We start from the raw sequence: 71,572 nt of genomic DNA, 5'->3' as shown, positions 1-71,572 counted from the left end.
GATGCCTGTGAAAAATGAAATGAAATTCAAATAATGAATGATACATAATTGAAGTGGGTTTGAAAGAGGATAGAACCTTGTGTGTTTTCATTTTGTAGCCTTTAGCAGATACGATAGTGAGAGAGCGAGGAGAAGTGGTAACAATGGAATGATTTTGGTTAAGAATTGGAGCGGAAATGCTACAAGACCAATTGAGTTTGAGGGAATTGACATTGTTTGAGAAAGGTGATTTAACTGAACTGAAAGAGACACGAGTAGAAGTAGATGGTGGTGAAAGTCTCAAGGCGGCAAAGGAAGAGACTGTGGCTGTTGCAGAAGCCAAAGCCATGTTAAGAGTGTGTTTGTGGTTCTTCTTGTAAATCGATATCTCGTTATTTGTTAAGATAGATTGAATAAGAAGATTATTACTCACTCGGTTGTGGATAAAGAAGATACCATTACGTTTCAATCAAGTGGTCGTCATCAACTCATCATGTTTTGTTTTCTGGATACTGGTAAACCGTCTGAACCGGTTTGCTTTTGGGCTTTCCCTTTTCGTTTGGGCCTTCAAATAGTTGTGGTATTCTACCCCACAAACCTGCTATTTTTCTTTTGTCTCTTTTAAATATTTTTATTTATTTGATTTTTAATTTTTAATTCTTCATCTTAAATTTTACAGAACAAAAAATAGTTTCAGAAAACTCAAATCCAGACCTTCAATAACACTCAAATGTGAACTTTCCATAATGAATTATTTACAATGTCGTTATGTTTAATCGGCAAAGGGGAAGTAGAGAGAGAGTGTGTTTGGTGAGGATGAATTATGTTGACTAGTTGTAGAGAGGGAATACACATGGATAAGTAGAAACCTGGTAATTCCATGAAGGCATTTCTACCGTTAGATGTTCCTTAGTGAGCATTGCTATTTGTCGTGAACGTAATTCCATGAAGGCATTTCTACCGTTAGATGTTCCTTTCACGGAATACATGAGTGGCTGGATTTAAATTAGCGTCTCTGCTACAAAACACAGATGTCGTGTCATGGTATCATCATGAGAAAGAATTCGCTCCATACAACATTTCCCTTTTGAAATATTCAAATTTAAGTTTCCAGGAGTGTTTCTTCAAAAACAAAGTTTCCCAGAATGTCTTCTTTTCATTTAGAAAATCACAATACTCTATGAGCATTCTGGAAAACTAGAAAAATGAAAATAAATATTTTGAGAATGATAAATGAAAATGGTTATAAATAGAGAAGGGTAAACAGGGTTTTGTAAAAATGTAGGTGGTGGGAAAACCGCATGAGGGTAGAGAAAAGCACAATCAACTTGAAATCACAGCCTTGTGATTTTCAATTGTTTTTTACTTGCAGTTGAATCATGCCATTCCAGCTTACAACAAGTTATGTGTTTGTTTCCACGACAGGATATACACTAAAGTACGTTTTTGTTAGAAGCTACACTTTGTATTGTGGGCAATATTAAATACAATATCAAAATTATCAGGGCAAACCCCATTCAACCATTTTGAAAACACTTCTATTCTAAAACTTATCCAAAAGCTAACTTTTAAAGTATTGAGACTCCATCCATTCTCACGCAGTCAGAAATTCTCCCCTCTTCCCGTTACAACAAACACAAAAGTTAAGACGGTAGTAATATAGTACTAACATAGTAAGCAACTTAGCATGTGCCTTTCAAACTAAAACAGGAAAATTAAGTTAACAAGAGCCACTAATAATTAAACGGAGAAGACAATAAATAATAAAGGAACTGGCTCCTCAGACTTGGAACACTCTTAAAGAAACTGATCATCATCCATACATATATGAGGTCTTCGAGCTCATCTAAACTGTGCCTCCACAATTATGATTCTGATAGGCATGCATACTGCAAGATATCCTCCTCCTTCAGTAGAAATAGACTAGACATAATGTGCTATTAAAGATAGCAAGCTTTCCATCTATGAATATGATACATATTGTATTTACTAAGGGAAAAACAAACAGGATCTATAGAAATTAAAAGGGAAAGTACAAAAGGATCGTTGGAGACAACATACAACAAAAGCATAAAAATTACAGGAATAAATTAACTGGAATTAAGCTACAGCATTTTGTAGGGAGAGTAATTGGGACTCTAGAGTGTAATAGATGATGACTCTAACTCCTCAGGTGTCACAGGAGTATGCAGCTGCAAAAAAAAAAAAAAAAAAGCAAATATCTAGTTAGGTAACCTCGATGATGCAAACACAATTACACAAGTCTCATTGTCCTCATCAACACTTGTTCCATTTTATTTTAAAACTTTGAATGGACTAATCGGAAACAGAGGAAAATGCATCAGGAACAGGAAGATTTCTTGCTTCTGAGTTCTGACAACACATCCCCTACTCAACAAGAATATCCATGACCATGCCTAAACCCTAACCAAAGAGAACAAGCAAGCAATACACAGGCTACCTTGTTCCCCTGATTCCTAATAAGCAAGCAATTGAAATGTCTAATCAAAGAAAGACAATATAATTGAAAATTAGTATGGTAATCATCAGCCAAGCATATTCTCCAATGGACACCACTTGTGTACCATTGGGATACCAATGTTATATAACATTGGTCAATGAAAGTGTGCCACATAGAGAATAGAGAAATTGCTTCTTACTTACAGTATGACATTCTCCAAGATGCATACCTCGTCAACATTAACATAATGCGAACAAACATTACACTCGACAAGATTTGGGTAAATACCAATGCCCTATTTAGATAAACCACACAATTAAGCGCCTATATCATTACCATACACGCTTATCAGATAAGTATTTGTGTATAAACTACTTCTATAACAAAAGATAAAATAAAGTCAACTATTTACATACAATTTAATAAGTTATTTTCATAAGTTATCCCAGAGAGCTAAGCTGAAAATAACTTATGAACATGTGATAAGCTGTTTCTGTAAGCTCTCGCTAACAGTCTCATAAGTGTTTATGTCACTAGATAAGTTCAAATAAGTCAATCTAAACAGACCCTAAACATAATTCTAGTAGACAACCTAATTCATACGAAATGAATAAGGGAACACTAAGAAATTAATCTGTTTATTTGTGTAATAAGCACTATAAAACTCGATTATAATCAACATGTGTAGTAAATAACACAAAATCATAATATAGTAAATCGCATTAACAAACAAGTCACTAATAATGATAAAGCTAGAGACAACTTACAGCTTCTGCAACAGGGATCCAATGAAAAGCACGGGAAAAATCATCATTGTTTGAAGGAACGCTGTCGTGGTTCCAATACGTGATATCATTAAAGGTCACACTAGTCTCCCACGAATTAGAGCTTTCAACCGAATTTTTCTTTCCCAAAACAAAACCTACAGAGCATAGCAATCATGAGTCATCATCACAATGAGAAAGAAAGAGATAAGAAGAAGAGAAAACAAGTTTGGTTACCAGAGTAGTTATGAGGAAGAGGGAGAGTAGTTCCTTCGAGCAACCTTCCTCGAAAATGCGATTGCTGTAATGGTAAACCGTCTTCTCCGACGACGCCGGTAGGTTTAGGTTTGAAATACTGAGAGACTTCGGTGGGACCATCGTGCTTGATGCAGCAGGGAAGTAGATGAACACGCCCACTCAGATCCTCGATACCGTCTCGCTTTAGGTCTATCTTCGCCTCCCCGCCCTTTTCCATCTCTCTCGCCGCCCCCGCTTCTTCTTTCTTCACTCCAAATTTCCCTCCCAAATTATTTCTTATCTCACTTTCAATTTTAGCCTCCCTCCCCCTTAAATCGCGTTCAAGTTTACTTTCCTTTTTCTTTTCTTTTTTTTTTACAATGCAGACAAAATCCGCATAAATCACTAAAAATTAGTTTAGTTTTTTTTTTTTTCTTTTTTGAGGTTCGAACTCAGACTTTAAATCTATCGTGCATTGTCCTTGCCAGCTGAGTTAAGCCTACAGAAACATTAAATTAGTCTCTAATTTTATAGAATATTCACGATTTTATGAATATTTCAAAAATGACTCTTAATCATATTAATTCTTCAAAGTTTATGTTAGGGACTTAATATTTCAAAAATTTGCACTTAAGTTGTTAAAATAAGATGACTAAATTGAAATTTAAGTGATTAAATATAGAGGCTAATTTAAGAGTTTAATAGAGTAAGAAACTTTTTTCAAATATTTATAAAGTTAATGACCTATTTAAGACTTAAGAGTATTCTACAAAGTCAGATACTAATTATTGATTTACTCGATAAAACCTATATGACAAAATATTGTACTCATTTTAGATTTTAAGGTTCAATCTAACAATATCAACATCGTCAGTTGAACTATATCTTCCATAATCATCTTAAAAAAAGTTTTTTTAACTTAGTTTTTTAAAGATATTAATTAAATTCAAATTTGTATACCTTTTTCTCTTTAACAATATGGCTCTCTAAGGACTGGGGAGTAAATTAATCATATTTTCCGCAAGAGTGATCATAAATTTGCTAATTTTGCTCATTCTCAACATTAATTTGGGGCATTATTATGTTATACAGACACAGCTCTCTCTTTTGTGGAAATAAAACCTCTCCACTTCTTATTCTCTATATTTTATCCCCTATCATGGTTTTGGCTGTATAAATTGATAATGTGACATAAACATTGTTCAAATATCTTCTATACACCACAAAACTTTAAGTAATATCAATAATTTATGAGAACTAGTAGCCTTGCAATGAATATGAACTCTTCGTGGGTTTCTCACGTTGGAACTAGAAGAATGCGTGAGTTGTTTTGTGGGTTTCTCACCCTAGAACTAGTAAATAAAAATCACTTATGCTTAGGATCAATTTCAATTTTTTTAACTTCTACAGAATAGATACTCTAGAAGACTTGAAGGCACAACAATATCAACTATGTTTTCTTGTGAAAAATATAAACTGTGTCACTATACTATATATGATCACGTTAAATCAATATGGAAATCAAACAGTTGAGATGAAGATATAATGACAATCAGGATATAGATCACACCCAAATTTGCAAATAAATGCAATTGTAGTTTAAACGCCTCCTTTCATACATGCTGCATATTTTGCAATCCGCCAATCCCAAAATCCATTTTCATACTAATGGCTTTACAAAAGAACATTACATTTGGTCATAGAGAAGTACAAATAATGAGTTAAAAGCTCCAGTTCTTCCATCAGCTACAAAATGTACCCTTTTCAGAATTCTCAATTTCAAGCAAATACAGTACAAACAAGACAAGACTGTTAATGTTATTGTCTTGTCAATATGGCAACTGATTCCCACTCTAAACTACATATCACATCCTGCATGGAACGATAACATCATCAGAAAAAAAATTTCCACTTTCATCTTGTTACCACTTCTTTCTCTCTATCATTTTCATTTTGTTAATTTTTAATAAATTAGTAACAATGTAAAAACACCGGTACAGAAAAATCGTCCCAAGGTAACATGTTTTCCATAAAATCGTTCTTTTGCTAGTATTTAATAGATTTAATAGATAAACCATTTGGTGATTATAATGTATATTTTCAAAAATGAACTATAAGTGAAAACCACCAAATCAGTCCCATACAATATAAACAATATTAGCTGCACCCACTTACCAAAGGATTATGTCGATCAATATCAAAGCTATTGATGGCGCAAGGTTCTGCCAGCAGCTCAATAGGTTCCTCACCTAGACAATGTAAGATCACACCATCAGACTCACCAAATATATTCCTGATGAACTGACATTTTTAACATGTAAATTGCAATGAACATATATACCTTGCTCAATCACGCCAAGAATTCCATCCTCCGAACATATCATAGCAGGTAAAATCCGGGTAGATGAAGTGTTTGATTTTATGCAACGATCATACTGAACCTCCCAAACCTCACTTTCAGATATTGACTGAACGGCAGTGTTGCCAGCCCCATCACCTGCTCCTGTTCCTGAAAGTATAATCGGCTGTTGTTGCATCCTAAGATCCCAAGCCAAAACAGTACCTAAGGAGCCAGCAGCCTGAGAGGGAACATCAATAATTAAGAAACGGCAGAAGCATACAAGTAAACATAAACTGTAAAAGGACCATGCAGCTAGGGGTGTTCGCGGTGCGGTTTGGTTGAGGTTAAAACTCATCCGAACCGCAAGATAGAAAATCATGCGGTTTGGTTTGGTTCGGGCTTTTAAAATGAAAACCGAACCAAACCAAACCAATGTGGTTTGGATTGGTTCGGTTGTTGCATTGTTTTTAGATAGAATACAATTTTTTGTTTTCAATGTTAAAATTAAGTTAAAAGTTAAAAGCAATTTATTTTCAACAATGTTTCAAATTTAATCCAACATTACAATTTTACTTTCATCCTCGCATCAGCATAGACCAAATTAAAAATATGGACCAAAAAGCAATTTTCTTCGGTAAGAAATGCAAAAGCCTAAGATTTTATCATTCTCTAAAAGTTCTCATTGAATTTCTATTTAAGATATATCTAACACAAACATATATGCAGAAGTGCAAGTATAATTGAATTAAAGCTCATAAATACAATTTTAACATCAAAAGCATAGAAAAAACTTAAGTAGGAAAAATATGTCTTGGTCAAACAAAAACAAAAAAGAGAAAAAATATGTCATTCTATAAAATTTATCATTGAATTTCTCTGAGTACTAGGCTGGTGAACTAAGTTTAGTTAGTGTTTCTCTTATGTTGCGGTTTGGTTCGGTTGCTAAAATAAAAACCGCAAACCAAACCGAATCATGCGGTTGAGTAAAAAAAATGATCCGAATACATCCGAACCAAATGCGGTTTGTGCGGTTTTCGGTTTGGGTTGATTCGGTTTGCGGTTTTTCTATTGGGTTGGTTCGGTTTTGAACACCCTATGCAGCCACTCAGCTCTCTAAACCATTAATCTGATAAATTTTTATCAAAGAAATCAAGAATCATTCAAATTCAAGCTGTACCTACGATAAAACAGTTATTTTTGCAGAGATGAGAAACAGTTATTTTGCAGAGGTGAAAAACAGTTCCCTTCTGGCCTTAATTTTTGTTGGTGAGAAACATTAGCAATATATGACAAAGACACAAATGAGCTTCTTTACTTGTCTTGGCTAATGTCCCTTGTATTCTTAATTCTAGCGAGCTGTTACACCCTTACGGGATTTGCCGATTCATATGTATTTAAAGAGTTCCTACAGTGGGACGGTTCTTGTGCCAAAAAATGGTGAATTGTGGGACCCAATAATGTTAGTTAAGAACAAAAATATGATTCTGGGATTACAGTAAAAATGGGCATGTGCTCTTTAAATCTTATATGGCATCTTTAGGTCCGTCAATATAATATCAATAACCAATTTTGGTTCTAGCATTGCAGACGCTTTAACAAAGTAACAAGTTTTCTAATGAACGTAACGAAGCAACAACGAGCACCAGTCACACATGCAGACACAGTAGCAAAGTTTCAGTATAGACCAATAAGGGGTTGAAACTATCCAAAACAACTAGTTGGATAGATTTCTTAAAAACTTATGAGCTGCATAACTTGAAATCAGCTTCTCTATCTCAACTGCTATAATATAACTCATCATTTAACTTCTCTACCAACATTTTTAAGCTTAAAAAACTTTTATTGTAACCACAGACTTATTTTAGTTCAGAAATTCAGACTACATTGGCCAAAATCCACAATCACTGGAAAAGGTATAAGTAAATTATATAACAGAAATTGAGGAGTAGGGCGTAGCAATGTTACCAGACAAGTATGCTTTCTTGATGGATGAATGTCTATAGAATGCACTATCCCAGAATTCAAATTTTTATCCCTGCAAAAAAAACAACCACACAGTAAGTATAACTCTAATATTTGAACAATCCTAGGCTCCTGTTCAGTTAAACAACTTAATTAACCGTGTATAGCATAAATGGTTGTCGTATAAATACTTATAACGTAATTGTGTATTGTATAGTATAAGTGCTTGTGCATAAGCTATTCCCATGACAAGATAAAATAAAGTCAGATTTTTTTCAAATAATACATAAGTTATTTTCATAAGCTATCCTAGAGAGTGTACCAAAGTAAGCTGAAAACAGCTTATGGAATATCACAACTTGTTTCCAATTTCCATAAGCTTTTCATGAGTGTTTGCACCAGAAATAAGTTCAAATAAGTCAAGGCTCGACAATTAAGTAACTAAAGGCTCAACATTTTTCTTACCAGTTACCCTTGAACTGAGAAACCGGTCCACCAGGTTTTCTCTGATCCCACCAATGAAGACCAAATCCATATCCACCAGTAGCAAACTCCACCGGAGAAGCCCATTTGACCGACGTATAAGAAACTAACCCACCACTATCAAACAATCTACGATAATTCAAATTAGAGTCTCCAACAGTAACCAAATTAATCCTCCCATCATCCCCAACAGTAACACACTCAACCCCGCCATCCATCAAATCAATGCAGCACTTACCCTCCAAGTGAAGCTCATTCTCCGGAACAGATACCTCAGATACAAGCCTCGCATCGGTGGAATCGGCGAACAAGAAGTGAAGTGAACCGGAGGAAGTTGAAGAGGCGATGATTGATTTCTGAAGAAACTGAGAGGATTTGATAGATGAGATTGGTGAAGGGGATGTCCATGAAGATTGGAATTCGAAGGAAAGTGGATTTGGTTTGAAAGAGTGGATTTCGATGGAAGAGAGGTTGGAATCGAAATCGGAAGTAGCGAGAACGGCGAAGCGGTTGAATGCGGATAGAACTGGAAGCCAACGAACGGCGTCGATGTATTTGTATTGTGGGAATCTGTGGATTTCTGAATTTGCCGTCACTGCCATTGCAAGGGTTTTTGCTACAATTCGCGCATAGACTAGTGAGTAATGGGGGGAACTTGTTTGACAAAATACCTTTCACATTCCACATATTTTCTATCTTTTTATATTTTAAGAAATGTTTTCTATATTTTTATTTACATTGAATCAACAAATATATAACTTCAAACAAACCCAGTATATGTGGTAATACTAATTGATGTTAATTGAGTTGATTTTAATTTAAAGTAATCTAAGCGTGATTTAATTTTATGTTTGGATATAATGACGTAAAAATGATTCTCAATATAAGAGACTATCCACAATGCACCATCTTATTTAGGTGTTTAAACGAGTTCCGGCAATACACGTCACTCGTTTCATAATTAATACTTCCTCCGTCCCAAATTGTATGATGTATTGGCCATTTCACACGTATTAAGAAATGTAATTAATATTCTGTGGGGAAGATAAATTATGAGTTGTTTTACAAAATTATCCTTAATATAAGGTATGGAAAAGATAAATGAAATAATTGAAAGAAGAGAAAGTAATTAATAGTTAAGGATATAATAGAAAAAATAACATTAATATTTCATTGGTATTGTAAAGCGAAATATAATTTAGGACAATTTTTTTTTCCAAAGCGACATACAATTTGGGACGGAGGGAGTATATAATAAGCACTTAGTCTCTCTAACCCCCAGCGCTTGAAATAAATTATTAAATGGGCCAGTAATAACTATATCTCATTAAATTTTAACAAAAAACACGGGTAATATAGAGATATATGTATTCACCTTGAACCCATATTCAAACTCTTCTAGAATGTAGAAAATCAATTTATTACCTCTTTTATATTCAATAAAAAATCAATGAATTTATGTTCTAAAGTCATATGTTAAGATTTCTATAAAGAACAATTATTAATTGAAAAACATTAAATTTCAATATTACGATAAATAAATTGGCACAATTCAATGCATAATTTTTATTTTTGAAACCTTAAAATAATTTATAGATTAAAATGGTAGACTTAAAAAAAAAACTTAATACATGATTTATAGTTGTATAATTTTCGTTGAATAAAATAGTTCAAAGTTTGGCACCAGGCACCGTGAAGATATCAAATTTCATGTTCATGTTGGTATTGTAAAGTCAATTACTTGATCATATGTGTGACAATTATAAGGTAGGTGTTATAACTTGTAAGAATTGAAGAAAGTGAGAATACAATAACGGTGATCAAGACATAAAAATGTTATGAATCACCTTAAATATTCACTCCTTAAAATGCATCAATTTGAATCACTATTTTTTTCTTAGCGTGAAAAGCATATAAAATTGTAAGCAAAACAATCAATCTAGTAATTCAACAATTAGAAATTCAGAATACAAGCTACCAAAAGCAACTATAACGAGCAAATAAGAAAAAGATACTGACCTATCAATCGGAACTATGGTGAAACGAGAACGCAGAGACATCGATTGTAAATCTAGGATGAGAAAGACAGTAGAATGGGATTGTCTTCAACTTTACGAGGAGGAAAATCATGGTGACGAAGAAAGCGAGGAAGAATGAGCTTGATAGTATTGGGGACGGTGAGCAGCATAGCGGAATGCAAATGCTGGTTGGGAAAGGAGGAGGAGGAATATAGAAAGGGAAAGGAAGAACATCAGGGACATAAACTAGTCTTGTAATAATAAAGGAAAGAGAAAAAGAGATGATCGAAAGTTATATATAAAGGTTATTTTAGTAATACTAAAATTATTTAACAATGGTTAACGGCTGTTTAACGGAAATATAAAAAAATGGATCAAAATGTATCAAAAATCATATGTTGGGGGAGGATAATGTGTGTTTCAAAATAGGAGAGGAGGGGAGTGTAAAAGTAGCATCTCTCAGGGATGGGATGTAATTTACTCAAAGAAAAACTGAAATCATTTTCTACACACCATTGAGAGAGGCATTGGCGTACTAAACAAAATTAAATTATACTTTTATTCTTTTGTTATGAATTTAGAGAGAAATTTCTCATTTTTCTCTCTCAATTTTTTTCCACAATTTTCTTTTACTAATTTATGTTTTCTGCGTGGTTTGTCTTCTGATATACTACTAGAAATTAAATTCTCCAACAATTCGTTAATTTTCATCTTGGTAATATCATATATATTGCTAACTTTTTTTCTTTTGAGGGAATCATATATATTGCTATTGTAAAGGTTAATATTCATGATACAGTCAAATTCAATACAATTGGTTCAACTTTGATTTTTGTCAAAATAATAACTTATTTCCTCTAAAAGTTTAAATCCTAATTAGCTAAATTATAAAGAGTATCGGTCTTTATATAAATAACGTGATGAAAAAATTAAAAAAATAATAAATAAAACATACATTTCCATATTCTCTTTTGAATTGAGCTATAAAACCTCAGCACCCTCAAAGTCATAATGAAACGTAGGCATAATGGAGTTGAGGTCTTCCAACATTGTATCATTGAAATTTTCATATTCAAAGTACGTTTGAATGTCATCAGGAAATGCACATTGTGACAATTGATCAGACTCCAACGTCGTTGACACATTGGAAGTCATTGATGCCATTTCCACCATTTCCTTAAACTTAGATGATTGAAGCAAAAGCTCTAGGGCTGACGTGGCACTAGTTGGTCGAGGTTGAACCAATGTGGCTTCGTCAATAGAATTATTGAGTGATATTTCATTGTCCACGAGGCTAAATTCCAATTCTTCATTAGAGTTTGAGTCGTTGGCACTACTGTTAGAGTTAATGTCACAAAGATTAATATTAGACTTGTTATTGTCGTCATTGTTGTTATTGTTGGGCTTAAGCCACTTAATATAACGGCTTAGGTCGAAATTGGTAACAGCATTAAGTCCACGGTATTCAATAGCTGCCATGTCATAAGCTGTAGCTGCTTCTTCTTGGGTAGCTGCAAGATTGATTAATTGAACTTTGTATAAGTACAAAACCAATTTCAATATAATGTCATGTGATTCATGTCCCATTGAATGTGAGTACATGTGATTGATATTATTTTGCCATACATAACCCATGCAAAGCCACACTATGGAGTAATAACTGAATTGGTCAAGGAATAGAAGCAATGAATTGAATGACACTTTTCTAAGGTCTTCGTTTACAATAATTATAAAATCATTTTCATTTGAACGTTGAAACGAAAAAAGGCTTATTATGTATACACCTACATAAATTTAGATTGTTGTACCTGGCTAGCTACTTAACTACTAGTCATAATTATAGTAGTAAAGAACATTTTACGCACCATACGAGCATTTATACGTACATCACTAGTGTTCATATGTACGTACGTATTTTATTTTGTGAAAGAAAAGGTGTGTACAGTATTTCATTGTTTGCTAAGATAATTAGAGACAAAGATTTTGAACTTACCATATGTTCCGAGATAAAGATACTTATTGCCAAAAACTTTGCCAATCCGTGCCTCCCACCTTCCGTTATGATGATGTCTAGAACATTAATGGAAAAGCAAATTCATTAAACCTTAAATTGATTCTTAATTGAGTAAAAAAAATTATTCTTCATTACACTCTTGTTCGGTCTTAAATATAAGCAAAAATTGATCAAAGAAATTTGATGTATAAGAAGAACTAGCTAATATATACCTTGCTACACCTCTGTATTTAGATACACCCCGTGAAAAACCACTGCTTTTCCTGTAATTTTTAGTAAAAATAAGCTATGATTAATATTTGCAAATTTTTTCATGCTGATATATATAATGAAAGAAATTATGTTTGATTAATACCTTCTTAAGGATCCAATATACTCCTCCCTTGATTGACTCTCCATTTCAATTAGTTCTTTCTGATAGTTTGATAGCTGTGATTTGAAGACAATTTTTTATTTTTATTTTCTGAACTAATTAATTAATAAATCCTGGATGCATATTAATAAAAAGTGGTTTAGAAAGTACCGGAAAATTAATAATGGTATCTTGACCCCAATATTTCAATGCTGCTAGATCATAAGCATGTGCTGCCGTCTCCTCATTATCATAAGCACCTGAAATTTCAACAACAAGCTAAATACTAAGTACTTAAATGATTCTTTTGGTTTCATTTCATTGTAATAATGATAAATAATATATATAATAAACTACGTACCAAGGTAGACTGCAACAATCAATTACAAAGATCACCACCATATATATAGAATTGAAATGCCACATGAAAATAAGTTAAAACATTAGGCTAACTCCATATATTGATCAATTAATGTTGGAAGAAGAAAACTAATGAAAAAGAGTATGAAATTACCTTGTCTCCCTTTCTTGTTCTGAGACTCATTCCAACAATTCTTGTCCCACAAATGAGCTTCATATCGGCCTGTCCAACGGTGCCTGACCGATGGTAACATTTTTTTTTTTATTTTTTTTAATAACAAATGTTAGTGTGTTAAATGCTAATCCGACACGAGAGATAGATAAACATATACAAGAGGAAATAAACAATCAAGGCGATATGATCGAGCAAATCACCTAGTGACTCCTCTGTATATTGAGCTGCGTTGAGGTGGAGAAGTTCTAGGGACACTTTTCCTCGTCCGTTTTGCTTTGGTGGTGACAGTGTTACTTGGATTCAGATTATCATTATCATTGCTTGCATTGTCGTCTTTCTCTATTTGCTTCTGCGATTTTTTCGCCATTGGAAAAAAAAAGAAGTGTATACTGAAGAAACAAGCTAGCAAAGATGTATATTTATATATAGTATTAATGGTGCATTAATTTGAAAGGTAAAAATAAAAATAAAAAAAATGTTTATGAATTATAGTATAGTGTTTGGGTGAAGAAGAATTTAAAGGGATGGGCTAAGGAATGGGGTTAGAAAAATTTGTGCTGGCAGAATTGTGATAGCCGGCTGAAAGATGGTTGTTTGTGGCCGTCTGTAAAATCGGCTCTATGTTAAATTCTTTCTCTCTTGTCTTCTCTTCAAAATTCTGTGATGTAGCTGTCAATAAGTTTCTGAATCTGTTTTATATGCCTTTTTATTTGTAAGCTTAATCAGTTTTATTCTCTGTTTTCTACCTCAATATAAACAAGTGTCTTTTACTTTTAACCATTTTATAATTCCATAATAAATACATGGATCCTACCTTTCTATCACCTCTCTAATCATTTTAAAATTTTGTACGTAACTATAAAGTTGTTCAACAAATTTGTAATAATTCAATAGCCACTAAAATTGGTGTCTATATAATATTCATGCTTTCTTTTTTACAAGTATATAATATATATTGCTACTAATAGTAAGTATATTACATAAATGAGTAAAACAATCATTTTTGTTTTTAAAATGTGAGGTATATATGTGTTTATTGTTAATTTTACATATAACTTGCGTCAGTGTAGTGTGTTCTGCTCTACATGCTTTGGATTAATCTTAACATATCTTGTGTTTTGATTAATATTTTATTTAATTTTGTTTTTTAAAAAACTATTAAAACATTTTTGCATGCTTAAAAATAAAGAAAAAAGAAGAGTACCTAGAAAGTGCATTATATTTATACTTGATATGAATGAAACGTATTTTCCTTTTAGTTTTTTCCATTGATTATTTGGAGAATTTTGAAATAAAATATAGTATGTTGTAACCAAAAAAAAAAAAAAAAAAGACAATTTGAAGTGTCAACGCTCAAACAGTAGCGCCCCGTATGTAGGTGTAACTACCTCATGTCGACGATTAAAGAGGATATGTTCTTTAGTTTTAGGGTCCATAGGTGCTCTTCTGCCATTTCTATATTTGTGAGCAATCTAAAATCTTAAATGTTGGTAGGGCCTCGGATTTATATCATGGTCTCAGTAATCACATTTACTACCTCTTACGGTGGATGTATAGAATTCAAGATGTATGTGGTCGTACATATGCACGTAATTTTAAGGGTAAAGTTCTTAAATGTGTGAGGCAATGTATTGAAATTGCAAATGTATCTCTAATGTCTTTTTGTTAGTAATTTTATTAATTGACTATACAAAAACATATTTGATAATCAAAATGACTAATAAAAGATATACATGTGGATGTGTTTGTAATTTCAATACATTCAATGGTCAATGTGACAACGAATTATATTTTTGGGAGACCATAGTTGTGGTTTGTTTATAATTTCGAAATAATTGCTTACACAAAGAGGGTATATTCAAGGGAATTATATATTTGAGGGGCCAAAATGGTAGTTTGTTCGTAATTTTAATGAGTAAGGAAAGAATTCAGTATCTCTGAATTTATAACTCTCACACACCACTCAATAACTACTTGCCTAAACCGATAACCTTACATAGAAACAATATACACATTTTTTTTTTTACACATGCATTTTTTATTTTACTTTTGATCAAGTAGCCCAGTGGCTAGAATTCATCTTTTTCAAGGTGAATAAGTGAGGTGTTCGAGGTTTGAACCCTGACCCCTACATATAACAATGCATGTTTCTGCCAGCTGAGCTATGCTCACGGGACTATACACTTATGCATTTAATTATCACCCAAAAATAACATCCATTAATTAGTCATTCTTCACTATTTTGGCAAGCAAACGATGGCTCCTTTGTAAACAGAATCCTAATGGTTGCAGTTGGTTACCTTTCTTTGACTCATTGTAGTGGGTTACCTAGATTACCTAATAGCGAAAAAACCATTTAACAAATAACAATTGCAGGATATTTTTGATGACGCAAAATAAAATGCTAGTTACTCTAAGAAAAGAAAAAACTAGGTCCTACTTTTTATCTCTTGAGCAAGATCCCCTTTCATTGATTAGTTTTTTTAAATCTATCAAAACATATGTAATATGCACTAATGCTCAAATAAATTGTGTGATTTTAAATAAAATGATCATTTATGTAAAGTAAGTGCAACCAATGGGATTGAATCAAGCAGAGTTTTTACCTCATTTTTACCTGATAAGAATTAGTAATAATGTTTTCCTCAGTTCTGTGATGTCAACTTAAAGTTTCATTGATAACTAAAAAGCAGAGTTAAATATAACTAAAAGGTTTTCATCATTTTTACCTGATAAGAATTAACCAATTATTACACACACTATGCCAAGCACAAGTGTGCAAAGAATAGGACAGAAAATGTAAAAAAACTGTGATCTGAGTAATAACATACATAAGGATACACCTCAGCAAAGGACAAAAAGCCCACCCCCTCACAAACTACTACTCAACCCTCCACAAAATGAAAACCATAAGCAATCAGACCGATATCCCTTTAGCCACCACTTCCACTCTGCATGCAAGCAACCCAACTCCGCAGGAAACAACGGATCACACCTTTGCAAGCCAAACTCCCACATATTGCTAGAAAACTCAGCCTACCACATCTGTAGATGAGAATTCCAACACAAAACAACCAAAGTTGTCCGAGCAAGTGTGATGCGCCAACAAAACACGGGAATTCTGCATAACAGAACCCCGTAGCAGATTGAAAAGAACCATAATGCAGTCATACTCCTACCAGATGCCTCCTCTCAACATCCAATAGACACTTGAAACCCCTCCCCATCCTGAGATAACCACATAATATTGAGGACTCCCCGACACAACCCAATCAAACACCCCCTGTACCATAGCTATTTCCGGCTAAGCTAACACAGAACCAATCCAAACAACAGCCCCACCTGCACAAAATTAAATTCTGTAATAGACAAATGCATCAATTTTTCTAATCACCTGCAAAGCAAACAACCAAACAAGTGAAAGGATTCAACCACCATTGATATTGCATATTTGAATCCTGTATGTTTAATCCTTAACCAGTTCCACAAAAGCAAATTCACCTTTTCTGCAATCGCGTCCAACGACACATTTTTATCCTGAATTTTTTTTTTTTGTGCGTTTCTAGACTTCCAAATACTCCTCCACTAGCAGGCAAACCAAATTTGTTCTTAAACCCAACTCCGTTCCTTTTCCTCCAATACTTACTCCAGAGAAATAATTGAGATGAGAATTGCAATTATTATGATACACCACACTCACTCTAGCCATTTAGCCATATCCATCCACACTTTAGAAATAAACATAGCATTCAAAAAATAAATGGGATGTTGACTCTATCACCACAGCCACCTACACAATTTAGCTAATCTCCGCTTAGGATTACTCTTCTAGATAAATTATCTTTGATTGGAATACGGTTTTGAAATACTTGGCACACAAACACCACAACTTTCAACAGAATGAATTTATGCTACGCCTTATTGTTGAGTGGTTGATCCAGGATTGCTATCTTCCATTAAGACATTGTAAGCCGACTTAACAGAATAGAAATTTGACGAGTCCTCCACCCAAACTATACAATCTTTTTCTACCCTCCATGATGATAACCTTTTCTAATTCCTCAATCATGCGATGAAGCAATTCCGCTTACCGCTAGAATAACTCTCTTCTCCACCTAAAATCCCACACCCGGTTCCCACCAATTTCCCTCTTCAACACCATCACCTTAGCCTCTTTGTTCAAAGATAAGGAAAATAGTTGATCAGTTCTCATTTTTAATGACCTCCCCTCCCCACCCAATGGTCACTCCAAAATAAAGTATCCTCTCCGTTCCGCATTATTTTTCTAACGCAACCCTAAAACCAATTATGATTGTTACCTATCCCCCTTCTTTCCACAATTTTTTACACCCCACTCACTCACCCCCATTTCTTTTTCCTTACAAACTTATTTGTCAGCATCTACACACGATCAAAAGTATTTAGATTCTAAATGGTCCCTCACCTAAAAGTTGACAGGATGCTATTCATTTATTGAGAGATACAATTTATAGTTCTTCGCTTTTGTATATCAGGTTATCAGTCATCCTAAGTTTCACATCTAAATGAAGCAGCAACATTGTAGTTGTAACATGCAAGCATAGTACATTTGGTTTGCCTTGCAGTTGATACTCTATTGTAGCTCATAATTACCAATACATCGTCTTATTAGTTGTAGTAGAAAACTAGGTGCGTGCATACCAACAATTCTTCAATGCTTCGATGAATGAAATTCTTCAATGCTTCATGTTCATATCAATCTACAACTGACAGCATGTTCTTTTCTGAAACTGATGATCCATGTGAGCCGAGACAAATGAAGCATCAAAGTGAATTCAATTTGGGTTAGTAACTAAAAAGCTTAAAAATGGTAAAAAAAAAGGTATTTTTTTAGATAAAAAAACATTATTGAATGCATACACTATTATCATGGTGAGTAATCTGAGAGAATAGTGTGATCTGGAAAGAGGTAAAAGTTGAAGCTCTTATGTCATTTGGAACATCTGGAAGAAGGGATGGATGTTGAACCTCGTACATGATATCATCTTGTTGAATAATGTGATGTCAGTTATACATAGCAAAACAATAGGATACTAAAACAAATTGATTGGCTCACTCGGTAAATGACTAAACATTCCTCTCAAAAGTAATTATCTTTCGAGCATAACCTTTCCCATATCATCTTGCTAGAATAAAGTCCAATCATACGTCCTTAAGAGCAAGACAAAGCAATTATACGACATTAATTTTAGGGTATAATTTAACAGGAGCATATTAACAAGCCTGTTTGCAGATTTATGGTCTTAATAAAATGGTCACTTGCCAATAATTGCAATATTGCTACCAATTGAAATATCCTCACCATGTTCAGAAAGTAAAAGCAAATATTAAAAATTAAATTACTAAATTAAAAGGGGTGCCAAAAGACAGTGTACCCCGTGATACTCTGCAGTCTGCATGAACTCAGTTAAAGTAATTCCACCAGGTTTGACTTATATCTAAACCTTCTCTTTTTGAAAAAAAAAAAATGTAGATATCCTTCTCAAAGTTGCTTATGTCATCGATGGAAAGATCAAGAAAGGGTTAATGGAAGATTTTGGCATGCAAATGAGTACAAAAGTTATAATTTTTCTTCTTTTGAAGTAAAAATAACAGAATCAGATATTTGTTTGATAGCTGAGAAATGATACTACTGTAACATTAGTCATTTATACATTTAAGAACATAAACTGGATTCCTAATGCAAATGATAAGCCCCTTCACTGATTGAATCACAGAGCGAAACAAGTAATTAAGAGTTTGATCCTTCAAACTTTTGCTAATTTCCTTTACTCTTATAAATTAGTAAACAATTGAACTTTGAATACTGAGAACACAAGATATACGCCCTATATGGATAAACAGCTTAATTTGCAATTATAACTTATGCGCTTATGTATTAGCTATTTTCATAACAAAAAGATAAAATTAAATTGTTTACGTATAACCTATTTTCATAAGCTATCTTTGAAAGCTTATGAAAATAAGTTAAAAAACAGCTTATGGACAAGTCATAAATTATTTTCAAAAGTTCTCTAAAACAAACAGTCCAACAAGTAAATAAGTTTAAATAAGTCAATCCAAGTAGACCCATCATATAACTATTGACATCCAAACTCAATTTCTTTTACATATTGCATTTGAAAAGCTGACTAATTTGATTCGTTGGGCAGGAAAAAAATGAAAAAAACACAAATGGGAACCACAAGAAAAGCTGCAAGCTTTAGTAATTCCTCATTCTGTTGTGTTATCACTCCAATCCTTGACCAGTCTCCGCTATACCTGAATTAAACCATTGGCATCATTATGAAGCACCGATACCTGACACGATACTGATACGATACGGTACGATACCGATACGGCGATACCGGAAAATTTAAAATTAATAGTATAAGTGCACAATGTATAAACATAACTAAAAATGATGATAAACAAACATTCACATTAATGAAAATGATCAAAACAAGTGACAATTACATGTTTTTTCTGCACAAATTAGATAGAATATAGCTAAACATCATTAGTACCATCCAAAGAGAACACTATAAAAAAAGAACATCTTTGTCTAATGTTGACTACTTAATAGTTAACACTAATTTATATCGAAAACAAACAGCAGAAGAAACATAACATTAGAGAGAAGAGAAACAGAGTAGAATTCAATCAGTGGTAATGGTTAGAAGAGAGAATAGCTATTGCTATGTGGTGACGAGAAAACCTATTTTTTTAGGTTAGAAGAGACAATATGATTTTGATAGCGCTGCCAGACTTGATAGGTGTCGGAGTATAAGTAAGTTGTGTCGGAGTACAAGTTAGTCGTATCCGACACGTATCGGTCATTTTTTTCCTTCAAAAAATAAATATTAATTGTCCGATACGCGTATCGGGACGTATCCGACACGTATCGGTCATTGTTTTTCAAAAAAAATAAATATTAATTGCCCGATACTTTTCCCATACCCGTACCGGGGCGTATCGGTATCAGATACGATACTTCACCATTTTTGGAGTATCGGGGCTTCAGAGCATGAAGAATCAAAATTGTTATTATAAACTGAAATAAAACAAAATTAACAAGAAGCGTTACTAACCCTGCATCAATGAATCCCAAGCCAAAAACTCCAATGGCAGCACGAGCAAGATTTGATTTTGAAACCTTCAATGGTAAAAAAGATTGTTGCTGAGACTCGTTGTTGTCTTGGACATCATCTTTCTTTTTAGCCAATGCTGTACAAAACCTCCTTCTTGCTGAAAGAGAAGGAGTGAGACATAAAACGCTAAAGCTCCTTCCTATGACTTCCATTGGCTACCTCTTGATCCCTGTCCACACACTACTTACTAGTTACTAGTTCAAAGTTTTCCACAACCTAGAAGACGAAGAAGAAGAAAGGGGGGCAACCTAGTCATTTTATTCAGTATCGTATGGTTCAGCTTTGAAAGTTTTTTTTTTTTTGGTAGTGTTACAAGAAAAGAAAAAAAAAAGGAGAAGAGACGAAAATAAGTTTCAAACTTATCTCTAGGATGAGAGATTTTATGTTAGGCGGAGGACAGTTTCACTCAGCAGAGCACCGTGCATGTGATCCTTTTTAGCCATGAAATTTGCACACATATTTTGTTCCCTAAGAACATGCTCCAATGTTGTATTTCCATTTCCATGTAAATCATCTCTATTACGAAGGATATCAGTAACATAAGTGTGTAGGTTATCATCACAACCAGCAATAAACAGGTCAACTGCTTCCAAACAATCACTCTCACAAATAATGTTGACATAGCCTTATTTACTGTAAAAATCAAGACCTATCTGGATAGCACGTAACTCAGCTAACAACCCATCACCTCCAGCTCATAGTGAGAAAAACCAGCTATCCATTCTCCAATGTGGTTGCGAACAATACCACCATCACCTAAACAACCAGAGTCTTCTGGAAAGCTACCATCAATATTGAGCTTGAGTGTACCTTCCGGAGGGGGGCTCCAATGAGTTAAGAGGCGCGATGAGAGTGGGTCCGAACCAAGATTGGGATAGTACGAAATGCATTCATCATGTAACAAAAAGATCTTTCGCACCACATCTTGAATACACCAATGTTGATCCTCAAAAATAGTATTGTTTCTCCAACACCAGGCATACCATACTCCTGTAACAAACAAAGCTGGGGAAGTACCCTTTGTCAAAAATAGTATTGGTTGTTTTCATGTAAACTGTGAACTATCTTCATTGGGTTTGGACCCTCCAACACATTGTTAATCATGTTTTCATGTATTTACTGCAACTATAAATCATATTATGTATCATACGTAAGAAATGTTGTACAAATAAATCATTTATGTAATTTCAAATGTATGTAAACAAAATTAAATCTGATTACATTTATTTCTCTTACATTTGTGCAGGAAATAAAAGTGGAGGAGGAAGTCTCGTATTCAATTGAGAGAAGTCTTAAGGAGGAAACTTATCACTGTTTCTATTTTGTTCATCACTATTTTGTAGTTGACTATAACAACTTATTTAGAACTTTATTCATTTTACTTAACCTAATAATCTGATTCTTTAAATACTAATCTATTTTTTAACATATGTGTGTGAGTAAATACAAGGACATATAATATCATGAATGAAATGTCTGATGCATCGATCTTTATCATGCTCCAAAAACAAGATTTATAGATTCATAAAATTTGATCCTAAAAATTAATAGATTCAGTCGATAATCGATTAATAAAAAGAGAAAGGACAAAGAGGAAAAGACAGAGTCAAAGAAGGAAGAAAATGGGCATAAAAAAAATAACACATGTGCAGAAGTTTCAACCTTTATGCACCAGCCGCCAGATTACAGAGTAAGAAAATAAGGATTAGGGCTTGCCATAGGTAGAAGAAGGTAATGAAAGGTAATGAAATGAAGCTTAAAATATTAGACTTATAGAAAGGATATTATTGTAATTTAAACTTATTAAATGATATTTAAAAAAAAAAAAAAAAAACTTCTTTAACGGTGTCAAGTTAAATGGACTAAGTTGTATATTTAATCTTAAGAGAGGAGGGGAGTGTAATATCATAATCTCTCAGGGGACGGGGGTGTAATTTACTCTTTTTCTTTTTAGTACTGCAATGTCTCGACCCAAATCAATTGGCAAGTAACCAAACTATATTGTTTTTTAGTGCAAATTGGTCATTGGAGTTTCGTTGTTTTTTAGTGCAAATTGGTCATTAGAGTTTTGTTGGTAGATTAGAGATATGATCCTTTCCTTCTCTCTCCTTCTACAAGTTGTTTTTATCTCTCTCAAAATTTAGAGAGAAGACCGAGAGAGAATAAAAAGATCAAGAGAGTGATTAGAAAGGAGAGGATCCAATTTAGATAGATTAGTCCCTCGAGTTTTGTTGGTTTAAGTTTTACAATAAAATAAAACTTTCATTTTCTTCACTAGAGCACAATTAAAATATCTCTTTACTTTGGACATTTACCATTTCACAACTACTTTAATCTAGGTTTTAGTCAAATTTAAAACACAAACAAATCGATGACATAACATCTACTCAACATAGTATATATTGAATTCGGATTAGGAGTTGTCACTATTGCACGCAATCAACATCTTGGATGATCAAATTCGGATAAGATTCAAATTTTATGGAAGGCATTTTTTAATATGGATTCTCGAGGTTGAAAATACCACCGTTCGATCTTGATCGGATGGCTTTAACCATGTTGCACAAATTGAATTCATATATTTTAGTGTGAAATTCTAGTTTCAATCTTTTGCATTTTTAAATATAAGAGTACTGTACTCAAGTTACTTAAACAATTTTTTTAGTTAAATTTTACTTACCTTAATGCCAAATTTTGTAATTAGTAGTGTTCATCCCCGAAAAATCAAAGAGTTAAAAATATTGGTCTTGTAACTAGAGGTTCAGGTTCGAGCATCGTTAATGACATTTGAGATAGATAAAATATGTAAAAGAAATTGTAAATATTCTTTAAACTTTAAAGTCTTCATTGTTTTGAAATAGATCTTACTCTCACCTAAAATGTTATCTCAAAAAAGGTTAAAACCACAAAATATAAGAGTATTATGGCCTTGTGGGTCATTGAGGTGCTTTAATTTCGCAGGCCACCTTTACACCTTACACTCTAGTTTTCTTCTCACATTACTTTCACATTTATTTATGTGGTTATTTATGAGATAAAAGCTTCTCAACTAGAATCGTGTGATATGAGAGATTCCTGAAATGTATTCAAGCCTATCTTGGCTTAAGAGTTGTCCTACTTTTCTCTTTAGGGACTCCCTTTCAATTTCTTCACCCTTAGAAATAGCCACTCCTTATTCTACTTTTCTCATATCTGACTTTTCCTCATAAATTTTGTCTCTTGCTGTTCACTATCATCATATCTTGATCTTATTTTACTATGAAGTTTCAATCCATAATTTTGATGTAAGTGCATTCGTTACTTTGTGAAATTCCATCCTGCTCATTCACTATCATATTCAACGTCACGTTTGAAATATTTGATAAAAATTTAAGTATTTAGCCGTGGATCATTAGATACAAATTATAGCATATCAAGACAACAAAAAAGGAATAAGAGATTGTGTACCTTTATGATTTAGGATTCATGCAGGATAGTTGTCAGAAGGATGAGAGGGATAGACTACCCTCATTCACCAGAATGTTCAGGATAGTTTTTAACCGTCTGATGGGATGACGTTTAAATAGCTAAACTGCTGAGGGCATGGACCTCTCATTGGGCGGACCTCTCATTGAGCTTAGCTAAATGGTTCAACCGATCACGGTCCATTTAGAAAGAATAGTTCAATCACATATTCATCAATTAATTAGTGCTTAACACAATAGATCATAATTTATATTATGACATTAACATATAATAATTGATTATTGTCAATCCATAATTGATTAATTAAATAATTAATCTAACAATATTTACAAAGGTTAAATAATTTTTTCTAAAAATATAGCAAATTTTGAATTTTATCCCTTAAATATAAAAATAAAATGAAATGATTTCATCGTCACAAATTTATAAAGGTCAATCTATAATGTACAAATAAGATAAATTTTGCATTATGCACAAAATAGTTTTTACCATCATAATAATGTGAAATATGATAAATCTTATTGATCCAATAAGAGAAAACACACTCATACACAATGCAAAACTATTTTACTTATACACATTCGACAATCATTTATTTGTGTTAAACATCTTTAGAATAATGATGAATTTGACAAAATCATGATCGAATAATTCGTGCGATTTTGTTGAACTCTAAAGTTTAGTTTTTGCAAACTAATTCACACTATAATTTTAGTAAACTCGTGGGAAATTCAAACATGCACCCCCATCCTAAAATATTATTAATTATATTATTTTAAAAAAAAAAAAAAAAAAAAAAACGCAGCGTAAGAAAATGTCACTCTCCACAGCTCGTGGCTCTATTTATTCAATCTGAGAAACAACAAACAAGTATTGTTTATGGAAGAAAAAAAAATATCAATAGATGCATTCACCTTAGAACCGAGCAACTCCATAGTACCTTTAAAACCTTTTGAGATTCCTTTGTCAAATAACAAATGCTGCAAATTGATACCACTATACTATCCAGTCACAACTTTTGAGATTTTCATAAGTGGATATACCTTGCGATGAAAGAGGATCAAATAGAGCATTCATAAGATTTGGTGGAATGAGATGGAATGAAAGTCACAAATGTTATGCTTAGATTGGTGGAATAAGATGGAATGAAATAAAGTGGTAAGTAGAATTCATTGTTGGGATTTAAAAGAATTAAAAGGGGTTGAAATGGAATAGAACATAATTTAACTCATTTAGCTAATTTCATACCATCCAATCCTTGAAAGGAGTGGAAGTTATTGGAACTCGATTGGAAGGTCAAAAATTGTCACTCCTATCACGAAGCTAATCATTGAGTCGAGAGCTACGTTAAACCAAATTTTTTAATAAATAAACTACTTGAATTTTTTAAACAATGCATAAAAATATGGTTAATTGAGTTAGTCTAAAATAACCTATTGTTTTCATGACTGTAATTATGTGATTGTTTAATAAGTCCCTCAAGTTATTCACAATTTCATAAAAATATTCACAAAAAATTACGATCCTAACGAAGTTTACTAAAAAAAAAAATTCATAGAAAATTAGAACTCAATTGATTCAACAGTTTAAGGGTTATAAGTTATAACTCAATTGATTGAACAGTTTAAGGGTTTATTGATCAATCATCTGTTAACTAAGGAGTGCAATTTGAAAATTGTTCTTCCCTCAAATAGTTTTGCTCATTTTCACCTGGGATTTTCATAAATAACTTCAACGTGAGTGAGTTAAGTCACGTTCGGTAGAATCAACTGACTTAATTCACGTTGAGTTCTGGTATGCTAACTGAACATGCTTCAAATTAAGCAATTAATGACTCGTAATCTATTCAAACTCATAATCGAAACCAAATTACACCAATTCAACAACATAATTCACTCATAATATTCATCATAACGTAATCACTCCTAATTGATCCAAATTACACAAATTCGTCATTACATACACAATTCACAAAAGATTGAATTTCATTAAAAGTGCAATGTTACAGATTTTTTCGAACATATTACATGTCATTACATATTACAATTCAATGGAGTGGATACAAAGATGTATGATATTATTTTAAACCATCAACCAAAACATGTAATCTACATCGTCATCATCATGGATAACTTTTGAAAAATAAATAGTCTTCCAACTGTCTTCATCTTTATCCGCCGCCAGATTCACCCATGACACATGTACAAATACATGAGATGTTATTTGATCTTCACTAAGATGGATAAAATATTTGTTAAGTTGTGTCTTCAACTCATGCAACTCGTCGGTGGGGGTTAAAAAAACCTTAATCATCCTCTAGAAGGCGGAGTATCGGACAATAGCTTCAATTCCAACTTGTGCATCTTCAGACAAGTTTTACTTCACAAAAGTTTATGGAATAACAAGTATAAGAATAAAACCAAATGAAAGATAAAATAAATAGTTGAATAATTATAGACACATATTTATATAAAATGCGAGCAATAATAATAACAAATAAAATTATCGATGTTTTGTCCATCATGCCAAAATTGGCGCCAAAATTCAAATTTTGACCCCACGCAAGTTAAGGCATGTTGGCCTTCGGCGGGAGTTAACTCACGTTGGGGGCTTAGTGTGAGTTAACCAACGTTACGTCTATGACTCCAACATGACGAACACATGACAAAAACTAACAAAAATGTAAATAGTCAAGATGATGCATTGCCTGATTTTTGACGTTTGATGAATGTAGAAACTTGTTTCATGATGTTTTTCAATGATTTGAGCTCATACTTTCTCACCAAATTTTCGCACTTTTGGGTGTTTTGGAGGTGAAGAGGAAAAGAAGTGTGTGTTTGAAGTGTGGAGTTGTTAGTGTAGGCCTAAAAACAGAAAAAGATCGCAAAGTGAATTAACTCACACAGGCTTTCAACGTGAGCTGACTCACGCTCGATAGAATCAACGTGAATTAACTCATGTTGGAGTTATTTTAGGTAGTTTGTGTGAAAATGAGCAAAACTGTATGAGAAAAAAAAACAATTTTCGTACAATTTTGGCTAACTCAAAACACGAAGCTATTGGATCGGCCCATTGGACAGGGCCGAAATTGATAGGTCTACAAACTAAAGGTAAGAGAGTTAGAAAAAACAAAAGAAATAAAAGAATAAAAAGGTACTCCATAAAGACAGGATTGGAATTATGGTGATTGAGGAAGGCTAAGTGTGGAATGAAGAAAAGGACGACAGAGGTTGCTTGCGCAAATCTAGCTAATCTGGTCTTCTGGGGCTACCAAACCAATTAATAAGAGAAGAAAGAAAAAGAGATTAAAAGCAGCATTGAAGTGTAGAAGATTAACCCTAAGCCAAATTCAAAGCAAAACAAAGGTAGTAGAAGGAATTAAATAAACTTCCCAATGCCATACATACCCTAAACCGTACAGTACACACACAAAAAAGCATTCACCAACCATTCATTTTTTCTCAATTTATTTTCTTCTTTACATTAAATTATTATTACTAGCTAGCAACCAAGACCACATTACATTACATTATAAACATTATGTTTGGACAGGCAATCAAAGTGGGACAGCCATTGTGCAGAGAGTTGCAGTAAGCTTCTTGAAAAAACAAACACCCTTTTCAATACATCCACATTTCTTGCCTTCTTCTCTTACGACAATTCTTCTTAGTTTCATTCATCCATTCAACTCCAATACAAACAAACATGCACCCCCCTTCTTTTCTCATCTTTTCATTTTCACACCCTCCTTCACTTTAATACCATCAACTTGTGATGATGGTAGTGTACCGTTGGAAGAAGTTGAAGCTTAAGCACAAGTACAAGATGGAGATGTCTTTGCCTGTGGTTGCAACAGCTTATGAGATCCAACAATGTTTCATATTTTACTGCAGATTTCTTCTATGGCAAATGGGTCTTCTTAGATTCTTCTTATGTCAAAGATGGGGTACTCAACTACCGAATGTGTACTTGGTCTTCTTCTTCTTCTTCTTATGTTGTTGTTTTGCTTTTTGATTATCATTATGATGTTATTCTTGTACGTTGTTGGTGATATTGGCTACACGGCTCAATCTGTTAGCTTAGTGATACTGGAATTAATTAATCGCTGTTATTGTTAATTATTGATTATTTTTTGTTCAATTTATTTTCTTTGTTTGTTTGTTACCGTTGTTAATATGCAATGAGTGATTATTATTATTATAATTTTTTTATTTATTTTTGTCAAATAGCATAAATAGATGAATAAATGAAGAATTTGAAGTTTGAACTTAGGCTCTATGTAAACGAAATAGTGATCATTATTGTGTTTGCTTGATGATTTTTGGATTTGGTGAAATTATTGGTATTTTAGATAATTATTCCATAATTCAGTTTGTTAAAAAAATTGTCAAGAAAAATTGATTAATTTTAGTAAATACTTTTCACCTTTGTGCCTGGGTCTTGTCTTGGATTGAAGGCCAGATTTCTAGGGGGAAAAGAAAAAGGAAAGAAGGAGACATTTCATTTTCTTCGTTGGAGAGAAGAGGAGCTTTGGGTTTCTACAATATTTTGCAGTAAATAGGGATGCACCTAATGGTGTAGGATTTGAGTCAGTAATGCTTTAAATTTGGAGGGTCCCTTTGAGGTACAGACTACACAGACACTTCAACATCCAAACACTGTTTTATTACCGTTTCATTTTTATTGTCAGCCTTTACATCTGTCTCTTTTACTCTATTTTATTGGGCAACGTGGGCATTCGTCATCATATATTCATTCACATTTAATATCTAAAGGGCTTTAATGGAAACTCCCTTAATTATACTTCACCGGGCTCACTTACTCTTCACTTTCAAATTTCAACTAAATCCATGATTATAGTTTCATTCATTTAGGTCTATTTGGAAGAGGGTTTTAGAAGGATTTTGGTGGAGAGTGTTTAAATCTATATTTTGAAATGAGAAATGATATTTGTACAACTATTTTTTAATAATTTTTCGACAACTTTCTCCCTCATACTCATATTATACTCTTATTTTCTCTCTTCCTTTTTCTCTCTCCATTGTTTTTGAGAAGAAAAAAAAAAGTTGTCACATAAGTTGACTCATTTAGTTGTTCAAATAACACTACTCTTTTGAAATATAGTTAATATTTAAAAACAAAGCTTATTAATCTTGTCTTAGTAGTAGGTGCGGAAAATCGAATTGATTGAGAGTTTAGAAGATGAAAGCTTTGAAAAACAATGGAAGAAGAGGGTAAAGAATAGAGTGTTTTGAGATTTATTTGGTTTTTTCTTTATAATACAAAATCATCTCAATTTAGACACATAAAACGTATCGAAGGTGCATTTTAGAGGTCATAGATAAATTCTTCAAATCTTTTACATTTATAATACCCACAAAATAAAAAATATATTAATCATAAACATTATCTTATCATTCTTTATATTACTCTTTCAAATAAGGTGGGATTTTTATTTTTATTTTTTTATCTTTTTCCCTCCCCATAAAGCTCTCCCTTCCTTCCCTTCAAACTCTCAAATCACTTATTTATTTTAAGCAATTGAAGATGATACCGACTCTATTTAATAAAGATTAAACCTCTAAACCACATCATTAATATTTTATATTATTATAAGCTCATTTTTAAATATAATTTATTAAGTGGAGCATGCGTTAATGTGAAGAGAGATAAAATGTTTTCATAATCACAGTTCTTTATAAGAACCTAAATTTTTCATTTAACGGTGGAGGTGTCTATTTAATTTGGTGTTAAATAGTTTTTTTTTTTTTTTGAGAGTTAAATTGTTGAAGTGTCAACCATTGGGAATGTTCTAACGGGTATAAATATATCTTCTCTTTCATTGAATTTCAATGTATATATATTTTATTTTTTATTGGTAATATTCATTTTAATTTTGATTGTTTAACTTTAATAATATCTATTTTATATGAATTTATTTTAATTTTAGTTTAATTATCTATGTTGTATATTTGTAAGTTTAATTTGGAAAATTGTTATCTTAATATAAAATTTGTACAAAAAATATTAAATTAAAGTTTGTAGTTATTTTTAAGCTACCTTTTATATTTTGTATATATTCTTGTCAAAAAAAATAAATTATGTATATATTATTACAAGGGTCGAACAAAAAAGTGTCACTGTGTGTTGAGCATGTGAAGCCGACTCATTTAGCCCACAATTTTAAGTGAATGAGTTTGCTCAAAAAAAAAAAATTGTAAGTGAATGAGTTGAAAATGGAACTCAACTATTCAAGTTTACCCGCTGAAACAATGGTGTGGACGATTGACGACGTCATTTTAAATTTTTTTCCTTCAACCTTTGAGTCTATTTTAATGGTGAGTGTACTTTGTTCGTTGGAGAAACTTAAACTATCTTGTGTTTTCTGCGTCAATTTTTTTGAAAATTCACGATGATTGATTACTAATGTCATTATTTGCATGCGATGTGGACTACAATGTTTATTTTGACGGGTCTATTCGCTAACTCGCCGAGGGGCGGGGTGAGCGTTTAAATTCAACAATGGTTGGCTCACTTGGCTCGCCTGGCCTTGCCTTCCTCTGCTTTTGATGGGTTAATCGCAGGGTTGACCAAAACGAGACAATCTGACAAGTTTTGCCACCCCTAATTAATACTCGCACTCTATGAAGGATGACTTTGAAAGTTGTTCATAATGTAAATCTATCTAATCTACGTCAAATAGGTTCTTAGCATAGTTTGGTCTTGAAATTTCTTTTACTTAAAAGTTTTATGATTATGGATAGGGTAGTTCCTACTTGGTTGTTGCTATGCTATTTCGGCGCTTAGTATAAATTTGTGCATTTTATAAGTATTGTCCAAATCAATGATGTGGTCTTAAGTTGAAGGTGTGGGTAGGTGATGGTGGGTGAGGTGACATCCAGCACCGCAAGTAGTGTATTATTGGGTTTCAAAATACTGGAACTGTCCCTCCAAAAGACCCTGTTTTGAACACAATCACACAACATTATTATTTGCTTGCATAGTGAAGTAACTGGGCAAGAAAAACAAAAAGACAATGACAAAGACAAAGAAAGTTGAGCTACGAGTGACGAATGCCCCTTGGTTTATCTGCAAGTGTCTTATCAATTGTGCTCCTCTTTTCCCCCTTCCCTTTTAATTTTAGTATGCATGTGAATGTATAGATGTTCAGAGAACCATTAAAAGGAATAAAGGGAAAAAAAGAAGATCAAAGAAGGAAAGAATGTGATTCTTCCTCACGATGGAAGGATCCTATGAGTATTAGAATTGTGGGAGATTTTAAGCTTATAAGCACTCATTTTTTTTAAAAAAGTAAATGAAGAATGATTAAACATAGAGTCTGGCTAACCGATGTCCCAGCCACCGGTTAAGAAATCTAAAAATAGAATTTATATTTTAAAAATATAAACTGTTATTTTTTATCAAGTGATAATTACAATATTTTTTAATAAAAACTTACTTCTTTTGAGGTTTAACCATTTACCATTCTATTTAAATATATTATACCTTTAGTTATTAAGTGTATTATCTATATAAAGTGTGTTTGAGTGTAGTTTATGTTTTGCTCTTATATTGACTATCATTTTTGAAAAAATAAATCAACTAAAATTGAACAAGTTTAGGCTTAATTACATTTTTTTTTAGTCCTTATTATTTGAGCTAAATGCAATTTTGATCCATTTCTTTAATAATTATAGTCCATCGAATTTTTTTGATAGAGTCCATCAATTTTCAAGTTAATGAAATACGCTCCTAACATAAATTTATTGCACATAAGTTTTCTACCGGAAAAAAATTGCATATAAGTTCGTTAAATTTCATTTTATTAAAATATTTGGGGCTCGATGATGGATTTGGGATATGTATAATAAAAGCAAGAGTGAAAGAGTATGAATTTTGATAAAATCAATTTGGATTTTTATTTTTAGTTAAATTTAACATCTTAATCGGTAAACTTGAAGTAAAAATAATGTTTAAAACAAGTTATCAAATCAAATTGTGGTTTTTTTTTTTATAGATTATAAAAAAGTGAGGGTTTTAAATATATGGAATGAAGGAACACAAGTGAAACAATTAATTTTTTTTGACAAAAGTGAAACAATTAAAAACTTGAGGAACTAAAATCACTAAAAAAAATAGAGACCAAAATAATAATAAAATAAAGTCTTAAAACAGAATTCAGACTATTTATTGATCTATTAATCTTCTTAGTAGTGAGGCAATTTATTTTTTAAAGTCTTGCAACAAAATAAGTTTTTAAATATATTAGCCCAAACTTTTCAAAAGATCATATCTGACTTAAGTTGAAAAAAAATAAAAAAAATAAGAGACTTTTCATGTGAAATCCACTTAATTTTTCTTTTTTTGTCTAGACAAATCTATACATACAACTACCTAGTTGTAAGTTTGAATTCAAATAAAAATTGTTTGACTTAATAATATCTGCATTGTCATTGGAGCCTACGTATTACAAACAAATTCATTTGATTTATTTTTTTATTTTTAAAGAAGACAAATTTGATGTAAGCTCTAAGTATTGAGTTGGAGATGCTCGAAGAATATAATCAAACAATGTTATTGTTTTTCCTTTCGTTTTTTTTTTTCTTTCAAAACTCAGTATCCAGTTCAATAACCGATTAATATGAGGGATCAATTCATCGCTCAATAACGGAGATGACATTTAAAGTCACAACAAAGCTTCATATAGACTTGTCCACCGAAATTGATACAAGAGAAAATCGAATCCTAAAGAAGTAAACTTCAAGATCTCAAATCAATCACTAAATCTTTGTATATTGTATATTACGGTTTACGAACATAAATAGAGCATAAGGAGGTGTGCAAAGCCAACACAAATAGAGCAAACACCCAAACTCAAAGCGAACTAAGACATCCTAATGAGACTAATGAGAAGCAAAAATTAAATCCTAAATTTTTAGTATGTTTAGAATCACGATAAATTTGATGAAATCATATTACCAACTCTTATATAAATCATGATGACATATGTAATTTCTTCAGCTCACCTTTAATCCAAACATTCAACTTGAAGGAGAAAAAGAAAATTTAATGTAGAGTGTTTTCAACTTTTCCTTTAGTTATCCTTATGGAAGAAATTAAATACGATAATTCTTTTTTGACAAACATATAAGATATTTATTTTTTTGACACAGTAAGATGATTTGTTATTACATGTGCACTAAAGCCTTTGTGAAACGAAGCACGAAATAGATTACTCATACTGTGTAGCTCATTACTTTAGCCTTTTTCTTTTTTATATGAAAATTACTTTAACCTTTTGTCTACATATATAGTAAAGTAGCATAGTATTTTTTTGGTTGAAATTAGCATAGTTTAATTGTAAGCTGGATACAATACATAAGGTAGGTCCGGTTGCATGATCCCATCAATGACAAATTTAAAACATTGTACTTTGTAGTTTGTACATTGTCTTCATAATGAGCTCGTCACCTGAATTTCTTTTTGTTTCATTTTTGGACCGGTAAAAACAAATATCTATGTTGTAATGTCTATCAAGTTTCAACTTTGCAGTCAGTTGAGGTCACGTGACTTTAAAGTAAATAAATTAAAGAAAAATCACCATATTATAACTGGATTTGTGAGCTGTGGCAGAGTTTTCCTTTTTTCTCCTTTTCTTTTCTTTGTTGAAAAGCAGTGGCAGTGTTCAAAGTTATGTAAATGTGTACCACCATTGTTTATACTAACTAAATAAATAATAATTAATGAAAAAGAGGACTTTGAGATGCAAACCGTAATGTAGGCTAAGTTTATTTGTAGTGTAATTGTTTATACTATTAAAGTTAGTAGAAACGATTTCCATTAGAAAAATTTGCACAAAATCAGCATTAGGAGCTCATAAACAAAAACATGTAGTGGGAACACCGAAGTTCTCTTTTGATCGATGGCTCGATGCCGATACAAACGATCCTTCAACTAACTATAACATGCTAATGAGATGCATTGACCGGGCAGGATTTAATTATATAATTTTTTGAATTTGGATTGACCTAACTCAACTTTAAAAAATTGTTGAAATTGTAATATATCTCTTAGGATCGAATATTTGAAGTGTGATCTGAGTGGTTTGATAATGGAAGCATACTTTTAAGGTGAGGACTATCCACACTTATAAAAATATTATGGTACCATATCTCCTCAAATGTAAGACTCTCACTGGTAATTAAAAAGAGATAGACCAGTCCCACTCTCAACTCCTGCAGTTAGATTATAGGCTTCTTACTCTTAGTGGTAATGTACGCCTTCTTAGCCTATTGGTTTCGCTTTCTCCTTCGACTAGGAATCCTTTGCTATGCCACGCTACCGAAAAAGAATTGTTTTACACAAATATGGCGTTCCCAAATGGGAAATGGGTTACGATAGGTTCTTCAAAACCCTTCATGGAGGCGGTGCCAAATTTATGCACGAGACATAAATATGGAGGTAAATGAGAAATGAAATGAGGATCTTGACCTACATAAACCAACATGTGTGGGTCTTTCACTAATGAGAAGCAAAGACTGAAAGCTAGATTTTTTGTATTTTTAAAATCATGTTATGAAATCATATTGACAACATAATTTTGTTAAATAACAAGAGTGTAGTTTTTATATTAATCATGATGACACATGTACTTTCTTCAACTCACTTTTAATTCACACATTCAACTTGAAGAGGGTAAATAAAATTGAACGTATACGAGTTTTCAACTTTTTCTTTAGTCATCCCTACCTATGGAAGAAATTAAATAAGATCTTTTTTTTTACAAACATATAAAATAATTTATGTTTTTTGACACAGTAAAATGATTTTTCCTTTTTACCGGTTATTTGTTATTACATTTGGCATAGACCTTTTGTGAAAAGAATTACACGAAATATATTATTAAGAGTAAATAGGCAATTACCTCTTTGAAATTGTAAATTTTGTCAATTACCTTCCTAAAATTAACAAAACTTCAGTTATCCCATAAAATTGCATAACGTTAGTCAATTTACCTCATCCGTCAATTTCCTCCATTAATTAAAAAAAATATGGATTTTTTTTTACGTTATGTGCAAATATCCTCTTGGAATTTTGCACTTATGTGCAAAATACCTCTTAAAATTTATAATAATCAAGCAAATTGGTCCCTGTGACAAAAAAAAATAAAAATCTTTTGCTCTCAATATTTTTATCATCATCAAAGGCCCTTGTTTTAAACCATGTTGAAAGAATCAAGCGAGAATATTGTCAAATTTCTAAAACATGTTGAACTTGATTTTATAAAGGAAACCTAAGCATACCTAACAATATGTTATAAATAAACTTGTTGCAATATCTTGTGTGTGCATATGTAGAGTGGTGACAAAATAGACAACCCTTTAAAGAATGGTTGGGATGTCTGATGAGGATGACTAGTTTGACTTAACCATGCATAGATAACATAATATGAATATTATCAATATTGTTTTTTCTTTTCAAATTTAGTAAATTATTTTAAGTGAATTGTGCTGCCTTGTACAAAATTCTTTCAGTCTGCAAGAAGAGTCTAAGACTAATACAGATGTTGAAAAAACAGAATCCAAAACAACATATAAAAGGAAAATGTAAAAAAAAAGTACAAAAACACATAATAAAACAGAACAGAACATCAATTCAGCTTGTTTTTCAGGTCAACTTGTTTGCTTGATTCCTTCAACATGGTTTAAAATAAGGGCTTTTGATGATGATGATGATAAAGATAAAAAAAATTGGGAACAAAAGAATATTTTTTTGTCAGAGGGACCAATTTACTTGATTATTATAAATTTTAGGGGGCATTTTACACTTATTTGCACATAACGTAAAAAAAAAATCCAGATTTTTTTTTACTAACGGAGGAAATTGACGGAGGGGGCAAATTGACCAACGTTATGCAATTTCAAGAAGATAATTGACGAAACTTACAATTTTAGAAAGGTAATTGCCTATTTACTCATATTATTAATATTGTGTAACTCTCTACTTATTTTTTCTTTTAGTTTAAATATAATTTTGGATCCCCTATTTTAAATAAAATGTATATTTAAAACCTCGATTTTCTAACCGTTGCGGATTACAAAATATTATTAATATTGTATAACTCTTTGCTTATTTTTTTCTTTTAGTTTTGATATAATTTTGGTTCCCCTATTTTAAATAAAATGTATATTTAAAACCTCAATTTTCTAATTGTTGCGGATTAGAAAATGAAAAGTTTTGATTATTTGAGGCATTGGTGTTCATCAATAACGCACATTTTTTCCTGAACAATAAGAGGGTCGAAACTCAAAATAAAAAATAAACTACCGCTTAACAACACAGAGTCAAAATATCAAAATTGCCAGATAATTAAAAAGAGCTAATATAGATGGACCATTGCTCGTATAAAATCAAAGAAAAACATTCTTTATGAGCCAAATTTACTAAAGCATCCGCATAAAATTACTCTTCTCTGTAAGAAGATGTCCGATGTTTTGCTCTATACTCCAATGTACCATAACTCCACTTTATGGGGAAGTGTATTAACCACTACTTCTAAATCAGTGAACCTCAGTCTTATGAAGACCACGAGATTTAGTCAAATTCAAGCAGTTAAAAAACTCATCAAAGATCATTCCATCGTCTATCGGTATTACGTTAAATTTTTCATATTAACTAGACCATCTACGCACGGGTCATATGGAAGTTAATATTTGACGATAATAGGTAACAAAATAGTTTAAATAAATGTCATGATTGTTATATAGTATTTCATAATATTAAGAAGCATAGACGTTGGTACTGTACCATAACATTTTCCATGACATCGTCTTTGATACCGTAACGTAACATTATAGGTTAAGTACATGGACGGAGTTAGGTACTAATGAAAAGGGGCAGCCGCCACCCATGAAATATATAGGATCCCTATAGGACTCATGTGCATATTAACCGTTCGCCACCCATGCTTTCATATCCACTTGGTTCACTTATACTAATTTTTTTTTTTTTAATTAAAGGTCCACTCATGTTCTCTTTTTTCTTACCATCCACTCATATTTTTTTTATAATAATAAATATAGCATATTGATGCACCAAAAAAAAAAATATAGCATATTGAATTGATCGGTCTATTAAGTTTTATTCCTATTTCCAAGTAGAAGCCAACAACGTTTGGGAAATTAGGGGTGATGGAGATACCCTAAATCATACATTCAAGAACAATTATATTCTAAAGTTCCAATTTCTAAAAATTTCAAGTACCGCCACACCTCAAGATTTAGTAGTATATATATTTGGTATTGTTTAAGCATAGAATTTAGGTTAAAATTAGGGCAACCGTTAGCGTCCGGGTTAACTTTAATAAATAAGAGATCTCTCCGTTAGAAAATAAGATTTTGATTAAATTAACTAAATTCAATAGGTTTAATTAAACGGGGGTAATACAGTAAAAATAAGCATAGAATTTAGGTTAAAATTAGGGCAACAGTTAGCGTCTGGGTTAACTTTAATAAATAAGAGATAAGAGATCTTTCCATTTGAAAATAAGATTTTGATTAAATTAATTAAATTAAATAGGTTTAATTAAACATGGGTAATACAGTAAAAGTAAGCATATAATTTAGGTTAAAATTAGGGCAACAGTTAGCGTCTGAGTTAACTTTAATAAATAAGAGATTTTTCAGAGCGCAGTTTTCAAACTATCACTTTCTCATCAATTTAGTCTTTAAACTAATAAAATCAATTAAAAGGTTCTTAAACTATTTTTTGACCAACTATTTAGTCTCTGAGTTAACAAACTTGCTTGTTTTTCATGACAAGTTAAGGACTCAACATATGTACTTTTCATGGTCAAATAACCTTCTAACTTATTTAAATAATTTGAGGATTAAATTGACGAAAAAAATGATAGTTTAGACACCAAATTATCTTCTTTTTTTTGCAAGAGCCAAATTATCTGTTTACTCAACAATAATAAACTATGATTTTTTTTTTTTTTACCTGACCAAAAACAAAACTATGAAAATTTTAAATGCTATTTGGTTGCGGCTTTTGGTAAATCAAACAGTTTCATTAAAATGATAATTCATTTACCCATTGGTTCAAAGAACAGGTGTATGATGATTTTTCCACATGTATGGTAGAGATTGAAAAGATCTATATATAGAGAGACACTACAAAGAAAAGATAGTCCAGCGTGCAGACCTTAATTTAACCAGCCTGGTCTTTTACAGCCAGCTGCAGGCTGCATCCCATATGAATGATGCACTTGCAATATAGGCCACCCTTACACCACCCCCTGTGCAGTATACGTAGTACTACTCAATTTCTTTTGACTAGAGTACATGCATACCATACCATTATATCAAAATTAACAAAAGCGTTTCCATTAAATTAATGAGAACCCCACCATAGATCTCCATATTTGGGAGTTTTGGCCTTTTAACACTCTGTGTCTAGACTCTAGACTGCAATATACAGAAGCTTAATTGGTATGAGGAACCCACACACATGCAAGGTGTAATACAATCAAAACACATGACTTCCTAATGATTTTTGCCACTTTTCCCTTCTTGGAGATGGAAAATGTTTTTTTTTTTTTTTTCCTTCCAGGTTTCTAGTATTATTATAAACAGTAAACTAAACACAGTCCCATATATCAAAGGAAATAACATCATAAAAAATTCCCAATAATATTACTTTACTCAGCATATTCTGGAGTTATATTAGATGAGTGGAGTCCTCTCCATTTCTTAGAAATTGATGACTCCGTTATATAAGGTTTCTATTCACTCATTATGTAATGCCTGATTTTTTGTGCATCTTGTATTTTTAAAATGTGTTGTCAAAGTGTGTTTATCAAGCATTTTCTTAATCCTTCTATTTTTGCATATGTAAGTTAAACCACGAGCACATTATACTACACATAATATTTAGATAAACAATCGAGCTCGCGAAATTCCTTAAAAAAAATTGAACTCGTCAAATTAAACGTTTGAATTAAATAAAGTCAAATTAAATAGGTAGCATATATTTATAAGAAATAAAGGATGCACAATGCCAACAATCACTTATCACTAAAGATAGATGATTCTTTTTCCACATAACTCCGTCGTAGGATTATTTTGGACTAAGCAAATAATATTTGTTTATGATGGAAATTAAGAACTACCATGTAGGTTGGAATAATGAAAATTGATATGATTATAAGTGGTTGAGAGTTTGAGACCATCGATTCAAAGTTTTGATCATTGACCTTCACACTTCAAGTTTTGTTTAGAGTTTAGAGAGGAAGGGGAAGGAGCTTTGGGATGAGAGTAAGAAAAAATAGATAAATGTTTTTTAAAAAATTGAGAGTGTTTTTATAGACAATAATAAAAAAATATTTTTGATTAATATATTTTTAATCTTGAGAGTATTATAGCATGGCGAATTTTTCCAAAATCCTCCAATATGATTTTTGAATTCTCCGAATTTTCAAAAAATATATCATGGAAAAAAATAAACCCCACAAAATTATCTCTCCCAAAGTCTTTTATTCTTTCCATTTTGTCTGTTTTTTTCTTGTCAAAATCTCTCAAACATGCCTTTGTTAGTTTGGAGGAAAGGGTAGGACTTTGGAAAAAAAGAATGAACAAGTGGACGAAACAGAGGACTCGAGAGGGAAGAATTTTGAGGCTTTATTTATTTTTTCATATTACAATATGTTAGTTTGGGGAACACATAAACTATCTTGGAGGAGAATTTTGAAGGGTTTATAGAAATTCTTCAAATTCAATTATACTGTTATAAAAAAATTAAATTTAAAAATATATTAATTATAAACATTAATTTATCATTCTGTAACAAAGATACTCTTTAAAAAATATGAAAATTTTATCCTTTTTTCCTATATTTCTCACCCACCAAAGTCCTCTCATTCACCCCTTTAAAACTTTCAAATAAAGCCTAAAAGTACAAACAAAGTCGACTACTATGTCACACTCCAATTGACCTACTTTCAACGATAAATATTTGAAATCGTTATAAAAAATAAAAATAAAAATTTGAAGTGCTTTCACCCAAAATAACAATAATTTGAACTAATTCTTGAGAAGATTTCTTCTTTTTGTTTTGGTCGAAACTCTTTGGAAAACTAGTACCAAACAAAATTGACATGGGCTGAATATGCATATAAGGCCCATGAATCAGTATGTTCATTACAATGGCCCTTTCAGTTGGTGAGCTCTTGAGGCCCCCTCGTTGCTGTGAGGACCCCCAGATTTATAGGAAGACATCTTTCGATGTATTTTTACTTTTTATGCTTATTAGAAGATATTTTTTAATGGTGTATTTTGCCTTCTTTTTTTTTTTTCAATACAGGTGGCATAAAGAGCAATGATCTTCCATAATATAGATCAAATGCGTAAAAGTACTCATTTTGATAGTATGTGAGATTTTTAACTTACACTTGATAGTTGATACATCAATATTGTCTCCATCAATATGAGACTTTCTACTTTATTAATCTAATACCATTATTAAGACTCAATACCATTATTAAGACTTCCAACGAGCCTTAAAAGGTTGGGTGGATCATCACATTTGACTTTGTGCAACACATAAGTGACTTGCACACCAAATTTTAACTAAAAACATGCTCATCACATTGAGTATATGAGTATTCTCATTTGTATATTATTCAACATCTACTCTTCTATCCGGTATGAGACTTGTAGTTCACATTTGATACATCAATACCATATCATAAAAACAATTTGAGTTTTATCATAATCATTTAAAAGTCATACATATTAACGTAGAACGGAAGCACAGATTAGCAAACGCTAAACCTAAGAGGTAAACAGACAAGTTACAAGGGACAAACCTATCAAATAAGGGTTTTCGGAATCCACCAAAATTGAGAAAAGTTCTCGATAATTTTATTGATTGAAAAACTGTATCTTAGGCTACCAAAGTTTTGTTTAAATATTATGGAAATAACAAACTCTAATGGGCCGAAAAATAATAAATTGAAATAAAAAAGAAAAATAATAAATATGCTAAAATAATTAAAATGCGATTTTGGGCCTTCAGATGATTTCGAATGGCTAAATTCACCGCTAAGTTATGGCAAAATGATGTGTTATGCTCGTTAGTTTCTAGGCTTTCTGAAAATGTATAATTTGAGTCAATCCGACTTCGAATGTCAAATCTACACTATTTTCATTGAGCATTTCTTGCGCGTCACTTCATCTTCGATACATGCAGTCAATTTGCCAACATCACATATTCATGATTATGATTCGTTAATGGCGTAAAACATTTTATAGTGACAAAGCTAAACTCATAAACTGTAATCAATTGGTTTTTTTTTAGTCATTTGGAAAGAATTTTCATACTGTTCTGAACGACATGACCTATTCATGCATTATAACTATACACCTTTAAAATTGATATCCAGTTATTGGGATTAGACCGAGCACTACTAAGACAAATTGATGGTATATAATCAAAAGTGGGTAAACCACTTTGCAAGAAGTGGTGTTCGTTATGCTCTGATCAGTGATGTTGGGTTTATGGATGAGGAGGAAAGAATTCCACCACAAATGTAGAATCTAATTTTAATGCAACTGTGTTTCTTTTTTTGGTGAGCTAATGCTACAATGGTGGAATCATAAAGGAATATAAAATCCAAAACAATTATATAATTGTTGCTGTTTTTGTGCAGTGAATGTAAAATCATGTTATCATTTAGAATAATGATACTATAAATGATATAACTTGTCGAGGAGGGGTCTCCCATTATTTCATCACTGCAGTTCATTTCCAAGTAGTCGTTCAAATAATACTGTGGCGGAATAATAAATTATGTGTGAATGCTATATAATCCTTAAAAAAAAAAAAAAAAAACAATTACAGGCACGAAAACTTTCTCACCAGTAATATTATGTTCTTCATCAAATCCAACCTTCCTATTATTTCCTTCCCTTCAAACTCAATTTTCTCCAAGAATCTTGCATTTGTGAAAAAAAAAGTTAATTAAATGCATTTTTATTTAAAAACCCATGGTTAGTTTAGTGGCGTAGGTTTGTGATCTCGAAATGTGTGTTTTTCTTTAGATCTCTGGTTCAAATTTTTCTAATGCTAACAATTTATATGTTGGGTCATCATTCGTTAATAGACGAAGAAATTAGTTTTCGAATTAATCGATGTTTAAACCATACATCGAATTTCATGAAAAAAGTGCCTTTAGTCCCTATAAAATCATGATATTTCAAATTTAGTTTATAAATAAATAAATTTGATAGTTCCTATTTAATTTTTATATGACGTATTTAGGATTTTGCATAAATAGAATTTTGATCATAATATATATTTGAGAATTACTTTTTCCACCGTCATGACTGCTCGTTCGCCTTACAACATTTAAGATTAAGATTATAGAATTCATTGTGTAAAAGCACATTAAAAACACCTTCTAAATAATACTCTAAAACTTTTCAGATTTTATAATCCGAACCATTAGTTTGAAATCAGAAACAAGTAACGAGTAGGAGTCGAAGTTAAATGGAGGTAGGCCCATGAATAACTAGCCCAGCTCTTTACCGGCCCAGTACATGCATGCATTGATCATTGATGCAATGCAAAAGCAAAAGCAACGATCAATATGAAAGAAACATTTCCAGTTCTATAGTATAGTGTTCCACCCTTGGCCAGGGTGTTAAAGCTGAGAAAGGGGCATGGCATTGGCAGTGATGGCATGTGTGTGGGTCGGGTCACCTTTTACTTTTCCCAATTCAAAGCACTTTGGTAGAGTCTTTTGAGTTTTGAACAAAGAAAAATATAAAAGCATATGGCATTGTTGTTTGTGGAATGAAAATAATTAAAGAATCAAATTCCAACACCAACGGCATGGAATGGAAGAAAGAAGAATAAACGCACTCCAATGAAGATTTTATGTCTGAAACAAGAGGCGATTCCCACCTTACTCTTTCCACACTATTCACTACTGTTCCAAAAACATCAACAGAGACACCAACTTAGCAACATATTCCAAACAAAATGCCTTCGGGTTAATTCCTTACTTACTAATAATTAACAGCACTTGTGCATTTTTCCTTAAAAAAGAAAAAAAAAAAAGGCACTTGTGCATTTTTTTTTGTCTATTGGCATAAAGATTTGACCAACATATGTGTGGAAAAACGGAGAATTATGGATTCGAATCCGACATGCAGTGCCATTTTATACAATTTGGACGCTCTATTGTAAATGTCTGATTTAGTCACGGTTGATCGGTAACAAATATATAGGGGTCTAAAGTCTTTCCCCACTACTAACTAAGCTATACTTACACTACCACTTGTGCATTTTTTAATCTACAATATATTTATTAATGTCATTTCTTTTTATCAATATAATATAATATAACATTTATTAAATTAGAACTCCCTCTATTGTCTTCTCACTCAATGATCATTTATCACCTGAAACCAGAGATCTCAACTCCAACGAGGATTAGATAACTAGATAAATCTTTTAATTTATTGGAGTTACGCCTTTGCTTGCCATTTATACCCGAAATAAACTTAGCATTTAAATGTGAAGGCTCTTGAAGTGGGGTTTTCCAATGTATGGTTTTGGTGTTATGATTGACATATTGTCAAATCCAACCTTCTTATTCTGATTAGAAATATTTGGAACATAAAAACTACATTTAAAAGTAGATGTTTACACTCCTCCTTGTTCTCACTTACTAGATAATAACCTGATCGATGTCGGTTTAAATAAATCAAGAGAAAACAAATACTTGTGCATCAAAACTCAACTTATATTCATTTTTGCTTGCTTTTATTGAATTGACACATACTAGACTACCATCTCAACGGTAAGAATGAAGAAAACCTTGAGCTTTTATTTTTGAGATATGTCGTCGAACATTATCGTATTTTTAGGTATTTGTCCACCGTAGCATGTTCAAAACATATTAATAATAGAATAGGATGATACTCAAAATCTAAATATATTGGTTTGGTTGGTAGCAGACTTACTATAAATGGAAAACTGTTACCCAAAGCAAAGTAAACAACTAAACATTGTTTGTGTTAAAATGCATTAACGTTTGGGTGGCAATGGCTTTTCATAAAGAAGATTGCATCGTGATTCAGGACCCATATTTAGTTGAAATTGAGTTTTTGGGCCCTTTGTGGTCACGTCCCTAACTAATTTTTGTTTTGCATAGTTATTATGCCCGGTAAAACTAGTATAATATCGTGTAAAGAAAAGATAGTTTAGTTTAATATATCTTTCTCTTAATCAGAGCTATATGGGATAGTTTGATACACTCTGTCATTATTTTTTTTGGAGGGGTACACTCTCTCATTATGTTTACATAGCAGTTTTTTAATAACATGATAATTTTTTTTGTTGGTGGCTGGGGTTCGAACCCCAGACCATACATATTATTATGTTGTTCATAACAATTGAGTTAAGGTTAATAACATGATAAAAGTGGACAGATTTTCAGGTTAGGAAAAATGAAAGCGTACAAAATTTACACCAGTATCAATTAGACGCATTTTTTTTATGTAAAAAAATTATATGGATTTTCTCTTTTGTGTGTAGCAAACTTAGATCCATCTTCTAATAACGGTTACATTTATAAAGAAAACATTACAAATATAGACATAGGGAAATTATTTTAGATAAACAAAATGACAATAACATAAATGGAGAACTTAGATTCGATCATAACATTCGATTTAATAATTTTGACAATTTAAGCAAATAAGTCTGGATTCGTGGACTAGGAAAAAGAAAGTTATTCGAATGTTACTAAAATAAAAAAAATTATTCACGATAAATGACATGGAATGAAATTTTGGATGTGCCAAAAACAAAGACAAAAAAAAAATGGTTTTATACCCTCTCAAGAAGAATATCTGGACATAAAAACCAAGTAGTAAGAAATGAACTACTTAACTCAATAACACTTTAATAATAGAACTCTTTTAACTAAATCAGATGTCATGAGAGAATGTATTAATGTTAATCTTTTAAGAGTGAGTTTTGTCATTTAATGTGATCCTATCCGGGTCTTCAGAAATTAGTTTTTACAATTATGCATATCCTTGTAGAATACTCCCTCCATTCTTAAATATAAACAAAAATTGCTCAACAAAAGTTAATGTATTTGGTTCAAAATTTGTACTAAATACATCAATTTATATTGACTCATTTTTGCTTACATTTTGAAACAGAGGAAATACTTTGTTTACCAGCAAAATAATGCACTACTTAACCATTTTTATTTATCTTCCAATCAATTTTTGTTTTACCAAATCTCTATTCTCATGGGAATAATTACGTAAATAGTTCTTGCAAATGTTCACAATTTTGTTTGCAGTCCATATAAAAAAACTGTACTTTTTAGCCCTAATAAAAAATTATGTTATCATTTTAAATTTATAAAAAATTTCATCAGCATTTTAGTGTTTATATAAAAATTTCGGTCATCATTTTTTGTCCTTAAAAATGATGAAAGAAAATGTTACATTGACTAAAAGTGCGATTTTTTAGGGATTAAAAACCAAATTATGAATATTTACAGAAATCATTTATCAAATGAGTTTTGTTAACGGATATCTTGGAAAAGATTCCAAATTAAAAAATTATTCTTTCAAAAAATCAAATACTTCAAAAGTGTTTCGGAAACATGCGTTAAAGTACTTTAAAGGTGTTTCAGAAACATGCGTTAACATTTTCATTTACTTAATTTTACCCAAACATTTTAAAAAAAGGTCAGGCTAATCAGTGCCTATGGGTGGGAATAGACCAGACCACCCGTCAGGGGCCTATGACCCGGCCTACTTAAAGCTCGACTCGATGTAGCTCATTTTTTAAATAGGTTTAGCTCAAGCTTTTTAAAAAGCTCATTAATTAAATAGGCCAGACTGAGGCTTATAGAAAAGCCTACTAGGCCTATCTAGTCGGCTCATATATGTGTAATTATATATACTACATTATACAATACACACATATTGACCTCTACAAAATGGATGTGCTAGCTCTACCAAATTTTATATAGAGAAAGTCGCACTAATAAAGTAGGGGGAAAATGGATGTACATGTGTTGCAAAATTTTATTGACCTATTAAACTTTTAAAAACATATATTTTATTAGCTTTTTTATAAACAGGTCAAATGTTATATTTAAAATTGTTAGTATAAATTAGGCTTTTGAACAGGCTAACAGGTCAGACCAGTCTTAAAATAAAGCCTTTGACATGCTAATGGGGCAGGCTTATACTAGTTTTTTCAACTAGGCCTGACCTATTTAAGCACAGCTCGCTCTGCCCGGCTCATTCCTACCCTGACGCAGCGCTCGGTGAAGGAAGTCAAAAGAAAAAACTTTAAATAAAAAAGTATTCCCTCCGTTTCAAAATGAGTGTCGCTTTAGCCAATTGCATACAAATTAAGAAATGGAATAAAGTACTCAAATATCATATCAATTTTACTAAAATAAGCTTACTTTATAAGAAAAAGACAAACTTAAAGTTGCATTGAAAATTGTGTGAGAGAGTTGGAAGAAAAAATTAAAGTTGTATTGAAAATGTAAAGCGGCATTCATTTTGAAATAATTTTTTTTGGTTAAAGCGACACTAATTTTAACTTTTTAAATTTTTAATGCATTGACTATACAACTTTCATATTATATATATTTTTTTTAGGAAAACTTTCAAATTTTATGTCGATCACTTTTACAATTTCATATAAACTAAAAAATGTAGTTAATGTGTATAAAAAAGAGTAATTTATTTTATTTTATTAATGGCAGAGACACATACAGAAATTTGAATAAGAACAGTCAAAATTTTATTATAAAAGTTCACGTTAAAATATATAAATGCGTAAGCGATAAAAATTTATATAAGTGTAGTTTATAACTGCTCTAAATTGTTTTTTTTAAAACACTTTTCTATTTCTAGCACATTAAAAAATACAACACTAATTAATTATTTAATTCTAATACAAGCATAAAGGTTAAAATGTATTAAAAATTGAAGAGAAAAAAAATACTAAATCTCAAGAATATGTAAATATCAGTCTACTAATACTAGTTTGTTGTGTCATGAATGAATTATGTAGAACAATTATACAATATAAATGGGTTTGTAATGCGTAAATAATAAAGTTTGGTTTAAAAATATAATGCGTAAATAATTAAGTTTGGTTTAAAAATAAATCAATAAGCGGCGTCAATTGCCCCGGTGTTAGATCAGTGCCAAAATAATGGTAGGGATTACGTCAATTAAAAGATTTTAAAAAATAAAATAATAAATATGGAAAGACAAAATAGAAAAATAAACATTGATATTGTAAAACGAGATATAAATCGGAAGGGAGAGATCTATAAGAGAGCATTCACAATACGAGAGTTTTGGATATTGAAGACATGATATTTAATAGGTATTTTCATTGAAGAGAAATTTGTTACGGTATTATACGACTTATGTCTCAAGTAAACATCCAATTTTTAAGTGAAGCCCATAATATTTTTTATTAAATTAATCATTCTTGCACACACTTTTTTAATAATAAATGAGATTCATAATTTTTTAATATTAAAATTGAAAATATAATAATATAAAATTATTCCTTTAAAAAAAAAATTAATATAAAATTATTGATAAAGTGAGTTTCATTTAAGAAATTTATACAAGATGTTTGGTTAAAAATTTAAATAATTAAATATTTATTAAATACTAATATTGAAAAATTATAAATACTTGTGACTCATTTAAATATGCTAAAATAAGTTTCTCCATGGTTTTGAAAAAGAAAAAAAGAAAAAAACAAGTAAAATGGTGGTAGAAGAAGTCCTCGTAAAAGGGAACTAATAAAGCAAAAGGGAGAATGATGAGGATGTGAAACGGAAAGATAAGAAAAGAGGGGACCCACCCACTAATATTGGTTTGGTTTTGTCCATCGGACGGAACAAATGGCTGCGAAGAACAGGGAGGGAGTGAAGAGTCCATGTCAAATCAAACTGCCTTGCTTCCATCACCATCAATGTCTAATGCCTCTCCCCTCCACCTCAAACACAAATGCTTCAACACACTAATCATTATCATAACCAAATATTTCCATTATTACAAGAATGTTCTTTCAATAATTATAATTAAAATTTGACCTAGTATTTGACACCGTATAAGTATAAACACAAAACATTATTCACTATAATGTGGCTCTGCACTCATCGCTCATGGACTAATTCATTATAATGTATTAATGTGGTTGATTTTTATTGAGATAATAGTTATTTTAGTTTTTGAATATGTATAAAGCAATCGTAATAATTTTTTAATGTATCGAAAATTTAAAATATTTCATAATTTTTTAATGTATTGAAATTTTAAAATACTATAATAAAATTATATATGAGTTTATGTTATTCTTTTTTATTGATGCACAAAACAACATATTAAATCAGAATATAATAGTTTTGTCATATCATGTCTTCTTGTGATGTACAATATACATAAGAAGGACTTTAAAGTATGAATATGTGGGTTATTTAACTATAATGAATCTCTAATGATATTTTTTTTTACACACAATGTGAACTTTTTCTTCCAATTGAGTTTTTCCCATTACAAAGTAGTGAAGATTCAAATCTAATGCTACCTCCGTTCCTTTTTAATTGTCATTTTTTGACATTTTACACAAATCAAGACAATCAATAATTGTTACTACTTTTGATGCAATAAGTTATACTTTTACTATAATGACCTTATTCATTTAACATCTCATTTAATATATTTCTCTTTCCATAATAAATAACTAAGGATAATATTAGTAAAATAACATTTAATTGTTGAATTGAACTTTAAAAATGACAGTTAAAAAAAAAAAAATCTAAAAAAGAGACACAAGTAACGGAGGGAGTGGTATTTTGTTTAAGACATACCATTTATTACACACACGAAAAAAGTTGGGTCTAGCATAGTAGTATGTTAGATTTTAATAAAACCATGGAAAAATTATAAAAGAATTCTATGTATTTACATCCAGAGTTGTCAACCATGTACATGATGCCTTGCAAGCATTTCGTATCAGGATCCCTAAGCATATACTCATGATATCTCTCTTGACAACTTGATCAAAGTTACGGTAAATAGACATCAATATGGTTGATAGTGATCTAATACAAAGGAAGCATAACAAATAAAAAATAAGTAACAAATACAAGATATTTGTTTTTTTTTCTTCTTCAAAAACAAATATCTCCAATCCTCCTTAATAAAAAATCTCTCCCGTCTTTAAAAAAAAAAAAAACCTTTCCAATCAAATTAACACATCTCAACGATCAACATATTTGATTTCTAATGGGTGTGTTTGTTTGAAGGTTAATAATGACATTTTCAAGAATACATGGTTAGGGAATGATTATATCATGTTTGTTATGAGATTGAGAAAAAAAAAAAATTCATAGATATAAAGGTTCTTGAGAATGAAGTAACTTCCCATAACTTTCATTATTTTCATAAATTTATTTTTAAGAGGTGGGAATGTGTATTCCCATCTACTTAGATTTGGAAAAAAGAAATTGTAACTTTCAATTTTTCCAAAAATGCCAAGCTAATCGGCAAACACCTCTTTTAACAAATACCCCGAAATAATTTTCATATTTTCATTCCCGGATATGTTATTACCGAGAATAATTTGTTTTTTCCCAAAATAAATGCCCCTAGTAGATTTTCTTAACAATACTAGCATTGTGCTCAACATGGCAGCATTTGGATGACATATAATTGGTGACATTTGTCAACCACAATATTATAAATAATTTTTTTCTCTTTTTTTCATTGATCAATGTCACTAATTCTATGTCTCTTAAATGCTACCCGTGCTTAACAGGGTCTAGAAGTGGATTACCTCAATTGAAAGAAAGTTATAAAGACAAGAAAAGAAAAATGTTTATCACTCACCAATATGACATGCTGGTTTGGTAAAAAATAAAAATGATCACGTGTTTGTAGCTGTTAGTTCAAATTAATTCTCACTAATTTTTTCTTTCTTTCTTTCGGATAGTCAAGTGGTTAGAATTTCCATTTTTTAAGGTGAATAATTTAGATTCAGATTTTATGGCAGCTTGTGATGATGTTTGAAGGATTTAATACAACTTTTGTTTATGTTGTTGTGTGGAGGGTTATCTTTGATTTTGGTGTTAGCTTTGTTTTTGGTGTTTCCTTTTATTGATTTAGAATATAGCCCTTTGTTAGGTGATTTTTTCTGTTGGTTTTTTAGATTCGATCTTTGATGCACGCGTGTATGAGTTTACAATTGGGTGCTCCTATCTTTTGTATGTTGCTACTTTACGATGCTTATGGTGGTGATTCATTGTAATTTTAATAAATTCCATTTTAAGTTCTTAAAAAGAAAAAAAAAAGATTTCAAACTTCGACCCTCTACGTATAGCAATGCATTTCCCATGTGAAAATGAAAATAGAAATAGAATGATTTTTTAAAAAATTAAAAATGAAAAGTTATTAGTATAAAAGAAAGAAAAAAAGATATAATAGTAGAAAGCAAGGTAGTGTAGTGCAGAGTATAGTACTAGTAGTGTCGAATTGGAATTGGAAATCCCATGCGTGTTTGGTTTGTAAGAGTGAGTGAGTGATGGACGTTTTGATTCTTGGGGGGTAGTAGTAGTACTAGTAGGGAGCTTATTATTCACATGTTCTCTCGCTCTATCGCACCATCTTTGTTGTATTTGTTCTGCCTTCACCACAGACACACAGCACAGCAGTGTGAAGAGTGTGATTGGGAAAGGAAAGGGGGTCATGTTACACTTCTCCTTTACCTTTACCACACTTCCCTCATTTTATTAGTAACTCTTTCTTTTCCTTTTGCTTTTTAGTACTCTACTATACTCCCTCCTCTTTTGTTTCATCCCATTTTTCTCTCTTAATCAAAACCCAACACAAACCGTTATGCCTCTCAACTTCCTTCTTCTCCTTTTCTTCTTATTCCTCTCCCACCAACCTTTCTCTTCCGCTTCAGAGCCTCGCAACCCCGAAGGTACTACTTGCTTATTTATTATTATTATTATTATTATTATTCATAAACGTTTCATTAATTAATTAATTTCAAACTAATAATATATATTAAATTGCAGTGGTTGCTTTGATGAGTATTAAAGAAGCACTAAATGATCCACACAATGTATTAAGCAACTGGGATGAATTCTCTGTTGACCCTTGTAGTTGGGCTATGATTACTTGCTCTTCTGATTCCTTTGTTATTGGCTTGTAACTACTTACTTCTTCTTCTTTACTTATTATTACCTTTTCACTTTCACTCCTTTTTTAAATTAATTATTATATTTTTTATTTGCAGGGGAGCTCCTAGTCAATCTCTCTCTGGAACTTTATCTTCATCAATTGCTAATTTAACAAATCTTAAACAAGTGTTAGTCACATCTTCCTCTCATTTGTCCTTTCCCAATTTCCCCCTTTTTTTTTATTAATATTTCTTACAATGTTTCTTCTTGTCGTTTTCTTTATTCTTGTTTTTTTGCAATGTGTTTGGTCTTCATTTTTTTTGTTTGTAACTGTTGTTTTGGTATGAAACTGGTTAGGGACTATTTTTGAGTCTCTATCAACTCTGAGAATGTTTGTTTACTTCAGCAAATTGCTACTATGAAACAAAGAACCTTTGGAACATATTTTTTTTTGTTTTTTTATGTGAAATTGTTTGAATATTTTCTGATTTGGGTTTGTTGGTTGGAATGTAGGTTACTGCAGAATAACAACATCTCAGGCAAAATACCACCGGAACTTGGAAACCTTCCAAAGCTTCAAACTTTAGATCTTTCAAATAACAGATTCTCTGGGTTCATTCCATCTTCACTCAATCAATTGAATAGTCTTCAGTATATGTGAGTATTTACTGTTTCAATGTTTTGTTCTACCTCTTTTTGTGCATCAAATCTTCATAGATAATTTATAATATATTACTATATGATTATTATATTTATATTGTTTTGTTTGCACGCAATGAGAGCAGGAGGCTGAACAACAATAGCTTGTCTGGACCCTTTCCTGTTTCACTGTCAAATATCACACAGCTTGCTTTCTTGTGAGTATGGTTAAAACTATTTGTCAACATTTTTATCATGAAACTCAGATATGCTAATGCTAACTCTGTACATTCAGGGACTTGTCTTTTAACAATCTCACTGGACCGTTGCCCAAGTTTCCAGCTAGATCATTCAAGTATGTTTTCTCTTTCTTTCAAATGTGGACAAGATAGTGTTCCATTATTTTAAACTTATAATTATACTTCAGTGTTTCAATTGTGCTTTTGTCTTGATTCACTGTTACTTTTGTAGTATTGTGGGGAATCCATTAATTTGTGTAAGCACCTCTATTGAAGGCTGCTCTGGATCAGTGACCCTTATGCCTGTTCCTTTCTCTCAAGCAATATTACAAGGTATACCTTCCACCTCCATTCCTGAACCTGGTTCCGTATCTTTTCTTCATAAAATTGTTTTTTAATCCGTGTTATATTTACATTTGTAGGAAAACACAAGTCCAAGAAACTAGCAATTGCTCTTGGGGTTAGCTTTAGTTGTGTTTCTCTCATAGTCCTGTTTTTGGGGCTCTTTTGGTATAGAAAGAAAAGACAGCATGGAGCCATCTTGTATATTGGTGGTATGTAGCACTGAAACAACGGTTCTCATTATAGATTATCTAGTTACAAAGTGGTAGTGTTGGAAATTAATTAGTATTTATGATGTTGGCGTTCTTGCAGATTATAAAGAAGAGGCTGTTGTTAGCCTAGGAAATCTCAAACATTTCGGTTTCAGAGAGCTCCAACACGCAACAGATAGTTTCAGCTCCAAGAATATACTTGGTGCTGGAGGTTTTGGCAATGTTTATAGGGGGAAGCTTGGAGATGGCACGTTGGTGGCGGTGAAAAGGTTGAAAGATGTAAATGGTAGTGCGGGCGAGTTACAGTTCCAAACAGAATTGGAGATGATTAGCTTGGCAGTGCACCGCAATTTACTTCGCTTAATTGGATATTGTGCTACTCCTAATGACAAAATTCTGGTTTACCCTTATATGTCTAATGGCAGTGTGGCCTCCAGGCTTAGAGGTACTTAATTCCCTCTATACTAGCTGCTGTTGATCTTTCTCATAAAGCACTCGATCATATGATGTGATATAGTTATTTACTGTTTAAAGATTAATCAGGGCTCTCAAACTTTCTAATTTTAAACATGCAGTCATGATTTGTAAGTAGCAATTGAATTCTTTGTGAACTCTTTTGGGAAATAATTCGACCAATCACTAATAATTCAAGCGACAGGCTAGAAATGGTCTGAGTATTCGGATAATTATGGTAGTTGATTTGCTATTATTTACTTCTCTGGCTACTGTAAAGAGAAGTGATAAAGCTAGTCGATTTTCTATTTTCTTAACTGTTTATTACAAGGCTTAATTAGCCATTGAATCTTATTACATTCACCTTCCTGTTGTTTAATATCATGCATGTGATGTAATAGGAAAACCGGCTTTAGATTGAAACACAGTCATAATCAAGATTTATAAGTAGCAATTGAACTCCAAACTCTTTTGGGAAATAAACTAATCGCTAAGAATTCAAGTGATGGGCTAGAAATGGTCCGAGTATTCCGATAATTATGGTTGTTGGTTTGCTCTTATTTACTTGTCTCTGTGGCTACTGTAAAGAGAAGTGATAAAGCCAGTTGATTTTTTACCTTCACTTTCCTGATTTTTCATATCATGTCTGTGATATAATAGGAAAACCCGCTTTAGATTGGAACACAAGAAAGAGGATAGCAATTGGAGCTGCTCGGGGCCTTCTGTATCTTCATGAGCAATGTGATCCAAAAATCATACACAGAGATGTAAAAGCTGCTAATGTGCTTCTGGATGATGATTATGAGGCTATCGTTGGTGATTTTGGCCTTGCAAAGCTCCTTGATCATGCTGATTCTCATGTCACCACTGCTGTACGTGGCACTGTTGGACACATTGCACCGGAGTACCTCTCGACTGGCCAATCATCTGAGAAAACTGATGTGTTTGGATTCGGCATTCTCTTATTAGAGCTTATAACCGGAATGACAGCCCTTGAGTTTGGGAAAACCTTGAATCAAAAAGGTGCTATGCTAGAGTGGGTAAGTCCATACTCTACAATCCAAACATTCTTGTGCATTTAATTCATTGATATTAAACACGATTCTTTGCTAATTAAACTAATATCTTAATTCTTAGCTATATAAATATATGATGTTTAACTCTTCATTGATAGTTTCTTGTGCTTGGCTTTTCCTTGATCTTTTCAATATGTATTGATCTACACTTGACACAGGGTTACGAATTCTACCAAAATGTCTTAATATTATTGCATATTTGATGTTTGTGTGTATTGAATATTACACTACACTATACTTTACTATAATACTATTCTTGAAAAGTTGGAAAGGAAAATTATAGCTTAATGTGGTAGGGTATGTTTTCTGATGTCATTAACTTAAAGTTTATTCTGATATGAATGTTCACACATCCAAAGTATAGCTTATTCTTCATCTGCAATTTTTTAGTCTGCTTTCAAATCTGAAGTGTACTTCTAGTAAAATACTCCTGACTTGCGATGCACTGCACTATATGGACATTTTTTAATATGCATGTACTGTTATGGTAGGGTAATTTAATTTTAAACATGTAATATATGTAAATATAATGTGATATTATTAAGATACTCAAAAGAAAATATGACCGAGAACTGTGAAGTTGTTGACACTAGGCTGACACCTGCTATCTGGTACATGTCCTTGAAATGAAATAGGTATCTGTATGTTAGGTAAAATAATTGTATATACCTCAGAGTGACCAGTGATCAATTTTTGTTGGTGTCCTCACAGGTTAAAAAAATACAGCAAGAAAAGAAGGTTGAAGTTTTGGTGGACAAAGAACTAGGGAGCAACTATGATAGAATAGAGGTTGGGGAAATGCTTCAAGTAGCTTTGCTTTGCACCCAATATATGACAGCTCACCGGCCGAAAATGTCCGAAGTGGTCCGGATGCTTGAAGGAGATGGACTTGCTGAGAAGTGGGCATCGACACATAATTATGGAAGTAACTGCTGGAGCCATAGTCACAGCAACAACAGTAGTAGCAATAGCTCATCTCGTCCTACCACTACTTCAAAACATGATGAAAATTTTCATGATCGTTCAAGCATGTTTGGCATGACCATGGATGATGATGATGATCAGTCTTTGGATTCCTATGCCATGGAACTCTCTGGCCCTAGATAAATTAGAAAAATAATGAAGGAAATAGTAGGACGATACAAAAAGGATCAGAAGCTCTTTTAGCCATATAAATCTTTAAGAGCAAATTTTATTATTATATTAACTTTGTTTAATCCGTGATATAACCAATGTATATATTCTAAAATACAATTTTGTTATTTGGGGTTGTTGTAGATATGAGTAGACCAGTAAAGTAGTACTGGTACAGTTGTGCATATTATTCTGCTACTATGCATTTGATTTGGATGCAACATTATTTCATGGTAGAAGGTAAACATCATGAGATTCTTTGCTATTTAGTATATGAAACAGAAACAAAAAAGTGTCTTTGGCAGAATGATGTATTCTTAGGTTTTGAGTTGACTGAAGATGAACATGGCAATAGGCAATATGAAATTATCTTTAGTGTTGTTTTGGTTACATTGATGTTCAAACATGTGAAAGGTATGAGTTAAGGTCACGGTCTAAGCTTTCATACCTCAACTGTTAAGGGTCATTTTCAATCTGATGGTTTTGCAGGGTCACGCCCCTATTCTTTTTCTTTATTTGGTGTCTTTTTCTATGCTCCTTTGCCTTTCTGTCTTGTTTCTTATCTTCACTGGTCACTGCTTTAGTCGGTATTGTCTTGTTTCCTTTTAGTACCCAGACCTCAGTAGCTGTTTTTCTTTGACTCTTTGCAGCTTCCTAAATTGTATTTTTCGTTGCACCTATGTCACTACATATATACTACACACATGCTTTGTACAACCTTTGATTTGTAGTTTTAATTTAGAATAACACTAGTATTTTGGTACGATATGTTTAGATAGATTTAAAATATTAAGGATATAATTATAGAATATTTTTTATAAATTATTTGCTATCACATATTGAGCTGAGGTGATCTCAAACTACGACTGGTGTTGGTTTATTGGGACGGAGGATGACGACGCTAACCCTTCAGCGAGAGCTGTTGAACGTGCAAGCACTTAAGCGGGGCTCGTTTGGTGCGTAATGACAAATGTAGACCAATGATAGTAATAGGCACAACCCTCTAATTTGTTTACTCAAAAACCTAGTGTCGCTATCATTTCCAAATAATTGAAAAAAAATGCAAGTGTAGACCAATGATAGTAATAGGCATAGCCCTCTAATTTGCATTTTGGTACGATATGTTTAAATAGATTTAAATATTAAGGATATAATTAAAGAATATTTTTAATAAATTATTTGCTATCACATATTGACTTGAGGCGATGTCAAAGACTCAAACTACAACTGGTGTTGGTTTATTGGGACGGAGGATGACGACGCTAACCCTTAAGCGGGAGTTGTTGAACTTGTAAGCACTAAAGGGCTTTTGTTTGGTGCGTAATGACAAGTGTAGACAAATGATATTAAAAGGCATAGCCCTCTAATTTGTTTATTAAAAAACCCTAACTTTTTTTTTATTGTGGTTGGTAATATTGATCAACCACAATGTTACAAGTGTACAAAGAAACAATAAAATATTGAGAAAGAGAAAGAGAAAGAAGAAAGACATTTGTGACATTGTGGTTGGTCAATGTCACCAACCACAATGTCATCCAAACGGTACCCGACACGTTAAAGGGAAGCTAATTCTAACAAAAAAAAAAAAAAAAAAGAGATTTTTTCCCCTCAAAGAAAAGAGATTCCTTTTGGAATAATTTAAAAACAAATTCATATTTGCAATAATTTCAATTAATACTAATTGATAAGATGGAAGGTTATGATTGTATATGCAACGTTAATACTGCATAATGTTAATTATAGTATTCTCTCCAAAAAAAAAAGTTAATTATAGTATAAAAGCTCTTTCTAAAAAAAGAGAGTATAAAAGCTCTTAATTTCTATTTCGTTTGTTTTTTTGGTCAGTCTTAATTTCTATTTCTAGTTTGTAAAAAATGATTCCCGGATTCACCTGCAAATTAGTAATTAATCAATGCAACGGTGAAAAGGAAGGCAGTTAATGGCATATAGGAGTAACATATGCAATCATTATTTGAGGATTCACCGTAAATTATACAATTCATTCATGCATGCAATCTTTTTCTTCAAATTAATTTTTTTTTGCGTTAATGCTTCGATTTTTAGGGAAAAAAACTTTAGTAATTCAGATTTCGTGTTCGATCGAAAAGTAAGTAAAATCTGCTTAAAAATTGTTCCGACTAAGAATTAAAATTAATTTGGCCCAATTTTCTTTTTAAGAAGCATATTTCTTCCCCCATCCCTTTCATCGTACCAAAATTTTGCAGAAGATATATACTTCTAACAAATGATAAACTTGTCACAAAATAATATCTTTGTTCTCTCAATTGATGTTAATTAGAGTAAATAATTAAATAATATTGACCACACCATTGTACCATTAGATTGTTCTTTCAATAATTAAATAATAATGAAGGAAATGGAACCCCATCTTTGTTCACTGCAATTGCTTTTTTGTTTTAGACCAGATGTTTGAATTGAATCAATTGCTTAAATTAAATTTTCATTACCACTCAAACACAAACAAAACTAAAAGGCCAAATGAAATGGATTTCACTTGTTCGGTCTCTTCTCAAGCCAAAATGGATTTCACTGCACTTGTTCGGTCACTTGCAAGCATCTTCAAAAAACATCTACATATTTTTTATTTTTTTTTGTGTAGAGGAGAAGATGGAAGAGATAGAGCTAGAATTGTGTATGCAAATGTATTCATGTTCTCCTTTTAATTATCAACAAATCTAAACTGTTTGGTTAACTCTAATAATAATTTTTAGATGGTCCACTGGTGAGAGATTTAATTGAACCTACACCCTAAAATTCATATATGGATATAGTGCATAACAAATTAGATATTTATATTCCATTTTTTATGACATATCATGAGTATCTTTTTAAAGTAAATATGATGCACATCGACATCATTCAATAACAATATATCGTGTATTCGGCCAAATCACCCTACTATATTTCACTTTAATAGTATGACATGAAGAAATTATTAATTTACCGTAAAGAGGAATGATATTTGTACAACCACTTTTTAACAACTTTTGGAACAATCATGTCTCTCATACTCACATGTGCTTTTATTCTCCCTCTTCTTCTTTCTCTCTCCATTGTTTTTGTCCAATCACAAGAGAAGAAAAATAGTTGTCACCAAAGTTGTCTAATATTAGTTGTACAAATATCACTCCTCTATTGTAATTGATTTACATTATCGGAGCATATTCATTAAACTCATATTTTTCTATGTTTGACAAAAAATATTCTTTAGATATTTATTTTTAACGTACATACCCCCATTTATTTATTCATTTCTTTATTTAATCTCTTAACACATTTCTTTATTCAAGGACAATCAATAAAAAAGAATGGCAGACATATATTTTAGGTTTTATTTAATTATAATTTTAGTGCTTTTAATTAGAACTAGGTCAAGTAGTTTTTTTTTTTATATTCGTTTATAAAAATATTTTGACAAATATTTGTTTATAATTTATGATTCTCTTCTATTTTATAATACAGCTCATGAACTAATTGGACAAATTGTAATACAGCTCATGAACTAATTTTTTTTTTTTTGGTACAGCTCATGAACTAATTAAATAGTAACTATTCAATTCTTTTTTGCCTAATAAAGAGTTACCAAGTATAGCCTACCAATCTTTCAAAGAAAAAAGAGTTACCAAGGATAGCCTAATATTATAAAAGAAAGAAAATAAAACTGAGTATGTAGCCTCTGACGTACTGGAACACTCGTGGTGCCCTAATACCGCCGTTTCAAATGCATTTTATCAGTTGAGTTATCATAAACACGTATGTTTTTGTTTTTTCTTTTCCTTTTGCATTGTTTCGATTCACTGTGTTATATGATCGCCTTAGCAGCGCTCTTGTTAATGATGTTTTGCTTGCTTAGTTTCTTAGCTTGTTTCTGTATTGTTTTCCACCAAATATTTCGGTTGTCGCATTCAAATAAATCTTTATTTTTTTGTTGCATTTATCAGACATTTGTTTGAGTTTGGACATGGTAGTAATCTGATAGACATTGCTTTTACTTAATTTTTTTTTATAGATGCTTTTATTTATGTTGATATATATATGTGAAGTTCACAGCACAAGTATATCAATTTGTTTGTTGGTAGAGTGGTGGTAGGTTAGGGTTTAGAGATTAGCAATGATAATCTGAAATTAACAATTAATAAATACACCAATAAGTTGTGTGGTTGATCACTTGCAATGAGTTTCTGTTGATATAGTTCCAGTAATTTTTCCATACGGTTGCATTCATCCCATCAGCCTCAAATCGCAGTCACCCAACCAGTGACCATCTGATTCGATCCAGATCATACAGACAGTCCAAAAATTACGTATTTTTAGTTCTAAAAAAAATTAAAATTGTCGGCTTTGAACTCTGAACCGACCGTTTGATCTTAATCGATCGATCAAGAATTGTTGATTGCGTGACTGCACGGAAACCCATATATCAACCTCCTATTTTGCATAGGTTCTATTATACTTTTGATTTGTCTCAAATTTACAACAATATTAATACATTTTTTTTTTTTTTTTTGAGCAGGCTAGCATAGATCATGGTTGGTGCAATCTCTTCAACAGATGTGCAAAGACATAATGCGGGTAACATGAATGATATGATTAGTGACTTACCTGAGGACGTTCTTCTTGATATTCTTTCTTTAGTCCCTACCAAAGATGCTGTAAAAACCTCCATATTAGTGAAAAAGTGGAAACACTTGTGGACTCGATCACTTACTCTTCTTTGATTTTCAAATTCCTCATTTTTGTGATGGGTTACACCACCAAAATTTGAAGTTAGCAGATTGCGTCTTCGATCTAGTTGGAAGACTACTTCACAAATCTAATCACATAGAAAGGCTCTGCATTAAGGTGCAAGGAATTGATATATATGATGCATGGAAAGTTAATATTTTGTTATCTTATGCACTGAAGCACAAAGTCCTTGATCTTAAACTTTCCCTAAATTTTATAGATTCTAGGTTTAAGTTACCCCATAATTTCTCATCTTCTCACTCATTGAATAAGTTGTATTTAGAATCTGGCGTCCATATGTTTATACCTGATGGTATTTGCTTCCCAAATCTGAAGACATTATATCTTTCACGTCTTTCCTTCAATAATGAGATGTCGGCCCAACGACTTCTCTCTGGGTGCCCTATCCTTGAAGAGTTGACCTTATATAAATGTATATGGGTTAACATAAATCAGATATGTGTTTCAATTTCCAAGTTGTATAGTCATAATTGATGCTGTGAATCTTGTCTTTATTTTTAAGTTGCACGAGTAATCCAGCTATAAAATATATTCTTGTTAAACCAACCTCCATAGTTGATGCATATATTGATCTTAAGTTTTCCTATCCTGAAAATCCACTACATGTTTCTCATTGTGCAATGGAGCTATTGAGTGAACTTGTTAGTGTCAAGTCTCTCAAACTAACAAATAATACTATTGAGGTATGTTTGAATATTTACTTATCATCTTTTTTTTTATTTTTTTTTTAAATATTGTATAAGAAAATGACTATTGACAATGTTCTTCCCGTTATGTGCTTCTTTATTCATTGCATGTTCTTTATATGTCACAATAATGAATTTATTTTTGTTTCCTTAACCAGCGTTTTTCTTATCCAAGAAATTGTGGTCATCTTTTGCCTTCATTCAACAATTTGACGAAACTTGACATGATTTTGGGGTATTTTTATGTTAGTTGTGAACTATTAGTAGACATTCTCCGTAAAACTCCTAAACTGGAAGTTCTTCACATTTCCAAGGTATATCTTATATCTTGCATCATTTCTTCTACTTCTTATGTCTTGTCTCACAACTAATATTATTTCTTTACATTAATTGACTTGTATATTGGTTCTTGTTCAGGGAGATTGCACAGCCTTGGATAATGAAGACTTGACATCAGATTCTTTGCCTTGCTGTATCAAATCTTCTCTCAAATTATGTTCTTTTTCAGATTTTGATGGAGATGAAATTGAAATCCAATTGTTAAAGTGTTTGACAGAAAATGCCACAGTTCTAGAGGCGATCAACATATTTTGTTCCGGAGGTTTATCATCAAATTTGAAGAAGCTGACTGATGTGAGGAACCACGTGCAATCTTTAGGCCTGGGAAGTTGCGTCTTCAAATTTCACTGAATTTCCTTTTTTTTTTTTTTTTTTTTTCCTTTCTTATATTTTGTTCTTTATGAGAAGGAATTCAAATTACTCAACTAACTTTATTCTGAAACTAGAGTATGATTCCATGCAACTCAAGCACAGGAGTGCAAACTACTTTGAGATGCACAAGAAAAAGTTTTTCTACTATGCAAGAATTCTATGTTTTGACAAAATTTTCCTTTGCAATTGTTATTTAATTTTCCCATGTATTTGATAGAATCGAAAACGTACGGACCATGTTCTGTTTGATTGATAAATGATCAATTGTTGCTGGAAATGAAACTATTTATATGTTAAGAATGGTTGTTCTTGCACCTTGACGGCAACGAAGATTGACAAAGATATTTCTATAACATGTCTTTCAAAAGATCTCCCTTCCTCCTACTAAAGGCTAAAAATATATATGTAGCTAGTTGTCCTACGAAGAATGTCAAGTTATTGTAAGGAACACAGATCAAAAACTTGATCGTATCTTCATTACCAAGCAACCAACTAATGTTATTAAAGATGGTTTGCACATTCTGCTTGATTCCATTTGTAGAGGAATGAAAGTCCTTTAATCAAAATTGAATCATCAATGGTTTTACATGTATAACGCCCCTTCTCGCATCATGTATCTTGGTTTGGCCCCAAGATTCTCTTAGATAACTTCAATAATTCCCTTTGATACCAGATTTTGCAATACTTCTCCCTGGATCTTTGCCATGCATCAAAATAGGCTACGACACAATAGTTCTGAATTCATGTTCCTTATGCTGCTTAGATAGAGCATCTCCCACCGTATTCTCCAAATCCACCTTATACACTTTCTTAACAATGCAGCCACACCACTCCTTGAATAACGTCTACACCACCCAACCCCAAGAGATAAGGCAACAATAACTATTGACGAAAATTACAACCCGAATATGTCCATCATTCACGATCCCCTAATATGATGAATCAAAGTTTCCTTGTCGCATATTGATGGTGAGTGTTTTACCCCACAATGGTTCTCTTCTTTGGTTGCTACGTTGTTCGGTGGTGTTATTTCCTACATAGTTTGTTGTGTAATTAACATATCCGTTTGTCGAACTCATAAACACGTTAGATCTTGGTTAAATTTTTTACTAACTTGAATTCCAAGTAAATTCAAAATGACCTTGACCTACTATACAATGTCGTTTTCCTTTGTGACAAGCTCAACTCAGCTTTGGCGAACAAGCCTAATTTGATTGTTGTATAAGTTTATGGAACGACACGAGTGAGCTAGGACGACGAATTGTCGTGCACAAGTTGCATTGCCTCGTAATAAGAAATTTTGGTTTGAATGTGATACTCCTCTTTAATACTTGTTCACTTTGTTTTCTCCTTAGAAAAGTGATATATATTACTCCCTCCGTCCCATTTTAACGGGGCCTTTGACTCATTTCATACTTATTAAGAAAAAGTGTATAAGTGAAAGAGAGAGAAAAAAATGGGTTTGAGTACCCTTGTCAACTATTGGTGTATTCTTTTGTCAAAAAATTGTTGGTGTATTCTTCTTTATCATAACTGCAAAGTATAATATATTGAATTGGGAGTGGTGAAAGTGGTATTAATTAATGTTATAATTGGAAAAAAGTAATTAATATTGTATTGAAAAATGAAATGAGTCAATTTTTCTAGAACAATATTTTTTTGTAAATGACTCAGCTATTATGGGACGGAGAGAATATTACGCTAATGAGATATCAATCTTTACCATTATTTTTAAATTTTGATTACGAAATATGTTTGTGACCAAATGGCGAATTCTCATTGGACATCAATCTAATTTTTTTAATAAATTTTTAAAATTATTTTACATCAAACGGTACATTTTTTATTTTGGAAAGATACATAAAGAAACGAATACATGATGATTAAACTCCTTTGATAATAATATTACATGATACCCCCTTCTAAAAATAAAATAAAATGATACTCCCATGTGCTAAATTTTAAGTTGTTTTGAAAAAATATTGTCCCAACTTATAAATTCGTTGTTTTACAATATCATATTAGGTTTTTTCTAAATTACCTTTGAAAAATGGTGGGTAATTTACCCACCAACCAATGAATATGAACAATTTATTGGTGGGGTCAAGATAGTTCATGAATATGTGCTTATGTGATTAATGTGTATTGGTTGGGATAAATTACCCTCCATTCTTCCATGGATACCCTAGTTATCACCATCATATTATTGTTGTTTTTCTATTATTCTATTAACTATTTATTAGTATATATATTTTTGTAATGAAGAATAAATTTGTCAAATAACTCAGTTTTCTTTTCAATATATACATTTCTTAATTTCCAACAAAGGATCAAAATGAACTATTATTTAGAAGTAATAGTTGTGCATTCTAAAAGTGAAATTATATTAGGAATGAATGTTTGACTATCATATCAAAATATTCAAAATTATCACGTTAATTAATGTTTGATGACAACTAGGTTACCCATGAAAGAATGATCGATAATTTACCCCAACCAATACACATTAGCAACATAAGCACATATTCATGAACTATCTTGATCCCACAAATAAATTGCTCATTTTCATTGGTTGGTGGGTAAATTATCCACCATTCTTCAAAGGTAATTTAGAAAAAACCTTAATATTTTCAATTTAAATGACAATTGTGAATATTTTAATGGCTTAATTGCACTTTTGAACCTCTATCTTTTCAAAAGTTGCGGTTATGGACCCCTAACTAATTTAAATACAAAACAGTCCCCTATGTTTTGATTTTTTGGCAGTTTTGGACCCCCAGTCCATTGTTGACTCGGTCAACGCTGACGTGGCACCCTAAGTGAGGTGCCACATGTCAATTTTATTTTTATTTTTTTGCCTTGGGGGTCCAAAACTGCTAAAGAATCAAAACATAGGGGGCTGTTTTGTATTTAAATTAGTTAGGGGTCCATAACCGCAACTTTCGGAAAGATAGGGGTCCAAAAGTGCAATTAAGCCTATTTTAATTGGAGTGTACAAAATTGTTTTTCACCGTCCACCACCATCATTAAACTCGTTTTTTTTTTTTGGTCAGGTAGTCTAATGGCTAGAGCTCACATATTTTAAATGTGGAGAAGTGGGGTGTCTGGGGTTCGAACCCCACCCCTACATATAAAATGTATTTATCCCTACCAACTGAGCTAAAACCCTAAAGAGAGCTGTCATAAAATAATTCCAAGCGGGAGTATCATTTATTATCTAAAGAAAAAAAGTTAACTTATGAGCGGTTTGATTGGGATTAGCGTGCAGAGTTTAATTAATGAAAGAATTAAATATGTATGTTGAAGTACTTCCGTATTGATGATTCATTTGTTACGCTACACAAACACAACATGGTGGTGAAATTAATCTACAAAACAAGCATTGAATTCAAAGATTAATCAAAAAATTCTTTTTATTCCAATGTCATCTTCTTCGTCATCGTCGTCGTCGTCGTGGTGTCCCATTCTTTGCGCTTCTTTCAACCAAGACAATAGGTCAATTATTTTCATTTTTGATTTCTCTAATCAATCATTCATTCATCGTTTTCCTTAATTCTTTTCACAAACAACTTCTTCATTCATTTCTTGCTGCTTCAGTTGCTTTGCTATTGGCACCAAAGATGGTTTCAAAATATTTGATACTAATACTGGAAAACTCTGTTATCAAAGAGGTATCAATACAATTTTCTCATCATAATTCATAATTAATCACCTCCTAATTAATTATTATTTCTTCACGTAGATGTTGGAGCTTTCTCTATTGTTGAGATGCTCTTTACTTCAAGTCTTCTTGCTATAGTCGGTGCTGGTGATCAGGTATACTCGTTCATGTTTGGATTCACTTATTCCACACAACTTATCAAAACAGCTTATCACATCTTCATAACCTCTTTTCACCTTATTTTCATTATCAAAACAACTTATACCTTATACAAAAACAATTTTACATTATTTTAATATTTTCTTAAGCTTATTCAAAAAATCATGATAAACACATATATATGCTATAAGCTGCAAATTAAGTTGTTTATCCAAACAGAGTCTTTATTTGATTTAGAGGTTTCTCTTCTCTCTCTGATTTGGTTTTGTATTGTTGTAACTTATGCAGCCATCTTTATCCCCTCGCCGACTCTGTTTGTTCAATACTACAACTGGTGCTCCTCTTAGAGAATTGAACTTTCTTACTTCAATACTAGCTATTCGCATGAATCGAAAAAGGTCACACATACATGCACCTCATAATGCTTAGTATTGCACTGCCAAATGCTTCTTTTTGTGTACTTTATATTTAAGTAAATAACATTGTTTCCAGCTATACAAATTGATATGCGTATTTTTTACTCAATTTGATTTGGAGCTTACATTGTGAGTTAGTTTACTTTTAGCTTTGAAATTTCTTCTGTTACTAAAATCCATGAACTGGGAATAGGAATGTTTAGGAAGAAAATTTGAAACATGTCAATTAGTTTTTGAGTTCGAAGATGTTTTCGTTGATCAAGGGTCTTAGATGGTCTTAGATAAGAGTGTTAACTAAACTGATATTTCCTCTTTCTGTTTTTTTACTGAGTTTCAGACAACTATATATGGCCACATTATTTAATTTATTATATTGGTCAAATTCAACTTGACAAATACCTTCTAGATTACAATTTTTGTATTCAGCCAAGTTTCCTATAAGTTTTTAATTTCTTGGTTTACAGTTTCTTTTCCTTTCATAAGTAATCCAAGTTCATTGACCTGATCAGCATTCATTTTGACTATTGAGAATAATCTTAGCTGACATTGTTTCTCTCTAATGCAGACTCATTGTCATTTTACAAGACAAAGCATATGTATATGAAATAAATAGTCTTTCAATCTTGGACACTTTCGACACGGTTCCAAATATTAAAGGTGAGGTTGCAAATACTACTTGATAAGATTTCACTCAGTCAGGAATTAATCTTGGACATAGGTTTGTGATAAGCATTGTTTTTCCTTCAAATTACTTGAAAAGTTAATATAGATTTCTTATTTCCATATACATATTATCCTCTGATAGACTAGCACCTTTCATTTTGACTTTTGGATGAGTGTGTCCCTTTTGTGCCTGTGATAAAACGAAAGAGAACGTGCCCATGCCTAACTAGGGCACCCATCTTACTGAGATGCAATCATATCAAGCTTCTACCATTATGTTCTATGAAGTTAACCACCAGTTTAAATTAGGGATGCCACTCAAGATCAGAAGCATCTAGTGAAACATCATTGTTAAATGAGTTTAATTATTTTTAAAGTAGTACTTTTTAAAGATTTTGACTTGTTTATTTATTTTGTAAGCTGTAGCTGTTAGATTATTATGCTATAGTCAACTGGATTGTGACCACAATGACTTTGATGTTTAATTATGCCAAGCTGATTGTTATATTATGTATAATTGCATAAACTTATCTAAGACAATTTTCTCTACAGGACTTTGTGCCCTTTCCCCTTGTTTGGATGCTTGCTACATGGCTCTCCCTGCTAGTACCACGAAAGGATCTGCATTGTTGTACAATGTCATGGATTGTAATTTACACTGTGAGGTTATGCCCAATTTTCCTTTATAAATTTATTTGCATAATAAGATAAAATGGCTTTGTCACTTTATTATTCATGAATTCCATTGCTATTGTACCTTCACTGTCTGGTAACTACAAATAGTAAATGAGATGATGAAAACCTTGAAAATATAAATGTTCATGTTTTTACATCTTTTGCTGTTACTCTTTTCATCCCTGCCTTCTTGATTCGGCATTTCTTGTTTAGTTGAATAAAAAATCTCTTTTCTTCTTTGGAATTTCAAGAACTAACATATTTAATCAGTTACATAAACTGTATGCGTTAATTGCTTTGTGTGAGATTTCTTTATTTTGGGAGCATAGTAGGAAAAAGGTTTGGTTTGAAGTACACACGAATAATTGACTTATTCCATTATTTTATGACAATTGATATTTTCATTTTAAGGATATAATTGACACTGTTTTGTTTACTTGTCTTCTAAAAAAAAACTGATGGTCATTATTATTGAATCTGAGATACAGATCGAGGCTCATCGTTCACCACTGGCTGCAATGGTCTTTTCTTCTAACGGAATGTATATAGCTACAGCATCCGAGCAAGGAACCTTGGTCAGAGTTCATTTGGTATCAGATGCAACAAAGGTGATGAATTTATGCATTTAATACTGATAAGAGATATTAGTGGTATTATTAGCCATTACTGCTTGTGTCTTCCTGTGTTTTCTCTCTCTTTGATGCTGCAAACAATATGATCTTGGTTAGAATTTTCTATTGAATCAAATATGGGTGCAATCCTTTAGAAGTCGCTTTAAATTGAAGTCATAGCAAACGCACTTAGAGGCCCTTTACTAATAGTATTGACCTTGAGCTTATATGGGACAATACTTTCTTGATTTATAATGCTCGTTTTTTTGGTTTCCATTCTTTGGCTTCAAGGTCATTCATGGATGAGACATTCACAGTTGTTTATGCTTTTGATATTATATCTGTTGCAATTTTACTTCAGGTGTAGAATCTGACAAATGTTTTTATTGCAGTCATATAGCTTCCGAAGGGGTTCATATTCATCTACCATATTTTCTCTGTCCTTTGGGCCATCAAAGCAGCTTCCAGATATTCTTGCAGCCACTAGTTCTTCTGGTTCTATTCATCTTTTCACTCTTGGATTTGCTTCACATCCACGGTGAGAATTCAATTTAAAATCTTCTCGCCTCGCCAACTTTCCCAAGTGTTAGACTACTTTATTGATGTACACCAGTCAACATGTCACATAGGTTTGGATTGTTTCACCTCATTAAAAGTTGAGCTAGCCTGATTTAAATTTAAATGTAAAACAATTAAATGGACTTGGTCAAATACTGTGTTTGGCTTGGTCAAATACTCAAATGGACTTGTAAATAGCACTGAAAAAGCCAAATAGTGAAAAAAATTAACTTAATGTTTTCAATATTGGGGGACAGCTATCTATTAAGGGCCAAATAAGAAATGCCACTCTGAATTGAATATTTCCTTCTTGCATACTTAAAGAAGTGGATGACATACTAGTTATTGCACGTTCAGATGTACACAACCCTTTGTATAACTGGTTTTATCTGTCCATATAATTTGGGGAAGCTTTGATTACTTTCAAAAGTTTTTATTTTCTTCCTCTGAAATGGATTTGGAAAGATGTCCTGTTTATGTTTGATGATTTTACTAGGAGCAAGAGATCAAGCGGTTTTCTTGGATCGATAATTCCTGATGCAGTGAATGATGTGCTGGATCCAGCTTATCATCATGTGCTTCATAATGCTGTTCCTGCAGGAGTCAAAAGGTTAAGTATTTTTATGTTGCTGGATTCATGTCTTGGGAAGATATTTTATATGGGCCTTTCTAGACATTGGAACTATCTTATACGGATATGATCCTTGCTTTTATAATCAAGATTTATCGCGTTATCTTTTTGGGGATTTATTGTGTCAGCCAAACAAGGATTTCTGATTATATAGTAGTAAGAATAGTATTTATGTACACTTATTTTATAACATCTTCTGTTTATCATACAGCTCTGCAGTAATTCGCAAGGTTGAAAATGTTACTGACACCTCATCATCTGAACTTTTAGCTTGTAGGTGAGTGCCTCATTATTGGCCACCATTTAGCAAATCTTTATTTGATTTTGGCTTTTGTCGGTAGTTACTAGTTACTGGCTTACTGCTAACAGACTAAAAATGAAATCTTGCATATTGCATGGCTTCTTCTGAATGAATAAGTTTCTCTTTCACGTGGAACTATGGTTTACTGCACCACTTTATATGACCTCTTTGGTTTTGCATTTTAGATACGGAAATATGATTATTTTATGTGCTGCATGCATTTTTCAAATTCTAACATTGCTCGGCCCATAAATGTTGACAATCAATTTAGCAACCAAGGCAAATATGTGATGATGCATGTAGGAGATTTATGAACATGAAATGTGATGTGTTGAACATAAGTGATTGTACTATAAGTGGCTCTCCGTTCCCAGAATCTTTCTTATTGGCTATTGCTTATTGGTTGGGTTTTGGAATTTCCTGTCTGTTGATATCAGTTTCATAGTGTGATAGTAATATTGTAAGGTTTCATTGTTGCCTTTGTGCGGCACATGTAGTCAACAAATCAATGCTTTCTTGTGCATTGCATGTTTTTTTTTAATTTAATAAAAAATGTCACCTCCCTGTGGTTGTATACCAATAGTGATTGGTCCAAGTTATTGTATCTAATTTCGTCTGGCCGTGTATTTCAGTTTTCCACTTAAACTGTTTGTTCTGGTTTCCCTAAAAATTGACGTGTGTGCATGTCTCACAATGTTACGGTTTTTAGGTTGTTATGGTTAAATGGAAAACCCTTAATCCAACCAACAATAAGTGGCTATATATTGTTGTAATTTGGGGCCTAACTCATCCTTACAAAACCGGCTTGTAATTTGAGAATTACCTCCTCTTTATATACTCTTCTCAAGAGTCTTGTCTATCCGATGTGGGACTTGGGTTTTTCCCAATATATAAATGTACAGCACTGAAGTTTAGAATTATCTAAATAGGTGTAAGTTGTAACCAGAGAAGTAGAAGGTCTCAAGATATGCTTATTGAAGTGTGGTACTTCTTTTTGGGTTATAAAGTACAAAGGTCTATGACTAGCTCCATATGGTGATACCTACTTGTTTCAATAAATCATGTCCTTTCTCCCAATGTTTCATTAAATATCTGATGTCGATTTGTTTTCTAAAAGTTTATGTGTTTCAATTTTCCAGGGCCAACATGTGTGTGATAACTTACAATGGCTACTTTCAAGAATATAACTTGAGCATTGATGCTCATCAGAAATTGTCTTGGTCTTTAGAGCGTGAAACCAATCTCTTGACTGTGACCTTGGATAAAGTTCCATGAGCAGCAAAATAGTTATTTTTACTGCCCCGTCTATAACTACAAAGCTTGGCAAATTACATGCTACACGTGGTGAAACTTTCCAGAGCAACCATTGCCTGCCAACATCAAGTGCCTACTCAGGGAAATGTCCAAATTCACTCCAAAGCCATAGCTGCTTCTGGCATGAATGTGTTATGTGGAGGAAATCATGATCCTAAATTTCCTATGGATGGATATGTATAGAAAGGTAACAATGTAAAATTGTTTCAAATTACTCTCCCAGAATGTCACGGGAGTGACAGAACTAGTCATTACATCGAAAATATGTCTTATGTAGATCTTGTAAGGAATTTAACAGTACAATGAACTGATTAAACCAATAGCTTACTAACCAATAATTGACTTCTTATGTTCAAATTTGCTGATAACCGAGTAAAATATTAATTAAATTAATATGCATGAATGGTTAAATTTCTTGCACAACCCAAATTAGTTACAGTATATACGCTTACGATTTCTCATCTTAAAAAATGCAATTACCTACTCATTGCTACACGGTTTTGGCAAATGATATAGTAATGTAATTATCAAGCTTAGAATAAATGATAAGAAGGAATTTTATTTAGTCAAAAAGATAAGAAGGAATTTGATATCACAATTTTTTTTCAAATTTGAAGTACTGAATTTATAATCAAATTTTAAATCTAAATAGAGTACAAAATGAATCGATCCTCTTAATTCCAACGAATCAAATCGTATTAGGTCCTTTGGTAAAGACCCATTGTCTCGTATGTATCCATTTTGGTTTTTGGAATATGCTACCAAAAATATCTGAAGATTTTTAGAAGTTGAGGGGGTGAGATGTTGCTCCATGTAGAATTCTGCTCTTTATCTAAACGGTTATGTTCATTCCCAAAGTAAATGTTCATATTATCCCTGCGTAAGTTAACTTGCACTGCATGAGTTAACTCATGCTGATGTAAAAATTAACTCATACAAAAATTTACACTAGCGGAAATTAACTCACGTAATGCAAGTTAACTCACGTTAGTTTTAAACATTTCAAAATCTATGACAATGAATGGGGATGCATGTGGGCCACGTCATGTGATTTAGACAATCCATTATAAGAAAATGAATGAGGATGCATACGGGCCACCTCTCTGATTTAAAAAGAAGGTTAAAATATGGTTTTGGTCCCTGCAAATATGTCTCGTTTTGGTTTTAGTCTCTGTAATTTTTTTTTTTTGTTTATGGTCCCTGCAAATATGCCTCATTTTGGTTTTGGTCCCTGGCTCCACTTTTGTGATGATTTGCACACGTGGCACATGATGACTGA

At 32.0% G+C, this 71,572-nt stretch overlaps 7 protein-coding genes across 11 annotated transcripts in view; 2 read left to right on the top strand and 5 right to left on the bottom strand.

Moving 5' to 3' along the window:
- LOC11418675 (50S ribosomal protein L35, chloroplastic) overlaps window positions 1-408 on the bottom strand; it is a 2,561-nt gene extending 2,153 nt beyond the window's left edge. The window contains exons 1-2 of the mRNA XM_003610215.4: window positions 77-408; window positions 1-5 (exon numbers count right to left, since the gene is read on the bottom strand). The exon at window positions 1-5 is cut by the window's left edge and continues 112 nt beyond it. Of these exons, the coding sequence (XP_003610263.1) occupies window positions 1-5; window positions 77-328 (257 nt within the window). The 5' untranslated portion in view covers window positions 329-408. The remainder of the gene's footprint in view (window positions 6-76) is intronic.
- Window positions 409-1,639: 1,231 nt separating this feature from the next.
- Window positions 1,640-3,746, bottom strand: LOC112421124 (uncharacterized protein C12B10.15c). 2 transcript variants are annotated; one of them, XM_039832562.1, is made up of 4 exons: window positions 3,442-3,746; window positions 3,208-3,362; window positions 2,644-2,735; window positions 1,640-2,171 (listed from the first exon to the last, which is right to left on the bottom strand). In XM_039832562.1, exons 1-4 carry the CDS (start codon window positions 3,677-3,679, stop codon window positions 2,156-2,158), a joined length of 501 nt encoding a protein of 166 aa, XP_039688496.1. In that variant the 5' UTR covers window positions 3,680-3,746; the 3' UTR covers window positions 1,640-2,155. The 2 variants fall into 2 exon arrangements, with proteins under 2 accessions (XP_039688496.1, XP_024637214.1); XM_024781446.2 differs by lacking the exon at window positions 2,644-2,735 and having other exon boundaries at window positions 3,442-3,738.
- Window positions 3,747-4,870: 1,124 nt separating this feature from the next.
- Window positions 4,871-8,902, bottom strand: LOC11440795 (nuclear pore complex protein NUP43). The gene is made up of 5 exons (XM_003610214.4): window positions 8,210-8,902; window positions 7,748-7,817; window positions 5,783-6,020; window positions 5,617-5,690; window positions 4,871-5,313 (listed from the first exon to the last, which is right to left on the bottom strand). Exons 1-5 carry the CDS (start codon window positions 8,827-8,829, stop codon window positions 5,260-5,262), a joined length of 1,056 nt encoding a protein of 351 aa, XP_003610262.1. The 5' UTR covers window positions 8,830-8,902; the 3' UTR covers window positions 4,871-5,259.
- Window positions 8,903-11,007: 2,105 nt separating this feature from the next.
- Window positions 11,008-13,907, bottom strand: LOC11418674 (AP2-like ethylene-responsive transcription factor At1g16060). The gene is made up of 8 exons (XM_003610213.4): window positions 13,347-13,907; window positions 13,126-13,208; window positions 12,973-12,981; window positions 12,783-12,871; window positions 12,615-12,688; window positions 12,472-12,522; window positions 12,239-12,315; window positions 11,008-11,756 (listed from the first exon to the last, which is right to left on the bottom strand). Exons 1-8 carry the CDS (start codon window positions 13,511-13,513, stop codon window positions 11,227-11,229), a joined length of 1,080 nt encoding a protein of 359 aa, XP_003610261.2. The 5' UTR covers window positions 13,514-13,907; the 3' UTR covers window positions 11,008-11,226.
- Window positions 13,908-19,170: 5,263 nt separating this feature from the next.
- LOC11421977 (uncharacterized) lies at window positions 19,171-20,611 on the bottom strand. Its single transcript, XM_003610211.4, has 2 exons — window positions 20,256-20,611; window positions 19,171-19,446 (listed from the first exon to the last, which is right to left on the bottom strand). The coding sequence occupies exons 1-2, from the start codon at window positions 20,465-20,467 to the stop codon at window positions 19,317-19,319; spliced, it is 342 nt and encodes a 113-aa protein (XP_003610259.1). The 5' UTR covers window positions 20,468-20,611; the 3' UTR covers window positions 19,171-19,316.
- A 29,765-nt stretch (window positions 20,612-50,376) lies between these two features.
- Window positions 50,377-55,530, top strand: LOC11425481 (probable LRR receptor-like serine/threonine-protein kinase At4g30520). The gene is made up of 11 exons (XM_003610208.4): window positions 50,377-50,843; window positions 50,941-51,073; window positions 51,162-51,233; window positions 51,559-51,702; window positions 51,831-51,902; window positions 51,980-52,039; window positions 52,156-52,256; window positions 52,346-52,477; window positions 52,578-52,922; window positions 53,591-53,970; window positions 54,718-55,530. Exons 1-11 carry the CDS (start codon window positions 50,756-50,758, stop codon window positions 55,111-55,113), a joined length of 1,923 nt encoding a protein of 640 aa, XP_003610256.1. The 5' UTR covers window positions 50,377-50,755; the 3' UTR covers window positions 55,114-55,530.
- Window positions 55,531-64,598: 9,068 nt separating this feature from the next.
- Window positions 64,599-70,650, top strand: LOC11446800 (autophagy-related protein 18b). 4 transcript variants are annotated; one of them, XR_005645879.1, is made up of 13 exons: window positions 64,599-64,799; window positions 64,902-64,975; window positions 65,047-65,120; window positions 65,413-65,522; window positions 66,106-66,197; window positions 66,756-66,868; window positions 67,367-67,486; window positions 67,882-68,027; window positions 68,544-68,657; window positions 68,890-68,955; window positions 69,689-69,740; window positions 69,868-69,993; window positions 70,119-70,261. XR_005645879.1 is itself a non-coding variant. In XM_039833640.1 (11 exons), the coding sequence occupies exons 1-11, from the start codon at window positions 64,726-64,728 to the stop codon at window positions 69,750-69,752; spliced, it is 1,047 nt and encodes a 348-aa protein (XP_039689574.1). In that variant the 5' UTR covers window positions 64,599-64,725; the 3' UTR covers window positions 69,753-69,776. The 4 variants fall into 4 exon arrangements, 2 of the variants coding, with proteins under 2 accessions (XP_039689574.1, XP_003610253.1); XR_005645878.1 differs by having other exon boundaries at window positions 69,868-70,014; window positions 70,119-70,255; XM_039833640.1 differs by lacking the exons at window positions 69,868-69,993; window positions 70,119-70,261 and having other exon boundaries at window positions 69,689-69,776.
- The last annotated feature ends 922 nt before the right edge of the window (window positions 70,651-71,572 follow it).

The sequence above is a fragment of the Medicago truncatula genome, chromosome 4 (assembly GCF_003473485.1).
Source record: "Medicago truncatula cultivar Jemalong A17 chromosome 4, MtrunA17r5.0-ANR, whole genome shotgun sequence".
Lineage (NCBI taxonomy): Eukaryota > Viridiplantae > Streptophyta > Magnoliopsida > Fabales > Fabaceae > Medicago > Medicago truncatula.
Note: the sequence above shows the minus strand (reverse complement) of the source record. Positions and strands in the feature narration are given on the sequence as shown.

Bases quoted from the DNA above. Each gene is read 5' to 3' on its own strand.
- LOC11446800 (XM_003610205.4), top strand. From the start codon at position 64,726: ATGTCATCTTCTTCGTCATCGTCGTCGTCGTCGTGGTGTCCCATTCTT. The intron at 65,121-65,412 runs GTATACTCGTTC...TAACTTATGCAG, and splicing joins TAGTCGGTGCTGGTGATCAG to CCATCTTTATCCCCTCGCCG. The intron at 68,028-68,543 runs GTGAGAATTCAA...TGATTTTACTAG, and splicing joins GGATTTGCTTCACATCCACG to GAGCAAGAGATCAAGCGGTT.
- LOC11440795 (XM_003610214.4), bottom strand. From the start codon at position 8,829: ATGGCAGTGACGGCAAATTCAGAAATCCACAGATTCCCACAATACAAA. The intron at 7,818-8,209 runs GTAAGAAAAATG...TTTTTTTTGCAG, and splicing joins TCTCAGTTCAAGGGTAACTG to GGATAAAAATTTGAATTCTG. The intron at 6,021-7,747 runs GTAACATTGCTA...GTTCCCTCTCAG, and splicing joins CAAGAAAGCATACTTGTCTG to GCTGCTGGCTCCTTAGGTAC.
- LOC112421124 (XM_039832562.1), bottom strand. From the start codon at position 3,679: ATGGAAAAGGGCGGGGAGGCGAAGATAGACCTAAAGCGAGACGGTATC. The intron at 3,363-3,441 runs GTAACCAAACTT...TATGCTCTGTAG, and splicing joins TCTTCCTCATAACTACTCTG to GTTTTGTTTTGGGAAAGAAA. The intron at 2,736-3,207 runs GTAAGTTGTCTC...TTATCTAAATAG, and splicing joins GGATCCCTGTTGCAGAAGCT to GGCATTGGTATTTACCCAAA.
- LOC11421977 (XM_003610211.4), bottom strand. From the start codon at position 20,467: ATGGAAGTCATAGGAAGGAGCTTTAGCGTTTTATGTCTCACTCCTTCT. The intron at 19,447-20,255 runs GTTAGTAACGCT...GGTTTAATTCAG, and splicing joins TTGGGATTCATTGATGCAGG to GTATAGCGGAGACTGGTCAA.
- LOC11418674 (XM_003610213.4), bottom strand. From the start codon at position 13,513: ATGGCGAAAAAATCGCAGAAGCAAATAGAGAAAGACGACAATGCAAGC. The intron at 12,523-12,614 runs GTATTAATCAAA...TAAAAATTACAG, and splicing joins TATATTGGATCCTTAAGAAG to GAAAAGCAGTGGTTTTTCAC. The intron at 11,757-12,238 runs GTAAGTTCAAAA...TCAATCTTGCAG, and splicing joins TCTTTATCTCGGAACATATG to CTACCCAAGAAGAAGCAGCT.
- LOC11425481 (XM_003610208.4), top strand. From the start codon at position 50,756: ATGCCTCTCAACTTCCTTCTTCTCCTTTTCTTCTTATTCCTCTCCCAC. The intron at 50,844-50,940 runs GTACTACTTGCT...ATTAAATTGCAG, and splicing joins AGAGCCTCGCAACCCCGAAG to TGGTTGCTTTGATGAGTATT. The intron at 53,971-54,717 runs GTAAGTCCATAC...GTGTCCTCACAG, and splicing joins AAGGTGCTATGCTAGAGTGG to GTTAAAAAAATACAGCAAGA.